This window comes from Schistocerca piceifrons, chromosome 2, assembly GCF_021461385.2.
Source record: "Schistocerca piceifrons isolate TAMUIC-IGC-003096 chromosome 2, iqSchPice1.1, whole genome shotgun sequence".
In the NCBI taxonomy this organism is placed as follows: domain Eukaryota; kingdom Metazoa; phylum Arthropoda; class Insecta; order Orthoptera; family Acrididae; genus Schistocerca; species Schistocerca piceifrons.
In genome coordinates, this window is record NC_060139.1 from 332,098,447 (window position 1) to 332,170,535 (window position 72,089).

Genomic DNA, 72,089 nt, shown 5'->3' on the forward strand with positions numbered 1-72,089 from the left:
GTGTGATCGTGGTTTGTTCTGTTTCAGAGTACGTACACTACATCACGACGATGTATTCAGTGTTTGAAGTGACGAATATGCACTACACGTACCACCTAGCAGATTAGAATTGCTTTTTCACGTGGAACTATAGTAATTTCTGCTGTTAATATCGTTGAATTCGTCCGAAATCTACGAGACTAACAGGAGAATTTATTACAGTTTCATTTGAAAAAGCGATGTCAGTATCAAGATCACTGTAAATGTACAACTGCAACAGCCTTTTCTTAAAGCTGGTCTGGATGAAAACAGAATTACCATTCCTTAAATATTAACAGTAAAAAACTTAGCTGAGTCGCCATATGTACAGTGTGACCCAAAAGTTCGTTACCATTTGAAAATGCAATACTTCATATATAACGTAGATAGATTGGTAAGAATTGATGCTTATGCTTGAAATGACATGGGGTTTTATTGAAACCGAAGAAAGTGCATAAAATGACCAACAGATGGTGCTTCATATGATATAAAATAAATAATTAGCACAACAACTGATTTTTAGCAAAGACGATGTTTTTTACAACAAGTGGTCAACATGTCGACTGTTGTTTATCAACAACATCTGTAGTAGAGGGACGATGTTGTGAACAGCACTGTACCGCATATCAGTAGGTAAGGTGAGAAATTGTCGTTGGATGTTGTCTTTAAGCACCCCTAATGAGGTTGAACTATCACGGTATACCTGAGACTTTAGGTAACTGCACCATAGTTATCACATTGATTGAGATCCGGGGATCTGGGAGACCAAACATTTGGATGGAGCACTATCCTGCACAAAAGTCGTACTTTCAAGAATGTGTTTACCAGCCAGGCTGTGGATGAACTGACTCCATCTCTCTCATTTTTTTTTTTCTTTATTGAATTTCAGTGCCCCATCTGGGGAGGGCTGGCAGCAGCATAGGCGCTGTTCTTCAGCCGAAAGACAGCTACGTAACAGGGAGACATTTAAAACAACATATAGGAGAAAATATGGCGGAACAGACTTATAAGAAAGGGGGAACAGAATGAGTCATAGCAAATAAAAGGAGGTGACTATAAAAATGGAGATAAACATCTAAAAAGTGTACACAAAAACCCACACACTGCGATGACTAAAAGAACACAAGGCAAAGTGTGGCCAGAGCTTAAAAGTTGCGATGGTTGGCGTAGCACAGAACAATCGCAGACAGCAACACTATGTACAAGTCCAGCACACGATTAAAATCACAGCACTTTACATCACTGTAGAACAGCACCAAACACAACACTGACGTATCGCACCGATGACAAGGAATAAACTGAGAGGATCTGTCAGGGGTACAGAGATGAGGGAGAAGGGAAGAAAGAGGAGATGGGCGGTGCTAGAGGGGGGGATAAGAGGGGATGGATAGGGGCCGAAGGACGAGAGAGAGAAACAGCCGAGGAGGGGGAGAGACTCAGGGGGAAGGAGGAAAAACCCCTCTGGGGGAAGGATGGGAAGAGAAAAAGGGGGCCCTTGGGTGGGGGGGGGGGGGAACAAGGCCAGGCTACAGTTGGTAGGAAGGGTAGATGTCACAGCAAAGTTCATCATCTGGGAGGGGGAGGTGCTGGAAATTGCCCTGATGAAGGAGATGGAGGGTGTAGAGCTGGAGAGAGGAAGGGATATAGCGATAGAGGAGTGACAATGGGTGGGGTGTGGAGAGGAAGGAGGACACCAGGGGTGGGACTGATTAAGCCTGTGTACAGTGAAAAGGATGCAGATATGTTGGAGGAAAAGGAGGAAGTAGGGGAAGGGGATGAGGTCACACAGCAGTTGTGTGGGGGACGGAAGGTGGATACGGAAGGCAAGGTGGAGTGCTTGGCGTTCAAGGATTTGGAGGGTCTTATGAAAGCGGGGGGAAGGGGTGGAGATCCAGGCTACGCTGGCTTAACAGGGGTGGATGAGCGATTTGTAGGTGTGGAGGATGGTGGAAGGATGCAACCCCCATGTCTGGCTGCACAGGGGTTTCAGGAGGCAGAGGTGGGAATGGTCTTTCTGCTGGATGGTCAGGAGGTGAGGGGTCCAGGTGAGGTGACGGTCGAGGGTGAGGCCAAGGTATCTCTGGGTGGGGGTAAGCTGGATGGGACGACCATTAATGGTTACGTAGCAATCGTGGAGACGAAAGGAGTGGGTGGTGTGGCCTATGATGATTGCGTGGGTCTTGGATGGGTTGATATGAAGGAACCACTGGTTGCACCATGTGGTTAACTGGTCAAGGTGGCTTTGGAGGGTGCGTTGGGACCGTTGAAGGTAGGGATAGAGAGCTAGGAAGGCGGTGTTATCAGCATATTGGAGGAGGTGTACAGGGGGTGGGGGTGGCTTGGGCATATCGGCGGTGTACAGGAGATAGAGGAGAGGGGAAAGGGCAGAGCCTTGGTGGACGACAACAATGGGATAGAAGATACAGGAGTTGGTATTGTAGAGGGTGGCATAGGAAGGATGGCGTGAGAGGAAGGAAGCGACCAGATGGACAAAATTGATAGGTAGGGCGTTGGTTTGGAGTTTAAAGAGGAGCCCAGTATGCCACACGCGGTCATAAACATTTTGGAGGTCGAGGGAAATAAAAATGGCGGAGCGACTGAAGTTAGGTTGGAGGACTCCCTCTCTAACTACAGCTCGTGTTACACACGATTCTCATACGATGTCATGTCATTTCAGGCATGTGTACAAATTTTTACCTCTCTACCTACATTATTTCGTGAATTAGTGCATTTTAAAATATTAACGCACTTTGGGGTCATCCTGTATATTGCCCAACCATCAGCAGATGAACAGATTGGCGTTGCACGAGCGCCTGAGGTTGAACAACGTGTTCTTCGTACCGTGGAAGAAACTCCTTCAACCTACAGAGAGTACTGCTAGAAGAGGCGTTAGTCAAACGATAACCTGAAAAATATTGCATACAAATTGTCTGTACACCTATCACCATCAACGGATGAAAGGATTAAATGAGGCAGACTTCAGCCGAGAATAGATTTCTGTCAACGCATGTTAGTGCAGAGTTGTGTGTTTCTGCAGTTCTTAGCAACATATTACTCACTACTGATGCATTCAGCATCAGTAGTTAATAATATGAGAAAATTCATTTCCCGTGATCTGACATGCAATTAACAAGCACGTCTGGTGCCTGCAGTGTCACAAGGCTGGCATCAGCAGAGAATAGGCGACAACGTCCGCTATGGAATGATTTATGATCATCTGATTGGCCCCTAGTCTTTCTGCAACGTCGTACTGGACACACTTTTCTATACATTCTCACATATGAACTGCTTCATTTACTTGATGACGTACATCTAGACGTCATACAGCGAATGTAGTTGGTGCACGATCCGGTCTCCGAACAGGTGGATTGCTTTAAGGGGATCCATTGCACTGTCATATTTGGTTTCAATGGATTGTCTTATTTTGAGTGTGTGTGTGTGTGGGGGGGGGGGGGGGGGGGAATTAAAATCCGTGATGTATTCAACTCCCGTACGCAATGCCGGTATTCTGAAGAAGCATATCAAAAATGGATTTGACCAAATACGGAACATACCGGGAGTTTTCCACAACGTACAGCTAAGTATGAAACGCATAGGGAAACCTATGTACTCGTGCAGTAAAGGAGCTAACATGATTTTTGAGGGAACTGATAGGAAGAAAAAATGCTGATTTGAAATGTTTCATTCAACCAAAAGTTTGGAACTTTATGTGATAATGCAACAAATATTGGCATAAAAATAAAAGTCACAACACAAATTGCTACACAACACGGAACCACAACATATATATTAAGCAGTGATTTCCACACTGACATAGTTAAGAACTTGTTACTCTTATCAAGCAAAATTCAAGCAAAATTACACGTCATGTTACGACGTGAAGACATAGAACAATGAAGGTCGTTCCTGTGGTAGGCGCTGATCTTCACAATTAACGCGGATATCATGTTTTTATGTGGAAAATAAATACAAAAATTGTCTAATTTTTTTCAATCTGCATATCGCTGCTTTTCATTTCCAAATTACCTGCTTCGTGCTATGTCAACCATATTCAATCCTATTACAGACTAATCTGTCTTAAACGACCTGTCAGTTCACTGATGGAAAGGAAAGAGATGGTTGACAGGGAAATTTACAGCTCCTTCTAACATGTGCGACCTGATATTCAAGATTATGCTCCAATTATAAGGCAACAGATTTAGCAAACTGAGAAATTCCTACGGACAAAATCACCGTTTCGCTGGTTTCGTGTTTTATGTGATGTGCTCGATTATCAAGGTTGCCTATACATTAGCACTGCGAGAGAAGTTTGCACGGAAGACGGCTCTTCACTCTGTTTCTTGGTATGGAGCTATGAGAGACTGACAGAAGTGCAACTCACGAACAATGAAGTGATACGCAGTACATTAGCTTCACTTCATGACGGGTGTCTCACATTTTCTAGTTTTGAAATAATGCAAGTAAAACATTACTATTGGAAACGTGCTAAGTTTTTGGACCACTAAATAGTACCCCAATTAACCATTTGACAAGAGATTAATTACCTGCACTTGGGTCAAAACATAAATCAAGCTGCTGGTTGCTTGAGTCTCCGGCACATTGAGTGGTACAGACTGCCAATCAGTACGCATGACATGCGTTACAGTAATGTGGACTGCCTCGCTTTCAAGCCACCACCAATTCATACTGCACCTCAGTATTAAGAATGCTGTTTTGCCTGTGAGTATTAGTGATTAATATCAAGCCACCCATGTTCTAGAGATAGCGTCTTTGTCTAGTAATCGAAACGTCCCGGCTCTCGGTTTCGAATACCACAATTGCTTAAATTTTGAATAAAATCATGAGAAATGGTGGCTGAAGACTCCAGAATCAGAAGTCATTCTCGTTCTGCCAACAACCTTGTCAAATAGGGTGAAAGTGCGTGCACAGTTTCAGGGCACCTTCTTACCCTTGGGGTGGAAAATTAATCCTAAAAGGCGGAAGAATCAGCAATGATGAAACGGCTTGAGGATGCAGAAGACAATGGAAACCACTGCATTAAAGACACATAATGTGTATCCACAGGACTGTGGACTGTAACTGAAAAAGTTTCTTGATGACCTCTCCATTGGCAAAAGATTGCGGAATAGTCCCCCAGACGGATCTCTGGCCGACTACCAAGGGGGAGGTGACCAACGGAAAAAGACTGAATAACTAACGACAGGATAACGTTCTTTGAGGCGGGGTGTGGAATGTCAAGAGGCATGAACGTGGCAAGGAACCTATAAAATCTGAAAAGGGAAATACTAAGGCTCAACTTAGGTATAGTGGATGTCAGTGAAGTGAAATGGAAGGAAAACGAGTATCATTGGCCAGATGAGTATAGCGAAATATCGACAGCAGCAGAAAATGGAATAACTGGAGTAAGATTCAATATAATTAGGAATATAGGGTAGAGAGTGAGCTACTGTGAATATTTCAGTGATAGGATGGTAGAAACGACAGCAGACCAACACCGACAATAATAGTTCAGGTATACATGCCAACGCCGCAAGCAGAAGATGAAGAGACAGAGCGAGTATATGAGAATATTGAACGGAAATTAAGTATGTAAAGGGAAATAAAAATCTAATGGTCATAGGGGACTGGAATGCCGTTGGATGGGAAGAAGCCTAGTAATAGTGAATACTTTGTTCAACAATCACAACAGGAGGTATACTTGGAAAAGGCGGAGTGATACGGGGAGATTCCAGTCATATTACATTTTAGTCAGGCAGATATTCCGAAATCAGGTACTGGATTGTACGGCATACCAGGAGCAGATGGACTCAGAGCACAATCTCGTAGTGATGGAGAGTAGGCTGAAATTTAAGAGACTAGTCGGGAAGAATCAATGCGTAAAGAAGTAGGACACGGAAGTACTATGGAATGAAGAGATACGCTTGAAGTTTTCTGGGGCTATACTGCGATGATGAACGGCTCAGTAGGCAGGCAGTTGAAGAAGAAGAATGAGCATATCTAAAAAGGCCAATCACAGATGGTGGAAGAAAATAAGTACAAAGAAAGTAACTGCGAAGAAACCGTGAGCAACAGATTAATGAAAGAAAGAAGTACAAAAATGTTCAGAGAAATTCAGGAATACACAAATACATCTCACTTAGGAATGAAACAAATAGGAAGTGCAGGGAAGCTAAGGCGAAATGACTAAATGTAAAATGTGAAGAAATCGAACAAGAATTGACTGTCGAAGGACTGACTATCATACAGAAAAGTCAAATGAACCTTTAGTGGAATTAAAAGCAAGGATGGTAACACTGAGAGTGCAATGCAGAGGAGACAGCGTTTAGGTGGAAGGAGTACACTGAAAGCCTCTGAGGGAGAGGACTTCTCTGATGATTTCGACAGGGAAGACATAGTGGATCCAGTATTAGAATATGAATTTAAAAGGCTTTCGACGACTTAAGATCAAATACGGCCCAAGGAATAGATACCATTCCATCGAAATTTCTAAAATCATTGGGCAAGTGGCAACAAAACTATACCCGTTGGTCTGTAGAACGTATGAGACTGGTGATATAACATCAGACTATCGGAAAAACTTCAACCACGCAATTCTGAAAATAGCAAGAGCGAGAACTGTCGCACAATCAGCTTAACAGCTCACGCATACAAGTTGCTGACAAGAATAATATACAGAAGAATGGCAAAGAAAACTATCTGTGAGACGAAAATCAGTTTGGCTTTAGGAAAGGGAAAGGCACCAGAGAGGCAGTTCTGACGTTGCGGCTGATAATGGAAGCAAGACTGAAGAGCAATTAAGACACGTTCATAGGATTTGTCGACCTTGAAAAAGCTTTAGACAATGTAAAATGGTGCAATATGTTCGAAATTTGAAAAAAAATTGGGGTAAGCTATAAGGGAAGACGGCTAATGTACACAAGAACAAAGAGGGAGCAATGGGGCTGGAAAACAAAGAACGAAGTGCTCAGATTAAAAAGGGTGTAAAATAACGATGTAGTCTTTCTCCCTACTGTTCAATCTGTATATCGAAGAACCAAAGACGAAAATGAAAGAAGGATTGAAGAGGGGGATTAAAATTCAAGGTGAAAGGATATCAGTGATAAGACTCGCTGATGACTTTGCTATCCTCAGCGAAAGTGAAGAACTACAGGATCAGTTTAATGGAATGAACAGTCTGAGTACAGAATATGGATTAAGAGTAAATCGAAGAAAGATGAAAGTAATGCGAAGGAACTTAACATTAGAATTGCGGATCACGAAGTAGATGAAGATCAGGAATTCTGCTGCGCAGGCAGCAAAATAACGCATGACGAATGGGGCAAGGAAGGCATAAAAAACAGACTACTAATAGCAAAGAGAGCATTCCTAGCGAAGAGACGTTTATTAGTAACAAAAATAGGCCTTAATTTAAGGAAAAAAGTCTGAGTATTATGTTTGGAGCACAGCATTGTCTGGTAGTAAAATTTGGACTGTGGGAAAAGTGGAACAGAAGAGAATCGATGCATTTGATGTGTGATGCCTCAGAAGAATGTTGAAAATTAGGTAGACTGATGAAATAAAGCATAGGGAGATTCTCCGCAGAAGCGGTGAGGAAAGTAATGTATGGTAAATACTGACAAGAAGAAGGGACAGAATGATAGGACAGGGGATCACTTCCGTGGTACAAGAGAGAACTGTAGAGGATAAGACATGTAAAGTAAAGAAAGAGATTAGAATACATCCAGCAAATAATTGAGCACGTTGGTTGCAATTGCTAGTCTGAGAAGAAAACGTTGGTATTGAAGAGGAATTAGTGGCGAGCCCCATCAAGTCAGAGAGGAGACTTAATGACTTTTAAAAGAATAAAGCCCTCCTTTCTTACAGATTTGTCACACCACAGTTACAAAGTTGTAAGCAGTTCGAAAGTATAAACGACTATTTACTGCATGAAGGGAGTGGCCTCTACAATTTCCATGTTGTATGATAACGTGTCTAATGAATCTCTGCTTGTATGTCAATTTTCATTGCTTTATTCAAGGGGTGTCCCATTTGTAATAGAACACATTTCAAGCCACCTTTAGAGATTGCCTAGCTGTCTTCAAAGATTGCTTTAAACCCCATTAGTGTGTTCATTGATGAGCCAGAATGCACTGCCTGACATAAAAAGTTAGGCATCCGGAAGACATGGTTGGATGTCAACGTGACATCATATACGTACACGTCATCGGAACGTATGTAAATGACTAGAATTGCTTTGTCTCTGACAGGTAAAATTGTCAACAGAACTCATTAGTGTTTTCCGTGTTTAGTGTTGTTACAAGGGCTTTTAGGGAATATAAGGGGCGTGAACAGCCTCGGATGTTGAAAGGTCCCTGTGAGGAGATGATGATGACATGTACTGGTGTGACGGAGATATCATCGTCTGACGTAGTTTAAAAGTCTTCATTTGACTGGCTGATCGAATCGTGCAATATCCAATTTTGTGGGGCATTTGGATATGACTAGCCCAACGTTGGACAGCGTGTGAACGTGTCAATGTTCCAGTCAACCACGTCTGACCACCACCACAAGCGAGAATCGCCGTATTGCCCTCCAAACTCGTCTTCACATCTGCGCCTGCTATCCAACAACACGCACAGGGTGTATATAAATTAGTTATACAAAACTATGCTTTGATTGTGAAAAGGGGAAATAACTTACAAAAACGTTTATTTTACAGCACTGAATGCATTATATTATCAAGTACCAGTCTCACCTAACAGTGTTAGTTCCCGACGTTCCCGCTAGGTGGCAAGCGCGAATGAGTTTTTCCAACAGCCGCCATGGGGTCGTATAACGCTGCAGAATATGCACAATGTTGTTTGTGGTTTCATGAATCAAAATCCTCTACTAGAATTCAGAGACAATTCAGGACTAAATATCGCAAGCCACCACCTCAGGCACAAACTGTTATTAATTGTTACAATCGTTTCGCCGAAAATGGCTGTGTATTACGTAGGACGCCTGGTCAGTGATTGGAATGACTCATTCGCACATGCCACCTCGCGAGAACGTCGTGGACTAGCAGTGTTAGGCGGCAATAATACTTGATGATATACTGCATTAAATGCTGTATCAAACATTTCTGTAAGATGTTTACCTTTTTCACAGCTATAGATTACTTTTGTATGAACACCCTGTAATGAAGTTACTGCAACATACTAATCCCTGCACTATTGTTGAGAACTAGCAGTCGCCGGACTAGAGAATTCCTGCCCTTTGGGTAGGCTGCCATTAAGATCACTATAGAAACAGCAGCGCTTGGAGTGGTGCCTGATGAATGGCGTCGCACTCTGTTGAGCGATGAATCGCGGTTGTGTAGTACCCTGGATGACTATTGTAGGCGAGTATGCCGGTGACCTGAGGGTAGGCCGGCCGGGGTGGCTGTGCGGTTCTAGGCGCTACATTTTGGAACCGTAGGACCGCTACGGTCGCAGGTTCGAATCCTGTCTCGGGCATGGATGTGTGTGGTGTCCTTAGGTTAGTTAGGTTTAAGCAGTTCTAAGTACTAGGGGACTGATGGCCTCAGAAGTTAAGTCTCATAGTGCTCAGAGCCATTTGAACCATTTGAACCATTTGAATCTGAGGGTAGGTCCCATTCTTCCAATGTCTTGGAGGGGCACAGCGGTATTACTTCTCGCCTGAAAGTGTGGGAACTGATCAGGTATGACTTCGCGCTACAGCTGGTATTGAATAAGGGAAATCTGACGGCACAGCAGTGCATCAAGGACGTCCACCATCCTCATGTGCTATCTCTCATTGGACGATACCGTAGTGCCATTTTTTAGTAGGATAACGCTCATTCACACAAGGCACGCATGTCTATGAACTACCTGCAACATTATGTTGTGGGTGTAGTGAAATGAGCAAGTGAATCAAACGTACAACCGTTGCTTAGATAAAAGTTAACTCCCGTCGCCAGTTTTGTAAATCCCCGTCGCCAGTTTTGTAAAGGTCTCGTCGCTACTGCTGCAGAGTCCGAGTTGCCACTGTAGTTGCGGTAGGCCGAGTTTGTGAGTTCGTGAAACGGCTTGTGGCAAAGTACAATGCTAAGAAAATTTCTCCCTGCCACTATTACACAGCTATGCCCCAAGGTCAGGTAACAGGATAGGAGAACGAAGGTTCTACAACACTCCATCAAATTAGGAACAAAGTCACACAGATGAGTTAAAAACGTTTACTTATCTTTGTGACTTGTCGAATAATGAAGTCTGCAACACTGCTTGTAATGTAACGCAAAAATGCCCCTCAATGGCTAGGTGCAAATAATCGTAGGTAAACTCCACAGTATAGGGTAAGGTGGGGTAAATCCTACCCGGTGGGTAAAGCCGACCGCCCACTATTTGTGAGAAACGGCAAAGCGGAGCGATTTCGCGCTAGTGTTACCGTATAGAGCATTCGAAATAACGAAAATGCCACCTTGACAACGTTGCCGCATTTGACATTTAGACACACCAAAGACAAAAAGTGTGTTTTTTTTTAATTTAATTTTTGTGAAAATTGTATCAGTATATTTACCTTGTTGAATAAAACGATCTCAAAACAAACGTAAATGGTTTCTGTAGTGTATTTGGTGACCTATTGAGTGTATGTATCGTTTTTGTTGGAAATGTCGTGTAAATTGTTTCTGTGTTAAATGAAAGCCGGCCGCTGTGACCGAACGGTTCAGGCGCTTCAGTCTGCAACCGCGCGAGCGCTACGGTCGCAGGTTCGAATCCTGCCTCGGGCATAGATGTGTATGATGTCCTTAGGTTAGTTAGGTTTAAGTAGTTCTAAGTTCAAGGGGACTGATGACCTCAGATGTTAAGTCCCATAGTGCTCAGAGCCATTTGAACCTTTTTATTTTTTTATTAAATGAAACAACATGGCATGGCGGGGTAAATCCGACCGCACATTTTCTATCGTTTATGTGTATGGAATTATTTATTTATGTAAACAAAGTGATTTTTTGTTTATTTTTAGGAAAATGACACGAAATTACAAACGAAAGACGACAAAACGGAATCATAACGATATTCGCCGAGCAATGCAATGCAAATGGGAATGTATTTACGAGCTGTCGCTCGTGATTTTAACATTCCGAGATCGACATTGCTGTTGCACCGCCGTGCAATGAAATCATCTTTTTTCAATTAAAATTTACATTCATTTAACTTTCAGTACATTTAGTACTCTAAACATCGTTATTCTTTTGAGTACATTTTGTTCATTTATGTAAAAAAAAGTATTTGCTTATAATTATTTCCCAAAAAACCATTCATTTCGAACTATTTCTGTGCAAAACCAGCCAATGAAATAGGGGGCCGGATTTACCCCACCATTTTTGCAAATGTAAAAAATGGACGTTTCTTACAATACGGATATCTCAGAAACTATTGATAGTTTAACAAAAATATTCTGTAAACAGTTCCTTGTTTATATTACCTATAATTTAACGTATATAACGTTAAGATCCGACCTCGGATAAGCGTTTTATAGCCACAAGAAATTACTAGATCTGATTTACCCCACCTTACCCTATAGCAAATGCAATTTACAACAACTGTCTGTTCACTTATAAGAATTCACTAACCGACGTTTCCTGTGTAAGTGAACCCTGGATGATGCTCTATAACCAAGTGGGCGAGAGCTCTCCCCTATCTTCCGAGAAGGCTTCTGACCGTTGTCTTCTGGTCATTGGAAATTCGCGCAAGTGGCGAGTCTCTAAGGCACTGGCACCAGCTCGCATCATGGCACCTGTGGTGCTTTTGCCCTGGCTGTGTCTTGTTTGGACGACACAGGATAAAAATGTTTAGGTTGGCGAAATTTAGGTAGCAATGGATGATAAATAAAGAACCGGCTTAATTGTCTAATCATATTCTTTTATAATCATTTAGTTATCAATGTTAAATCACAGGAGATTTAAAATACAGTAGAAAACTGCAGCATCTGACATGAGGTGTTTCTTTCACTTCACGCACATCAACACATTAGTTTTCATCCAAAAGGGAGGCTCGTTTAGGGCACAAAATGTTTTTCCCACAGAAAAAAATCGTTCGAGTCCATCACTCAGCGGTATAGGAGTAACATATTTAATAAATAAATATACTAAAAACAGTTCCCCAAGAAATAGCGCATCGCTGAATGGTCCTTCTGATTTCATGTCTAGCAATATTTTGACTAGACCCTGGGCTTTACTTTTATCAGATATGTCGCTACTAGGCTTCTCTTTAGGTTGAATGAATGACACACGTAAAAAATCTTCCTCTTCTTTGTTGCTGCTTCCGCCTCCGCCGCTTAAAGTATCCCTGTCCTTTAAACTGTCGGTGGCTTCGTGTCTCAAAGCCTTTTCTAGAACTTTTCCATTCGTTTTCTTACTACTTCCACTCCACTGTTGTCATACATTTTCAACAGCCAGCATCTAGTTATTCTCTCGCACACTCGATTGCTAACATCAGCCACGCGCACCCTGGCGTATCCACACACCTACACGACCCGAACGTATCAGAACATAATTTCCGTGGGCAGCGTGCCGTAATTTTCGTTGTAAATATTAGTTACCTAATTAACGGTTAGAGGACTCAGAGAAGGTTTACGGGTGTTAAAGAGCCCATTAATGTTTTTTCTTTAATTTAACTTAAAAGTTAATCCGTTATTCGAAAAGTTAACGTCGTTAATTAACGATCAACGGAGTGATGACATCGGAAGTTCACTGAGGCTTTTTGCGGATGATGCTGTGGTATATCGAGAGGTCGTAACAATGGAAAATTGTACTGAAATGCAGGAGGATCTGCAGCGAATTGACGCATGGTGCAGGGAATGGCAATTTAATCTCAATGTAGACAAGTGTAATGTGCTGCGAATACATAGAAAGATGGATCCCTTATCATTTAGCTACAAAATAGCAGGTCAGCAACTGGAAGCAGTTAAATCCATAAATTATTTGGGAGAAGGGATTATGAGTAATTTAAAATGGAATGATCATATAAAGTTGATCGTCGGTAAAGCAGATGCCAGACAGAGATTCATTGGAAGAATCCTAAGGAAATGCAATCCGAAAACAAAGGAAGTAGGTTACAGTACGCTTGTTCGCCCACTGCTTGAATACTGCTCAGTAGTGTGGGATACGTACCAGATAGGGTTGATAGAAGAGATAGAGAAGATCCAACGGAGAGCAGCGCGCTTCGTTAGAGGATCATTTAGTAATCGCGAAAGCGTTACGGAGCTGATAGATAAACTCCAGTGGAAGACTCTGCAGGAGAGACACTCAGTAGCACGGTACGGGCTTTTTTTGAAGTTTCGAGAACATACCTTCACCGAGGAGTCAAGCAGTATATTGCTCCTTCCTACGTATATCTCGCGAAGAGACCATGAGGATAAAATCAGAGAGATTAGAGCCCACACAGAAGCATACCGACAATCCTTCTTTCCGCGAACAATACGAGTCTGGAATAGAAGGGAGAACCGATAGAGGTACTCAAGGTACCCTCCGTCACACACCGTCAGGTGGCTTGCGGAGTATGGATGTAGATGTAGATGTAGATGTTGACGGTGTTGTGCCGGGCTATGCCTGTCACAACAGTTGTGGGCCACCTTGCCTCAGAAGAAGATGCATCGGCTTTATGATATCCTTCCCTACCGAATCACTGCACGCATCCGACTTACTGATAAGTAGGCTCATTGCCCAGTTCTTTGTAAATTTGATTCGATTTTGTAATCGCCGAAATAATCACGTACTCTCTCAACCCGCGACGTTTATTTTATCCTCCTAGTTTCCTTCTAGGTACTCCAGTTTTTTCGTCGGGCATTCTGCTGTAACCACTGTCACGGGAAAGAATGCCACTTGGCGCTGTAAGAAAAGTGTTTAAGCGGAGCATAGACGATTGGGGATTTATTCTAGCGACGATACAGTTGCAAATGGGGAAAGTTACTGAGCTAAGCGACTTTGTCAGAGGGCAGATTCCCATGGCGCGGCGCCAGGAAGCGAGCTTCTCGGAAACAGCGATGATGGTCAACGGTTAGTGTGCTGAAAAGTGATTGTAGGACGGTCAGACCACGAGTAGGCCATATCACCACACCACAAAACGTGGTGGGCGGAAGCTTTCGCACTCTGAAAAAGCTGGATAGGCAGCGATCTGTGGCGGCTCTGACGATAAGGTACAACGGTTAGCTTCCATTTATCACGAATCTCTGGCCCAGCGTAAAGTCCCAAGCAACTGGAAAAAATCGCAGGTGTATAAAGAGAGTAAAAGAGCGGGCGCGTAAAATTGCAGATCAATTTCCTTAACATTGATTTGCAGAAGAATTCTTGAATTTTTGTCAGAGTTCTGGTGTAATACATCTCCTTGAGATAGACAAACTTGTTTTTCGAAGTATCGCTCGTGTGAAACTCAGCTTGCACTTTGCTCACATGATGTCCTGCGAGCCATAAATGAAGGGCAACATGCAGACTCTATATTTATAGATTTCTGAAAAGCTTTTGACGTGGTACCCTACAGTAGACAACGAAGGTAGGAGCATATGGAATAGATTCACAGATGTAACTCTACCAACTGAGCTACCCAAGCACGACTCACGCCCCGTCCTCACAGCTTCAAATACCGCCATACCTCGTCTCCTACCTTCCAAACCCCACAGAAGATCTTCTGCTAAGCCATGTCTCCGCAATATCCTTTCTTCCAGGAGTGCTACTTCTCCAAGGTTCGCAGGAGAGCTTTGTTAAGTTTGGAAGGTAGGAGACGAGGTACTGGCGGAATTAAAGTTGTGAGGACGGGTCGTGAGTCGTGCTTGGGTAGCTCAGTTGGTACAACACTTGTCAGTGAAAGGCAAAGGTCCCGAGTTCAAGTGTCGGTCCGGCACTTAGTTTTAATCTGCCAGGAAGTTTCATACCAGCACAAACTCCGTTGCAGAGTGAAAATCTCATTCTATATTCACAGATATTTGAGTGAATAGAACATTTCTTAAGTTACAGAACCCAGTACTTTGTCCTCTATGGCGAGTGTTCGTCAGGGACAAGAATATCGTCGGGAGTGTCTCAGGGAAGTGTGATAGGACCGCTGTTACTCTCTTTATTATTTTTTATTATTATTATTTATTTTATGGCCTTCATTGGACCACTCTAGTCAAAAATACAAAGTTATAAGCAGGGATACAATTTGGCTCAACAATAACTTAATATGATATTTAAGTAATATAATTATTAGCGTTTATTCTTGTATGAAAGGTGTTTTGTTCTTCTGTCTGCCCAATATTTCTTCATTCTTTCAGATATTTTCTTTCTTTCTTCATTTGAGACCACTCTTCCTGTACTCCTTTTATTGATTTTCATTTGTAGTCTGGTTTGCGGGTCTTGCAGTATTCTGGTTTTCTCTGTCTTGTTTTTTAGGTCATCTACTGTAATTTGTAGTTCTTTTATATCTTCCTTAATTTCTGTGATCCATTTAATGTCGCTCTTGCTATTCCACAATTTTTGTATTATTTTTTTACTAATTCTGTTTTCTGGAGTTCTCATCAGATGTCCAAAGAATGAGATGCGTTTCTTCCTGATCGTGCTCATGACTGGTTCTATTTTCTTATATACTGTTTCATTTGATGCTATTCATCAACGTTCATTTATTTTATACTGTTTATTTATACATGTCCTAATCATTCTTCTTTCTATTTTTAGTATTCTGTCAGTTTCTGCTGTATTAGTTGCTTTGAAGATAGTTTCAGCTGCATACGTTATTTCTGGTTGTGTAACTGTTTTATAGTGTTTTAATTTTACATCTATAGATAGGCTTTTTGTTGTATGTAGTTTTGGTAATGTAATTTGCGTAGTTCAGTTTTTTTTTATTCTATACTGCCATGATGGCTTCTCATTTAGATTGTGTGTTATTATTTCGCCTAAATATTTAAATTTATCGACAATTTTTGTTTCCTGTTCTCCTATTGTAATTTTGTAAGTGGTGGATCAGTTAGCATAATCTCCGTTTTTTCAAATGATATTCTAAGGCCTACTTTCTCTGCTATTTCTTGTAGTGATTTCACTTGTTGCATGGCTTCTTAAGCCTGTTTTTATGAGGAATGGTTCCGAAATTTCTCCTCTAAACTTCACTTTTGATTTGGTGTTGGTTAGAGTGAGTTGTATTATTTTAATTAGTTTTGGATGGAGTCCTAGATTTCTTAAAAGTTTTAATACTGAAGGTCTGTGGAGACAGTCATATGCCTTCTTAAAATTCACAAATGTTATTGCCAGAAGTTTGTTCCGTTTCTTGTAGTATGCCATAATCAATTTTAAACTAATTATCTGGTCTGCACAGCTTCTCCATGGTCTGAAACCACCCTGATATTCCCCTAACTCCTGTTCTAATTGCTCCTTGATTCTTTCATATAGGATCTTGGATAGAATTTTGTATGTGCAATCTAGGAGAGAGATTCCTCTGTAGTTGTCTGGGTTGCTCTTATCTCAATTTTTGTGTAGTGGGTGGATGATAGCTGTGGTCCAATGTTCGGGGAATCGCTCTGTTACCGAAATTTTTGTTAGAGCCATGTGTAAGGAGGTCTTGACTGTGTCACTTGCGTATTTCCACATTTCAACAAAAACCTGATCTTCTCCACATGCCTTATAATTTTTTTGTCCTTTAAGAATTTTTTATACTTCTTGGAAAGTTGGAGGGTGTAGTTTGTTAGGTTTGGTATATATGTTGATTTGTAAGAGGTCTTTAGGTTCCTCGCAATTCAGAAGTTTGTTAAATGCTTTTGCCATGATTTCTGCATTTTCCTTGTTACTGTGTGTCATTCTTCCATCTTCATCTTTCAGTATTAGTGTAGGGGCCTCATATTGTTGTAGTTGTTTCCCAAAGATTTTATAGTAGTTCCTGGAGTTGGTTTTATGATAATTACCTTCTATAGAGTTTATAATATCTTTATGGAATCCTCTCTTGATTCTTCTAATATTTTGTGTGAATTTTTTTCTTTCATTTTTTAGGTTGATGGCATTATCTTCAGTTTTATGTGTTTGAAACTTTAACCATGCTAGGTGTCTATCTTCATGGAATTTGTCACATTCTGATGTCCACCAGGTATGTTTTCTTTCGGGGGTTCAAGGGAGCTAGATTCTCTGCTTCTTTTTTAAGATTAGGCTCTAGTTGTTCTAGATCATCTGTTAATTTGATGGTTTGTGTTATTTGTTGGTCTTTATTATTTTTAATTAGCTGATGTGGGTCAAACCTCCTTTTTATTTTATTAGTTTTTCCGGTCCTCTTCTTCAACGGAGTGAATTCGGTTTTAATTTTAACTATATAATGGTCTGAGCCTGTGTCTACTCCTCTCAGTACTTTAACATTGTGGATCTCCTCATGAAAATTTTTGTCCATACAGACATGGTCTAGCTGCCACTCCCCCTTCCTCCAGTCTGGATGCTTCCATGTTTTAAGTTTACTTGGCTTCCTCTTAAAGTATGTTGATTTAGATATTAGGTTGTGTTCTCTGCAGAGTTCTACAAGTCTTTGATCGTTTTTGTTCGTAAATTTATGTGGACTCCATTTTCCAATTATATCTTTGTATTTCCTTTCTTTTCCCAACTGAGCATTGAAATCTCCCAATAAGAAACTTCCTGGCAGATTAAAACTGTGTGCCCGACCGAGACTCGAACTCGGGACCTTTGCAAAGGTCCCGAGTTCGATTCTCGGTCGGGCACACAGTTTTAATCTGCCAGGAAGTTTCATATCAGCGCACACTCCGCTGCAGAGTAAAAATCTCATTCTGATCTCCCAATAAGATATTTACATTCTTTTTATTTACTCTGTTCACAGTTTGTTCTAGAAGGTCCCAAAATTTATCTACCTCTTTCTTTGTTTTTGTTAGACAATTTTTTTCATTTGTTGGGGCATGAGCATTTATTATTGTATAGGTTTTATTCATTGTTTTAAAGCTTAGAGTCGCTATTCTTGGTGATACTGCTTGGAAATCCGTTACTGAATCTATTACTTTTATGTTTACTAAAAACCCTGTTCCGAACTGGGGACATTGTTTCATTGCCCTCGGTCCTGGTTTCCCATTATAAATTCTGTATCCTTGTGATTCGAATGGGTCCTCTGTGGTGTTTCTCATTTCTTGGATCCCTGTTATTAAAATTTTTTGTTTATTTAGTTCATCTGTGAGCTCCTTGAGTTTTCTGGTCTGAAGTAGTGAGTTTATGTTGTGTGTTGCTATATAATTTATTTGCTCATGTTTAATCTTCTTTTTATGTTTTAGTGTGCATTTTGATGGTTGAAAACGCTGCGATTCGTTGCTGTCTTCTAGTTGACTACTCACCGAATCCGATGTAGCCTTTTCCTGCCTTTTTGAGCAGGACAGTGGAATTTTTTTCCTAAAAGACCTTTCCATTTTTGACTTTCTAAGGTTGTCAACCTTAGTTGGAGCAAGCTCCGATTTACAACTACGGTTGTTAACCGCAGAGGGTGTGTTTGGTCCGCGAGAGCTATTTTATTTCACTCAAGTCCGCCGGTAAACCGGTGAGGACTTCCCTATCCGCCACCTGGGACGCGCCACGTAGGAGTATCACCTCTCCTCCTATTATGACAGCATAGTAGGTTCGTGGGCTGTTACTCTCTATATAAACTCATGCTCATAAATTAAGGATAAGTGCAGAATGTAGTGCCACACAACCTGACACTACACAAAACTGGCGCTAATAGCATAGGCACATAGGGAAGATACACGACACAGATCTGTAAGTCCACGGTATTGGTGATAAGTTGAAAAAACCGTTCCGAAACACATGTGCTACAAAACGCCACTGTTTCCTGCTCATGTACCCCGATACCAATATGGGATATGATCACCATGCACACGTACACAGGCCGCACAACGGGTTGGCACACTCTGGATCAGGTAGTCGAGCAGCTGCTGGGGTATAGCCTCCCATTCTTGCACCAGTGCCTCTCGGAGCTCCTGAAGTGTCATAGGGGTTTGAAGACGTGCAGCGATACGTCGACCGAGAGCATCCCAGACGTACTCGATGGGGTTTAGATCTGGAGGACAGGCAGGCCACTCCATTCGCCTGACATCTTCTGTTTCGAGGTACTCCTTCACGATGGCAGCTCGGTGGGGCCGTGCGTTATCATCTATCAGGAGGAAGGTGGGACCCACTGCACCCATGAAAAGGCAGACATACTGGTGCAAAATGAAGTCCCGATACACCTGACCTGTTACAGTTCCTCTGTCAAAGACATGCAGGGGTGTACGTGCACCAATCATAATCCCACCCCACACCGTCATACCACGACATCCATACAGGTCCCTTTCAAGGACATTAAGGGGTTGGTATCTGGTTCCTGGTTCACGCCAGATGAAAACCTGGCGAGAATCACTATTCAGACTATACCTGGACTCGTCCGCGAACGTAACCTGGGACCACTGTTCCAATGACCATGTACTGTGTTCTTGAGACTAGGCTTTACGGGCTCTCCTGTGACAAGGGGTCGATGGAATGCACCTTGCAGGTCTCCAGGTAAATAAACCATGACTGTTCAGTCGTCAGTAGACTGTGTGTCTGGACACAACTGTTCCAGTGGCTGCAGTAAGGTCCTGAGCAAGGCTACTTGCAGTACTCCGTGGCCGTCTGCGGGCACTGATGGTGAGATATTGGTCTTCTTGTGCTGTTGTACACTGTGGACGTCCAGTACTGTAGCGCATGGACACTTTTCCTGTCTGCTGGAATCGTTGCCATAATCTTGAGATCACACTTAGTGGCACACGGAGGGCCCGTTCTATGACCTGCTGCGTTTGAACAGCCTCCAGTCGCCCTAGTATTCTCATAACGTATTCTCATAACGTCATCAATACGTGTTCTTTGAGCCATTTTCAACACACAGTCACCATTAGCACGTCTGAAAACGTCTACACACTTACTCACTGCACACCTCTGCGTATGTGGACTGCTGCCAGCGCCACCGTGCGAAGACCGCAGGTCAAATGCACCGCATGGTTATACCCCGAGGTGATTTAAGCCCGCAAACCGCGCACCAGAGCGTTGTTTCACCATGTATCAGTATTATCCTTAATTTATGAGCATGAGTGTACATAAATGATGTAGCGGGCAGGGTGTGCAGCGGTCTGCTGATGACGCTCTGGGATAAGGGAAGATGTCGTCGTCGGTGAGTGACTGTAGGAGGATACAAGAAGACTTACACAAAATTTCTAGTTGGTGTGATGAATGACAGCTTGTTCTAAATGTATAGAAATGTAAGTTAATGCAGATGAGTAGGAGAAACAATCCCGTGATGTTGGAATACGGCGTTAGTGGTGATCTGCTTCACACTGTCACGTCGTTTAAACAACTGGGGTAACATTGCTAAGCGATATGAAATGGAACGAATTTGCAGGAATTGTAGTAGGGAAGGCGAATGGCCGACCAGTTTGTTGGGAGAATTTTATGGAAGTTTCGTTTATCTGTAAAGTGCACCTACTCTTGAGTACTGCCCGAGTGTTTGGGGTCTGCACGACGTCGGATTAAAGGAAGACTTCGAAGCAGTTCAGTGGCAGGCTGCCGGTAGGTTCTAACAACAAGCAAGTATTACGGAGATGCTTCGGAAACTCAAATGAGAGTCCCTGGAGGGAAGGTTACACTCTTTTCGATGAACACTATTGAGAATATTTAGAGAATCGGCATCTGAAGCTGACTGCAGAACGATTCTTATAATTAAGAAGAGGTAAGAGATAGTAGAGCTCGTACGGAGACACATAGCAAGTCGTTTTTCCCTCGCTTTATTTGCGAATGGAACTGGAAGGGAAATGACTAGCAGTGGTACAGGGTGCCCTCCGCCATGCACCGCACGGAGACTTGTGGAGTATATCTGCAGAAGCGGATGTAGATGGTGCAGACACAAGTTATTCAGCGCACATGGTTGAACATGGGGCTGAACGGCAGATAGCCTGTATGCGTTGGCATATTGACCCAACGACATCGTCAGTTACTATTGCAGTGGGAACCATCATCGTGATTAGACCGCCGATCAATGGAGATAAGTCGCTGGTCAGATAATTGGAGTGTGTTATACCAGGTCGATGGTGGTGTCCGGGTACGCCGTCATCCAGACTGCTTGAAACATGCCTTGCACCACAGACGCAGTCCGGTGGGACAAGTACTGTGCTTTGAGGGGACATTCACGAGGACTTCCATGGGACTTGCGGCAGTAATCAAAGGCACCACGGTTGTTCTGGATTACGTGAACATTGTTGAAAATCGCCTGCATGCCTTCCTGCTTGATGTCTTCCCTGATAGCGATAGCATCTTGCGGCAGAATAATTGTCTGTGTCAGAAGGCCAGAATCGTGTTTCATTTGTTTGAGGAGAACGCCAGTGAACTAATATTGATGTCTTGACACACAGGTTCGTCCGAACAGAACCGAATGGAGCACATCTCGGACGCTATCGAGCACCAGCTCCATTCTCATAAACCTTTAGCCTGTAGGCGTCTGTTGCTACGTACCTCTGGAAATCTACCAAAGACTTGAGTCCATGCCATGCCGATCGTCGCTGTATTAAGGAGATCAACACGTGGTAGAGGTTCAGACAATGGGCTCTGAATCTTTGGGATCTTGTTCATATATTATCCAAAGGATTTTTCTGAATAATTGTTTTTAGGACATTTATGTTTAACATCGTATGTTTGTTGCTTATGTTGATTTGCCGTAACGTTAAGATTTGACGTTTAGCATTTCCTTATCACTTAATTTAGTTCTGTTGGTATGAATCACACTTAATAGCAATCCGATGCGCACATCTTGGCTAGGTAACTGTGTTCAAGGGAGGTGTCCGTCACACACAGGTCCAGGTTCGGCGGACACTAATCAGATTCAGATTCACGAGTGGCTCTGTCAGCACCTTGCATAAAATGGCGTCCCTACCAGGATGTTTTTAATCAGAACTACACGTTCTTTTGAAACGCAGTTAGAAATTTTTGAGGCGACTTAGTTCTAAATCTTCTGCAGGTTGAAGTCCATGTCATTGTCTGTTCCCAAGAGGTGACGCATCCTAGCGAAAGTTTAACAGCTAAAAGTGACAGGAGAAACTTATTCGCCTAAGCATAGTCTTCCAGGAGCTGTGCTTGGTGCTATAAAGCCCATATTTAGCGCTCTGGCCGGGCCTACGCTACTGAAGAAGTGTCTGCATGGGTGAACATAAAATCCAAATGAAAGTTTCAACAGCTTGAATTGGAATCGTCTACCAAAAACTGCCTTTGTAGGTATGTAGACACTAAAAATAGAATACTGTGATGCTGTTCTCACATAGAACTTTGGAAACATTGCCAAGTGTCGGATATTATAAAATTTTGGGATTAGTCCTGGAGAGAATGTGGTCTCAGGTCTTCGCCATTGTGACTACCGTAGAGTGCAAGACGCTGAAAGATCTGTAACAGTAATGGCAAAAAGTGCAAGATAGTTAGATGCTGCGAAACAAAAATGGTTCAAATGGTTCTAAGCACTATAGGATTTAACATCCGAGGTCATCAGTCCCCTAAACTTTAGAACTACTTAAACCTAACTAACCTATGGACATCACACACATCCATGCCCGGGGCAGGATTCAAACCTGCGACCGTTGCAGCAGCGCTGTTCCGGACTGAAGCGTCTAGAACCGCTCAGACACAACGGCCGGCTGCTGCAAAACAAACCTGGAGGGTGGAGGGCATGCTCGAGGCAGAAGGAGACAAAACATATGCATCACGCTGCTTTTTAATCATCTGCAAGTGTTCAAAATCACCTCATTTTCTTTAAAAGTGACTTCCAGATATGACATTTTTCACTAGGAAAGTCTCTTTTCCTGAAAAAGATAATTCGTTGGAAGTTAGTATACATCTAGATAACTACCATCTTCAACCACTCAAATAAGTGGAATTTTGTATCATATTCTTCTAAGTAAAATTATAAAAGAAGAAAAATGTGTCAACATTTTCGATCTTTTCGTTTTCTAGAATTTTTTGGAAAAAATGCTTATAGAACCATTCTTAGGTTCAGTGTAATGCACAGGTGTTGCTTAAAGTCTGGAGGAAATTTCAATAGCTTTCTTACTCATGGGACAAAAGATTCATGTAAAATTAACAAAGACCGGAATGAAAATACGCCTTAGCTATTTGTCCCCTTATTCAGATGGTCCTGATGTTTTGATCATTACTCTATTTGTATTCGACTTGAACATATTTCAGTTTTTTTACAAAATATTTTATTGTTATTGTCAGTCTTCATTTTATGTCATCTTTACTTCTGAAGTCGTCAATTATTTTGCTGCTCAAATAGCAGAACTTTGATGACACTCCATTTCCCCTGTTTTACTTGGCCTGATATTCATTCTATAACCACTTTTCAAGACAGAACCCACTCCATATCTGCAAGGGGCTATCAAAATGTTAGTGCTCGGAGGCCGTACAGCAGAGAATCAGTATGCTAATCAGGCGAAATCACCGTGAGCATTGAGGCAGTCATTCTACCAACACACCAGGTTCAACGTACCCTATGGTAAAACACCTTGTCCTACTGTGTGAAGAAGTCCGTAACTACCTGCTGCACAGGAATTGTCGACGTTTGTCGGGTGCAAGTCTTTCGATTTGACGCCACTTCGGCGACTTGCGCGTCGATGGGGATGAAATGATGATGATTGGGACAACACAACACCCAGTCCCTGAGCGAAGAAAATCTCCGACACAGTCGGGAATCGAACCCAGGCCCTTAGGATTGACATTCTGTCGCGCTGACCACTCAGCTACCGGGGTCGGACATAGGACGGTATTCGAGTGTCTCACTTAAATTGATGTAACTTTCGCGTTGCGACATTTGCAATACGGAGATGTGCGTTATCATGAAACAGCAGGACCCCTTGTCACACCATTCCACAACAGAGGTTTCCGACAGACATTCTGCCCTATATACATTCTATATTCTCCGATGGATGTCTACCGCTGCTAGCCCTTCGGCAACCAAGGAAAGAATAACAGCGAGTTTGACATGTTTAGACACATTTGGTAATAATGTCGCCATAGTTCACTTTTCTCCATTTACCGCAGGCAATTCGAATAGACATGAATGTCACCGTAATTCCTTGTCTACATGTCGGTGCTTGTACACCTGCATCGGAGTCGCGCTACGTTGCATATAAAATGCAGCAACGTCCTCAAACGGAAACTTCTTGATCGCCCCTTATTCATTCAATCGTCCTAGTCTTTTGCCGTCTCTGAAACTATTATAATGTCATACTGAAACTTGAAACCTTTTGTTTCTTTACTCTGAACTTCACTTCCCATTCCAAACATCTTTCTGGTTCCCCTTACTGCTTGCGCTATCAACAGATTGAATAACATTGGGGATAAGCTACAGCTGTGATTCATTTCCTTGTCAACCACTGCTCCCTATCGTGTACTTCAGATCGTATTACTGCAGCGTTGGTTTTGTGCAAGATTCAGATAACCTTCTGCTCCCTACGTTTTATCCCTGATAACTTCACAATTTCACAGTCTAATGCAGACCCCGTTGTCAAATGCTGTCGTAAACCTGCATGTGCTACAAAGCCGGGCTTGTCTTTGTGTACTCTGTCTTCTGAGATCATTTTCTAGTATTGCCTTCTTGTTTCTACATTTATCCGAAAAAAACTAGTTTTCAGCAATCGTTTCAGACTTTTGTGGACAATTCGATTTTATAAGATACAACCACGGCTTGTAAGACTAACGATTGGGCTATTCTCACACTTGGCACCATCTACTTTCTTTTATATTACCAATATTAAATTCTACTTGAAATCTGAAGGGATCCACTTGTCATATAGTCTATTTTGTCATAATACTCTGTCCACTCATAAGTGCAGAATTACATATAGTCACGTTTTAGACGCAAACTAAGGATTTCTTACCGGGAGACGGACGTCACAAAACGAGAAACACAGGGGCAAAACCATTACAAAGAAATTTCACTAAGGAAGAGTTAAGCAGATTAGTAAAAAGTAATGGGAATAGTTACGGGACAAGCAATAAATATGAGGAGGAGTTCATCAGCTAGACATTTCATTGTGGTGTGTAGAAATCCAGTGATGGATTACAAAAATTTACTAACCATGTAATTAATTTCGACCCACGTGAATCCAGTACATTACATAATTCGTGACATTGCCTCTATGTGGCGAAGCTTATATGGCTGATCTATGTGAGTATACATCCATGTACACAATGATACGAATTATGTAAAGTACTATCATACCAAAATGTATCCGAACGACCTGAATTGCATTTCTCCTGATCTGCACGCAGCTCACATAACGCAGCTGCCTTGCAAGTCATCTAATCTCTTTGCAGTACAGTCGTTTGGCTATACAAAGTGGATACCACAAGAGATCACTAGACAACACTGTTCTTTAACGTAATCAGTCCAGATGTAAAGCAGCATCGCGATTTTATAAACAGTAGGAAATGCATGATTGGAGATGTCACACTCCTTAACGCCTGTAAATTCAGTTTTATTGCAGTAAGTGACATTTCAAAATCATAACTACACTCATTAGAATTTGAGTTAACTAACTCCGTTACGAAACTCATTCCACCAATCTTTAGGCAAAATTAAATATTATTTATGAATAACAGATTTTGAGGAAATATCTGGACTCACAAAGTTCTATCATAATTCAATATATTTTTGATCTTTAAAAGATTTTCCCACCGCAGCGTATCGTCGTTCCTGATACGAGTGCTTTGTCTTAAACTGGATGTTGAACTAACAAGTTAAAAGCAATGCGATTAACAGCAGCAAGCGTTCTATGGAAACCTCAAAACTAACATCGTATCACCAGTAATTTTTCTGTACTAGTGACTGAGCAATTGTTTGTGCATATGTTTGAACTTTAAACGATTGAGGACTTTTTTGATCTGGCTCTGCATTGAAACAAAGCTCCTACAGTCACTGTAAACAAACAAAGCTTTTGTGCCTGATGAATATTCGATCACAGCGACATTCGTCACTGGTGACTAGGTATAAAGAGTCCAGAAATATTGAAGTTTTCAGCGGTATCAGTTAGCAAATCTGAACTTAAAAATTTTTGTGCTCTGTCCGGAATCCTGTCAAGACTCTTATTTCCCAGTTAACTAACCACGAAAAACGTTTAATATAATTTCAAGTGACGAAGTCTGCACGTGTTTAAGAAGAAGTGCCATGTAAAGTTTTGTGACGGGGACTCGAATCCAGCACGTAATCAGACTGTTAACTAAGTAAAATCAGATGTTAGATATCGAATTTTTTCACCAGAAGTGAGACATCTGAATTTGAAATGAGGATACAATTTCTTTGCCTGACCGGGAATGAACCCGACTTTGTTTGTTCACCAGTAGTGCGATGTGTGCATGTTTGACTAGAAACAACGGCACCTATCGTTATTTTGGGCAACACAAGACATTAAAAATGAAAATTGTTTATCACTCGTAGTACGGTGGGCAAATGGTAGGGCTTGGAATGAAGCACGGATATTTTTGCGCTGAACAAGGATTCGAAGCCACACTGCTATGTGCCTTTCGTGGAGACCTAGAGGAGTTTGACATCTAGGGGAAAACAACGAAATGAGCGAACTGTATCGTTCCGTGCGGTTCAGATGCCACGAAAGAGAAGATGTGAATTCGAATTCTAGTCCAGTACCAAGTTTTTTAGCGTCTCAAGTTCAAATAAAATAAGAGTCCTGTGACCTTAAATGATCGTTCGCTCATTAAATAAAATAACGTTTCTAGTGTAAGGGAGTTCACTTGCGGCAGAGTTTCTGTTTGCCGCGACATCACCTCTGATATGGCGCAATAATTCTGAACTACACAGCAACCTGGCGTTCTTCGCTTGGCATTACTAGAGGTGTAGGAGATCTGTTCGTTTATGTTTCAAATACATGCAGGAAACGGGGAACCCATGCCTCATAACTGAGAAACTAGGATCAGTCCACCAGACCACTGAAACCAGCACTGCTACATTCATGATTGTGTCGTAACGTTCAAATAGCTCTGAGCACTATGCGACTTAACTTCTGTGGTCATCAGTCGCCTAGAACTTAGAATTAATTACACCTAACTAACCTAAGGACATCACACACATCATGCCCGAGGCAGGATTCGAACCTGCAACCGTAGCGGTCGCTCGGCTCCAGACTGTAGCGCCCAGAATCGCACGGCCACTCCGGCCGGCTGTGTCGTAACGTATGATGTGCTTAGCTTACAAATTAGACACGGTGAAAACAATCCAGTTCTCTATTAACTGGATAATTATCAGCAGGCTTCTGACGGACACCAGAATTTATGCGACACACAAAAAAAAACTAAGGAGCGTTTCTGCACTTGATAACAGTACACAAGTAAATACTTTTTCTGAGAAGCATAGCCGACCGCTGTGACCGAGCGGTTCTAGGCGCTTCAGTCCGGAACCGCGCTGCTGCTACGGTCGCAGGTTCGAATCCTGCCTCGGGAATGGGTGTGTGTGATGTCCTTAGGTTAGTTAGGTTTAAGTAGTTCAACCTCAGATGTTAAGTCCCATAGTGGTTCGAGCCATTTGAACCATTTGAGAAGCATACAATTTATTTCTTCCTCTCATATCATAGCGCTCGTTTTAATATGAAATGAGAAAATAAAAGTTTTAATATTATGAAGCGTAATGTGACACACATAAAAAAACTAAGGAGCGTTTCTGCACTTGATAACAGTACACAAGGAAATACTTTTTCTGAGAAGCATAGCCGACCGGATCAAGTAGGTAAAAAGACGAGGGCTAGTAGAACTCCTTGGGTAACAGAAGAAATATTGAACTTAACTGACGAAAGGAGAAAATATAAAAAATGCAGTAAATGAAGCAGGCAAAAAGGAATACAAACGTCTCAAAAATGAGATCGACAGGAAGTGCAAAATGGCTAAGCAGGGATGGCTAGAGGACAAATGTAGGGATGTAGAGGCTTGTCTCACTAGGGGTAAGATAGATACTGCCTACAGGAAAATTAAAGAGACCTATGGAGAAAAGAGAACCACTTGTGTGAATATCAAGAGCTCAGATGGAAACCCAGTTCTAAGCAAAGAAGGGAAAGCAGAAAGGTGGAAGGAGTATATAGAGGGTCTATACAAGGGCGATGTACTTGAGGACAATATTATGGAAATGGAAAAGGATGTAGATGAAGATGAAATGGGAGATACGATACTGCGTGAAGAGATTGACAGAGCACTGAAAGACCTGAGTCGAAACAAGGCCCCGGGAGTAGACAACATTCCATTAGAACTACTGATGGCCTTGGGAGAGCCAATCCTGACAAAACTCTAGCATCTGGTGAGCAAGATGTTTTGAGACAGGCGAAATTCCCTCAGACTTCAAGAAGAATATAATAATTCCAATCCCAAAGAAAGCAGGTGTTGACAGATCTGAAAATTACCGAACTATTAGTTTAATAAGTCACAGCTGCAAAATACTAACGCGAATTCTTTACAGACGAATGGAAAAACTAGTAGAAGCCGACCTCGGGGAAGATCAGTTTGGATTCCCTAGAAATATTGGAACACGTGAGGCAATACTGACCTTACGACGTATCTTAGAAGGAAGATTAAGGAAAGGCAAACCTATGTTTCTAGCATTTGTAGACTTAGAGAAAGCTTTTGACAATGTTGACTGGAATACTCTCTTTCAAATTCTAAAGGTGGCAGGGGTAAAACACAGGGAGCGAAAGGCTATTTACAGTTTGCACAGAGACCAGATGGCAGTTATAAGAGTCGAGGGGCATGAAAGGGAAGCAGTGGTTGGGAAGGGAGTGAGACAGGTTTGTAGCCTCTCCCCGATGTTATTCAATCTGTATATTGAGCAAGCAGTAAAGCAAACTAAAGCAAAATTCGGAGTAGGTATTAAAATCCATGTTGTTGTTGTTGTGGTCTTCAGTCCTGAGACTGGTTTGATGCAGCTCTCCATGCTACTCTATCCTGTGCAAGCTTCTTCATCTCCCAGTACCTACTGCAACCTACATCCTTCTGAATCTGCTTAGTGTATTGATCTCTTGGTCTCCCTCTACGATTTTTACCCTCCACGCTGCCCTCCAATGCTAAATTTGTGATCCCTTGATGCCTCAAAACATGTCCTACCAACCGATCCCTTCTTCTAGTCAAGCTGTGCCACAAACTTCTCTTCTCCCCAATCCTATTCAATACCTCCTCATTAGTTACGTGATCTACCCACCTTATCTTCAGCATTCATCTGTAGCACCACGTTTCGAAAGCTTCTATTCTCTTCTTGTCCAAACTGGTTATCGTCCATGTTTCACTTCCATACATGGCTACACTCCATACAAATACTTTCAGAAACGACTTCATGACAATTAAATCTATACTCGATGTTAACAAATTTCTCTTCTTCAGAAACGATTTCCTTGCCATTGCTAGTCTACATTTTATATCCTCTCTACATCGACCATCATCAGTTATTTTACTCCCTAAATAGCAAAACTCCTTTACTACTTTAAGTGTCTCATTACCTAATCTAATCCCCTCAGCATCACCCGATTTAATTTGACTACATTCCATTATCCTCGTTTTGCTTTTGTTGATGTTCATCTTATATCCTCCTTTCAAGACACTGTCCATTCCGTTCAACTGCTCTTCCAAGTCCTTTGCTGTCTCTGACAGAATTACAATGTCATCGGCGAACCTCAAAGTTTTTACTTCTTCTCCATGAATTTTAATACCTACTCCGAATTTTTCTTTTGTTTCCTTTACTGCTTGCTCAATATACAGATTGAATAACATCGGGGAGAGGCTACAACCCTGTCTCACTCCTTTCCCAACCACTGCTTCACTTTCATGCCCCTCGACTCCTATAACTGCCATCTGGTTTCTGTACAAATTGTAAATAGCCTTTCGCTCCCTGTATTTTACCCCTGCCACCTTCAGAATTTGAAAGAGAGTGTTCCAGTTAACGTTGTCAAAAGCTTTCTCTAAGTCTACAAATGCTAGAAACGTAGGTTTGCCTTTTCTTAATCTTTCTTCTAAGATAAGTCGTAAGGTTAGTATTGCCTCACGTGTTCCAACATTACTACGGAATCCAAACTGATCTTCCCCGAGGTCCGCTTCTACTAGTTTTTCCATTCGTCTGTAAAGAATTCGCGTTAGTATTTTGCAGCTGTGACTTATTAAACTGATAGTTCGGTAATTTTCACATCTGTTAAAACCTGCTTTCTTTGGGATTGGAATTATTATATTCTTCTTGAAGTCTGTGGGTATTTCGCCTGTCTCATACATCTTGCTCACCAGATGGTAGAGTTTTGTCATGACTGGCTCTCCCAAGGCCATCAGTAGTTCTAATGGAATGTTGCCTACTCCCGGGGCCTTGTTTCGACTCAGGTCTTTCAGTGCTCTGTCAAACTCTTCACGCAGTGTCTTATCTCCCATTTCATCTTCATCTACATCCTCTTCCATTTCCATAATATTGTCCTCAAGTACATCGCCCCTGTATAAAGCCTCGATATACTCCTTCCACCTTTCTGCCTTCCCTTCTTTGCTTAGAACTGGGTTGCCATCTGAGCTCTTGATATTCATACAAGTGGTTCTCTTCTCTCCAAAGGTCTCTTTAATTTTCCTGTAGGCAGTATCTATCTTACCTCTAGTGAGACAAGCCTCTACATCCTTACATTTGTCCTCTAGCCATCCCTGCTTAGCTATTTTGCACTTCCTGTCGATCTCATTTTTGAGACGTTTGTATTCCTTTTTGCCTGTTTCATTTACTGCATTTTTATATTTTCTCCTTTCATCAATAAAATTCAATATTTCTTCTGTTACCCAAGGATTCCTATTAGCCCTCGTCTTTTTACCTACTTGATCCTCTGCTGCCTTCACTACTTCATCCCTCAGACATACCCATTCCTCTTCTACTGTGTTTCTTTCCCCCATTCCTGTCAATTGTTCCCTTATGCTCTCCCTGAAACTCTGTACAACCTCTGGTTCTTTCAGTTTATCCAGGTCCCATCTCCTTAAATTCCCACCTTTTTGCAGTTTCTTCAGTTTCAATCTGCAGTTCATAACCAATAGATTGTGGTCAGAATCCGCATCTGCCCCTGGAAATGTCTTACAATTTAAAACCTGGTTCCTAAATCTCTGTCTTACCATTATATAATCTATCTGATACCTTTTACTATCTCCAGGATTCTTCCAGGTATACAACCTTCTTTTATGATTCTTGAACCAGGTGTTAGCTATGATTAAGTTATGCTCTGTGCAAAATTCTACAAGGCGGTTTCCTCTTTCATTTCTTCCCCCCAATCCATATTCACCTACTATGTTTCCTTCTCTCCCTTTTCCTACTGACGAATTCCAGTCACCCATGACTATTAAATTTTCGTCTCCCTTCACTACCTGAATAATTTCTTTTATCTCGTCATACATTTCATCAATTTCTTCATCATCTGCAGAGCTAGTTGGCATATAAACTTGTACTACTGTAGTAGGCATGGGCTTTGTGTCTATCTTGGCCACAATAATGCGTTCACTATGCTGTTTGTAGTAGCTAACCCGCACTCCTATTTTTTTTTATTCGTTATTAAACCTACTCCTGCATTACCCCTATTTGCTTTTGTATTTATAACCCTGTAATCACCTGACCAAAAGTCTTGTTCCTCCTGCCACCGAACTTCACTAATTCCCACTATATCTAACTTCAACCTATCTATTTCCCTTTATAAATTTTCTAACCTACCTGCCAGATTAAGGGATCTGACATTCCACGCTCCGATCCGTAGAACGCCAGTTTTCTTTCTCCTGATAACGACGTCCTCTTGAGTAGTCCCCGCCCGGAGATCCGAATGGGGGACTATTTTACCTCCGGAATATTTTACCCAAGAGGACGCCATCGTCATTTAATCATACAGTAAAGCTGCATGTCCTCGGGAAAAATTACGGCTGTAGTTTCCCCTTGCTTTCAGCCGTTCGCAGTACCAGCACAGCAAGGCCGTTTTGGTTAATGTTACAAGGCCAGATCAGTCAATCATCCAGACTGTTGCCCCTGCAACTACTGAAAAGGCTGCTGCCCCTCTTCAGGAACCACATGTTTGTCTGGCCTCTCAACAGATACCCCTCCGATGTGGTTGCACCTACGGTACGGCTATCTGTATCGCTGAGGCACCAAGCCTCCCCACCAACGGCAAGGTCCATGGTTCATGGGAGAAGAAATAAAAACTTTGAGGTTCGCCGATGACATTGTAATTCTGTCAGAGACAGCATTGGATTGGGAAGAGCAGTTGAACGGAATGGACAGTGTCTTGAAAGGAAGATATAAGGTGAACGTCAACAAAAGCAAAACGAGGATAATGGAATGTAGTCGAATTAAGTCGGGTGATGCTGAGGGAATTAGATTAGGAAATGAGACACTTAAAGTAGTGAAGGAGTTTTGCTATTTGGGGAGCAAAATAACTGATGATGGTCGAAGTAGAGAGGATATAAAATGTAGACTGGGAATGGCAAGGAAAGCCTTTCTGAAGAAGAGAAATTTGTTAACATCGAGTATAGATTTAAGTGTCAGGAAGTCGTTTCTGAAAGTATTTGTATGGGGTGTAGCCATGTATGGAAGTGAAACATGGACGATAAATAGTATGGACAAGAAGAGAATAGAAGCTTTCGAAATGTGGTGCTACAGAAGAATGCTGGATTAGATGGGTAGATCACATAACTAATGATGAAGTATTGAATAGAATTGGGGAGAAGTGGGGTATATGGCTCAACTTGACAAAAAGAAGGGACCGGTTAGTAGGACATGTTCTGAGGCATCAAGGGATCAGAAATTTAGCATTGGAGGGCAGCGTGGAGGGTAAAAATCATAGGGGGAGACCAAGAGATGAATACACTAAGCAGATTCAGAAGGATGTGGGTTGCAGTAAGTACTGGGAGATGAAGAAGCTTGCACAGGATAGGGTAGCATGGAGAGCTGCATCAAACCAGTCTCAGGACTGAAGACCACCACAACAACAACAACAACAATGTGACACCAGTTCCTTATTATAGTCACGGTCGGAAGTTTCGTAAAAAATTAGTCTCTTTTCTTTGATGCATTACTACCGCTCGCAGATTCTTGTTGACGGACTTGCGGGCACAAGGTTATGCGACAGAATTAGTCTTATTTTTTTGTGACTAAGAACGGTATGGGGAACATGTAGGAAAGAAGATTAGCCCCTACGGCAGTGAAGATCTTTGTGCTTGCATTCAGCCCTGACTGACAGCTGCCATAACGCTTTACTGAATTCTCGCGGTAGGGAATACCATTTCCAGAATGTTCCAGACATCGTTCAGTAAGTCGTCAGAGATGGGCTGAAAGTCAAATCAACGCCGCTTTCCGGGTGATATTCAACCCGTAATGGAGTATTACTTGAGGTAGTCGCATTTTCCAGCAAGTACACTTTGATAACCCCCGTACGAATATCGCGATACCCGAAAGGATCGGTTAGTCGTGAAACTATCAGGCATGAATTAAAATCAAACTGCACGAAATCTATGGCATACTCCAAATGGAAATGCTCGTTCAAAAGCAAAGCTGCTGTTCGTCTCACGGCGGCCCTCGAGCACCAATGCATGAACAAGCGGCGTGACCACAAAATAGTGGAGGTTTCACTTCTGGATTAATGTTCGCTCAACTCAACGTCCTGGGTCCGGTGGACAACGAGTTTGTGGCCCTCGCAACTACAGCCCCTCGATCCAGCAATGGCTGCGTGCCGCCAGCGGTCCAGGCATGTCCTGGCGCTGCCGGACCTCTCTCTTGCTCCGTCCCAACCGAACTCCCCACACACACGACCTGGAAAACACTTCACGTCCTTCCAAAGATAGTACAGGTACTAGATATCGATAAACGCTGCTGCTGCCACTCGCGGACAGACAACTCTAGCAAACGTAGTGGCGCCAGTAAACAGAAGAAGTAAACGAGACGTCACTATCCCTATTACACGATCTCAACCTACGAACGGCACCAACGCCAGCCGCACACAGCTCATGTATCTTTTGTTACATAGACTTAGAAGCTTCCCTTTTTTACTTCGCCAAGGGACTGTAGACCTTAATATGTGACATAAATTTCAACTTAGTACGGCTACCCGTTCCTCAGCAGAAGTGTTCTGAACAGTCAGACAGAGAGAGACCGACGGACAACAGAGTGATCCTATAAGGGTTACGTTTTTACCGATTTGTAGTAAGGAAACCTAAAAAGGGAAACCTCAGAAGAAAACGTAGCAAAAGCATTATTGTTAGCTAAACACTCATGTTTCCATCCAGAATGGAGATTATACGAGGGCTGTCCAGAAAGTAAGTTACGATTGATCGCGAAATGAAAATCACAGTGAAAATCAGAAATGTGTCACTTGTAACAGTTAGCTACACCTTTCAGCTACTTCTCTACGTAGTCGCCGTTCTGACTCAGACATTTGTCGTAGCGTTGTACCAACTTTCCAATACCCTCATCATAGAATGCAGCCGCCAGTGCTTTCCGCCAATTCTCTACGCTGGCCTAAAGCTCGTTGTCTGTGCCAAAATGTTGTCTTCATAGCCAGCGGTTCGTTTGAGCAGAGATGACACTCACTTACGGGCTGTATTGTGGGTAACCAAACATTTCCAATTGAAACGATGCAGGAACATCTTCATTGCCCCTGCAGAATGAGGCTGAGAGTTGTCTTGAAGAAGAAACCGCACGACAAGTATGTAATGTTGGTTGCATAACTTCAGGGGAAAATTCTCACCAGGCCCTCGTACTTGGCGGGAGACACTATTTTCTATAACATCTTTACGCTCTCACTAAGAGCTCAGGAATGAAAAGAGCGACATAATTCTACCTAGAGTTATACTAGAGACACTGCCCAACACATCTTTGCAAAGCTTTATCGGATTTTCATAGTCGTTTCCATTTCGCGACCGATCGTAACTTACTTTCTGGACAGCCCTCGTAATTTGCTTCTCCCTGCATCTGATGACGATAAATATTCGTTCTCTAGGATCTCATTCTCTCGGTTTACGTGGCGGCGAACATCGAGGTCGCAGAGTGCTCAGTGCCCTCTGGGTCCAGCATGGCTCACGTATTTCAGCATCTCTAGAGTGAACAGCCATTAAGCGAAAAAATGGTAAAAGCTATCTCTACTTGCTGTATTGAGTGGCGATCGCCAACTTTTAACTCACTGCTTCAGTTTCGAACAAAAATCATGAGTTGCGGCACCCGAAATCCTCATTCTGCCAATAATCTCGTCGGAAGAGGCAGAAGGAGCGGACAGAGATTGAGGTCATCTCCTTGCCTCGGTCCGCAGTGTGGTGTGATTCAGACACTTATAGAACGAGTGCCAATCATCTGTTACAGATTTACGAGCGCAACGGAACTGTGCTCTTTAACTCGAAATGTCTGGAACTGCAGGGCCACGAGTTCAACTGTAACGACTCCTCTTCAAACACACTGTACGGTTTTTCACAGCAGAGTGGCTCGACTTGGTAATAATTCCATCCTACAAAAGCACACGATTTCAGCAATTAGTTTAGAATCAGCCCTCGCTGGGCAGTTGACACTCGTCTGCAGAACACCAGTGGTGTTATCGTTTTGCCTCACTTATGACCTGTTATCGGTCTCTTACAGGTCGTGGAAAAATTGCGAACGGCAGAGGCTCTGCCACGACACGCGTGAAACAAACTCTTTGTTTCGTATGTCAGAGACTCGCTGAGGACCCGATCATATGGTCGAAATCAGACACACCTTTCTCGTGGATTTACATACAGGATATTTTTTTGAACCTGAGACAACTAAATATCTCGAAAACGACTTATGTACGAAAAAAAACTTCTAGGCGAAAAGTTCATATTAGTAAAGGGGACATACGGCTGTGCTACAACTGGCCACTTCTTAACCACCCCTTTTGCGTGGACGGGGTATTTTCACGCGGCAACCCCTGCCATTCTTATTGAATATTCGGATTCTACGCCAAAAAATAAATACGGCTTGCTCAAACCATTGTTTCCCATTCGTGGTAGGTGGCACTCCAATCGACAAACATGATATGTGCCTGTTTTCGCAATTTAGAACCGATGAATTTAATTATTACCATTTAATTATTACCATTTCATTATTTTCATAATTATTACAACTTACCATTTAAATGTAAGCCTTTGTGTTCTAGCGATTGGTATTGATGTTCAAATATTGAATGTCGCAACTGTAATTGTGCAGTACAATTAATATACACTGAAGCGCCAAAGAAACTGGTATAGGCATGAGTATTCACATACAGAGTTATGTAAACAGGCAGAATACGGCGCTGCGGTCGGCAACGCCTATATAGGACAACAAGTCTCTGGCGCAGTTGTTAGATCAATTACTGCTGCTACAATGGCAGGTTAACAAGATTTAAGTGGGTTTGAACGTGGTGTTCCAGTACGTGCACGAGCGATGGGACACAGCATCTCCAAGGTAGCGATGAAGTGGAGATTTTCCCTTACGACCATTTCACGAGTGTACCGTGAATATCAAGAATCCGGTAAAACATCAAATCGCCGACGTGTGCAGGAGCAGTCAACCAGACAATTTACATGGGAGTGAATAATGGTCCAGCGCAAACACACGTCCATATTGAATCTTCTCAAATTTTCACTCGATCACGAAAGCTGTCCAACACGTACTAAGTCACGGCCGTGTAGAGGACTTCGCTGTTAAGTCAGCTACATTCCTGCACCCCACAAGGCCTCTCCATTCAGATAGCTCCTACCATTAAACATAAACGTGAATCATTTCCGCCACAGGTCACTGGTGCTGCACGCCAAGAACGCATAGGGAGAATCATCATCCTAGGAAGCTGGCCACATATATATATTTTATCACTATACTTAGAATTAATGATTGCGATCGTGGTCTCAATTGGACGACATTCGACAATGAGCGAAGGATCGGAAATACACTCTGTTGACGGCTGTGGCTATGGAAATAGAAGTATATGTACCATTCTTATGACTTGATTTATTCTTCCCTTTGCTGTCAAAGTATTCCACGTCAAATCCATACCTTCCTTACGACAGGACATAGTCATTTTCTTTGCACATTTCGGAACAAACACACACACAAACACACGCACACACACACACATACACACATACACATACATACACACACACACACACACACACACACACACACACGTACTTTATAAGCCTGATGCTCAAGGCGAACCTATCAAGCATCCCCTACTAATAAGTGTAATATTTGGCCAGTAACTGATTGCCGGCGATACGAAATAATACTGACCGATAATCGGCGATGGGTTGACATGTCTCATAAGTTTTTCTTGCACGTGGTACCACTGTGTTTTTAGAAAGAGAGGCGTAATCGTCTTACAAACCGCCAAATGTTGAAAAACACAACGATATTACTATCACAAGCCGTTTTGGTGCTACAGGTGCACACAAGTATTCATGTTGAAAGCTATATTGGCTTTGTAAATCGAGGTATGGCATTCCGCCAAATGAATCGGTTTTTCCAGACAAATACCGCGACACTGAATATAGACGGTGATCGCAGGAGTGTACGAGGTGCTTTCAAGTTCTAAGGCCTCCAATTTTTTTTCTCTGGACTGGAAAGAGATAGAAACATGCGCATTGTTTTAAAATGAGGCCGCGTTCATTGTCAATACGTCCCAGAGATGGCAGCACCTTACGGCAGATGGAATTTTACCGCCAGCGGCGAGAATGAGAACTGTTTTAAATACTTAAAATGGCGATGTTTTCCTTACTTGAACAGCGTGCAATCATTCGTTTTCTGAATTTGCGTGGTGTGAAACCAATTGAAATTCATCAACAGTTGAAGGAGACATGTGGTGATGGAGTTATGGATGTGTCGAAAGTGCGTTCATGGGTGCGACAGTTTAATGAAGGCAGAACATCATGTGACAACAAACCGAAACAACCTCGGGCTCGCACAAGCCGGCCTGATGACATGATCGAGAAAGTGGAGAGAATTGTTTTGGGGGATCGCCGAATGACTGTTGAACAGATCGCCTCCATGTCTGTGGGTTCTCTGCACACAATCCTGCATGACGACCTGAAAATGCGAAAAGTGTCATCCAGGTGGGTGTCACGAATGCTGATGGACGACCACATGGCTGCCCGTGTGGCATGTTGCCAAGAAATGTTGACGCGCAACGACAGCATGAATGGGACTTTCTTTTCGTCGGTTGTGACAATGGATGAGACGTGGATGCCATTTTTCAATCCAGAAACAAACCGCCACTCAGCTCAATGGAAGCACACAGATTCACCGCCACAAAAAAAATTTCGGGTAACTGCCAGTGCTGAAAAAATGATGGTGTCCATGTTCTGGGACAGTGAGGGCGTAATCCTTACCCATTGTGTTTCAAAGGCCACTACAGTAACAGGTGCATCCTACGAAAATGTTTTGAAGAACAAATTCCTTCCTGCACTGCAACAAAAACGTCCGGGAAGGGCTGCGTGTGTGCTGTTTCACCAAGACAACGCACCCACACATCGAGCTAACGTTACGCAACAGTTTCTTCGTGATAACAACTTTGAAGTGATTCCTCATGCTCCCTACTCACCTGACCTGGCTCCTAGTGACTTTTGGCTTTTTCCAACAATGAAAGACACTCTCCGTGGCCGCACATTCACCAGCCGTGCTCATAAAGAAGCCTTCGCCGCTGCCATGGAATCATGGCGTCAGCATTGTGAAAAATGTGTACATCTGCAGGGCGATTATGTCGAGAAGTAACGCCAGTTTCATCGATTTCGGATGAGTAGTTAATTAGAAAAAAAAATCGGAGGCCTTAGAACTTGAATGCACCTCGTATATTATCAGACCAGCAGTGTGGTTACACGTAACCCACGATGCAACCTCGTGATAAAATCACTTAATTCTGAAAGTGATTCGGCTAAGGAACGTGGTATGAAACAGATATTTACAACCACCTCATACCACCGCTAGATATTTCTCCAGTATTTGTAACGCATTCTGTCTTGATGCCATGACAGCGGTTCTGTAAAAAATGGCTCTGAGCACTATGGGACTTAACATCTCAGGTCATCAGTCCCCTAGAACTTAGAACTACTTAAACCTAACTAACCTAAGGACATCACACACACCCATGCCCGAGGCAGGATTCAAACCTACGACAGTAGCGGTCGCGCGATTCCGGACTGAAGAGTCTAGAACCGCTCGGCCAACAGCGTCCGGTTCGGTTCTGTGATATATCCACCGGGTTATAAGCCGAAAGTTGATTGAGAGGGATCACAAACAGTAGATGGTGTGCTGACTGAGGTCGTAAGAAACGTACACTAGCTTTCAGATCTCTGGTGTTACGCTCTCCAGTAGAAATGCTGTCTGGTATTTGGAATCATCTCTTTAAATTCAACCACATACCTGAGTTGGATCCCATGGAGAAGTTCTTTAATGATTACAGCCACTAGTGAATAATATTTCTGGCACTCTCATATCCTGAAACGAGTCACCCTTTTCGAATCTATCACCTACAGTAAAATTTTAGGTAGTTCCTATGTCTCTTGCAACTGCTGTCATTGCTGCAGCTTTGCGGATGTGATCGTTCCAATTTTAGTAGGAACTAAGCAGAAGTAGGAGAGAGCTGTATACCACCTTTTGCAACGCGTGTAGAAACAGAGTGACCTGAGTTAGTGCGATAGGACCGTGTTTTGACCATTCGGTGGAAATGGGAACACGTTGTCGTAACTCTGCCAACAGTGTACGACATGTAAGGTGAGCGCCAAACGAAGCCTGCTCCTGCAACATGAGGTGGTATAAAAGAACTGAGGGAAGGACGAGGATTTTGCTACTGCATTTTGGTGCACCCCCAAACTACATACAAGTACTGCTGTCCAAAGCAGATCCGCTTCCCTCAGGACTCATTCACGTCTATCATCCCAATATGCTATCTTCGTTATTCTATATCATCCAACAGAGAATAATTTCGAACTATAAAAGCTCCTCCAACTTTATCTGATAGAGAACTCAATAAGATTTTTACCACACCCGTCTCCTCCCATAAATCGAAAACAAATACTGCCTGCACGCCGACATCGAGCACATGTGGCGATCCTATTAAACATACGGCTATTGATCCATTGCACTGCACGGACCAGTGTAAAGTTGCATCGCTTTTACTGTAGAAGGATAACCCCATAAACTATACAATAAGTCGAAGAGACTTTCCCTATGACCTTGTGTTGTTGTTTGAAACATTTGCTTTTTTTTTCTACTGTCACATGCTTTGTACACCGCCATAAATTTTGTTTTTCCGCCACAGCTTCGAGGCCTGTGTCAGGTTCTAAGCTGACATTAACACGTTCTGATCCATTGCTTCTCACAGATAACTAGATGCCGCACGGTATACTCATGTTGTTACTGCTGCTACCATAACACACCACACACACAGGATGATTTTAAATAAAACATAGTTACAACATATTTGAAAGTGTTGTAATAGCAGACGGTTAATAAGAACAAGAAACGGCTGATTTTTGTGCATGTTGGAGCTCCAGACGGATGGAGTTCAAAGCACTTTTACGTAAATCAACCACCCTATCAACTCTTAAGTATTGTTCTAGAGTCTAGGATCAGTACCCCGAAGGTATTGCTTAGAGAGAACACAAACACACGCACTCCTAAGGCTACAACATTCTGCACTTAGAAACAGGCTATAATGTTAGATCACTTCAGATTCTAACCTATTAGTCGTATGGGATGTAACGCTCTTACTATTCCAATGTAAGAAATATACTTCCATCCCATGACATACATCCTTCTTCCCGATTTCTATACGATAAACTATGGTACTGAACAGTAAAATTAATATCGATTCTGTGTGATTCGAGCACAATATAGCTTTCCAGAGATGTATAGCGTCCACTGTTCACATCCGATCATGATTCAGAATTTATACTATGACCGCATCAGTCCTACATAAAACGATCGTTAGTAACCAAGAATACCTCTTAGAAGGAAACAGATAACACATAGCAGCGGCATTTGACATCGGAAATTACACATCATGCCGCCACAAACTCTGTAAACAGGACGTCTGTCAAGCAAATGTGTACAAGGGGATTGCAGTGCCTCGCAAACACCTATCGCTAACTTAGAATTATCTTAATTATGAAACTGAAGTCTTGATTTTATACCCAAGATGTGACAGGGGAATGGAGTACACTACATAAATCATAGTTCGTTTAGAGGAATGTCTCATGTTTCATCACACCTGAGATGGAAGTCCTCTGATGACCGAGAGGTTCACTGTTCACGATTGCAAGTAGACACTGCTCTGAGACCCACACAGAACAAGTGGTTGTATACAAGCTGAACAACGGCTATGACACACAACTGATGCATCCTGACAGAACATTGGGAAAAAATGGTCAAATGACCTGCAGCTACTTCTCCCCCCCCCTCTCTCTCTCTCTCCCTCCCTCTCTCTCTCTCTCTCTCTCTCTTTCTCTCTCTCTAGAATGCATCATTACTCTACCATTAAATTGTCCTGCATTACAACTCCATCTCTACCGACCACTCCATCCGCTCTATGTAAACCTTTAATGCAGTTGCAAGTAAGTTTAGAGGCAGATAGTTCTCTGTTTTTCCAGGAAAGCATCAAAGCACCATTCAACTCATGTGTATCACTATTATCTCAATAGACAATACAGTAGAATGCTGCCTCAATGATAAAATGATGGTTTCCCTGGTTACCGATGCTTCCATGGCAACGTTTTCTCGTACTCCTCTTGCTGTTGCACTCTCATTCTCAAGTACAAGAATTCTTCTGCACCAACCAGGAGACACACAAGTACCTCTTCAATTTCCCCTCTCAACATGTACGTATTTTCCGCAATTCTATCGATTTTTTTATGTCAGTTCTACCCATACGATCATGACATGAGATATCTTCCCATATTCTAAAATTGCTTTTAAATGTAGTACAGCTGCTAACGCCTAGCACAAATGCACTGATTAGGAGGCATAGTATAGCACTGTATTTGTAGAGCAATATCTAGTGCAGCAAGGAGTATACCTATGGTGCATATGATTATGCTGTCTGTCTTCAATGTATATGTACAAGTATCTGGCTGTTGATAGCTATACGAATGATGTAAAAGGTGCAATTTTGTATGGTGCAGGATACGAACTGTATCTTTGCTACATCGACACGATACATAGTGATATATTGCCAGAATGGAGATCGGTTTCACACTCTAATATTCAAGATCCCATCCTCAGTGGCAGAGTAGTGTATTCGAGTATGGGTCTTTCTGTATTTGACGATCTGTAGGCACTTTGCAGGGTTTAATTGTCGGCGCAATATGGTGATCTGTACAAAATATTCTTTTGCTGCTGAAAGTCTCATCTGCAGAAAGAAGAAAATGCGGACAGTGCTTCTACGCTGGTGGCATCAGTAATTTGATGGGTATATTAAATAAGAACCAATCATAATACTCCATTCATTCACAAGGCATCATTTGTGCCAGGACGTAGGACCCTCTACATAGCAGTGGAACTTTAGCGTTTGAAAGCAAGACTTAATGATTTCCAGGAAGGGTAACACGTGATGGACGGAGTGCCACATAAGGACCATCGGGAGGCATGCATTCGGCGTTATTCTGCGGTCTTTTCGTAAGCAGGTTATGTCAGGACAAGAATTTCCATGCAGATAAGCTGAGACATCACAAAAGCTCCTACAAAAGCGACCGTTAACTATTTTTGAGGGACTTAACTGTTTCTAATAAGTCGACATGGTTCCCATTTACATAGTCATGTGACATCAGTATAACACTGAGAACCTTTTAGATGCGCTTGCGATGGTGTTTAGCTACACAAGCATTTTGCAGCAATGTGTCAGCCATGCTTGGCACGTAAAGGTGTGCATGGTAGATGCAGCTCGCGTGTCCCATAAGGATCGGTAGGAACAATGCAGCCTGTGCTATTCTCAGAAGCATTGGAACAGATTTCTATAGTGTGACCTATGACATCACTATCCATAGGTAGAGAGGTTTCGTGCCAGCAATGATAAACACATGCTCGCGGCCTAGAGGGTGTCTTGGCTCTCATTTACATAGACATGTGACGCCAGTATAACACATGAAGAACAGAGGGAGCCGTGCAGACTGTGACAAGATGTGTCAGACCTTACGTGAAATTTGTCCCTAAATAAATTGTTCCAAAATAAATAAAGTACACTCCTTCCTCTCTCCAGCAGCCCATAACAGGCTGAGTCCTTTTTCCGCCAGTTCTCTCCTTCAGAACGCCATCTTGGATTACATCATGGGAGGGATGATGGCGCCCTCTGGTGGCAGTACTGTCTACTTGATCAGTTGGACTCCAGACCTCGTGGTGAACACACTGGATGACAGTACTGCCTCAAATTCTTTAAATAAAGACTGCCTGCAAAATAAAGACTTATGTCCATCCTATCCAGCAAAGGCTGAGTCCTTTTCCCGACAACTCCTATGAAGAGGTGGCGGTTGGATGACTTGGGTTAGTGGAGGTAGCCCAAGTGACCTATTTTCCCACAATTTTCTTAGGTTAGTGGAGGTAGCTGTGGTGTGTTGCATTGTCCTGATGGAATTTGAACTTCCCGCCATTTTCTGGGGGACAGGTGGGGGGAGGGGAGGGTATTAGGTTAGTGGAGGTAGCCCAATTGACCTATCTTCCTGCCAAAATTTGAACTTCCCGCCATGACGTAATTACGACATTGTCATATCTATCGCCGACATCTTGATCCGCACCGGCTATAGTGGCCGAGCGGTTCTAGGCGCTACAGTCTGGAACCGTGCGACCGCTACAGTCACAGGTTCGAATCCTGCCCCGGGCATGGTTGTGTGTGATGTCCTTAGGGTAGTTAGGTTTAAGTGGTTCTAAGTCCTAGGGGACTGATGACCTCAAAAATTTAAGTCCCATAGTGCTCAGGGCCATTTGAACCATTTTTTTTGGATCCGCTATCTTGAATAAATTTGGCATCAATGAAGAGTGTGGGGTGACGCACATGTTGTTCTGCTACTACCCTGAACAGTCTTACAAGCTTTTCAGACTGTTTCTGACAATCCTGTTTATGTTTAGTATCGCTCTCTAAAGAGGATGTAGAAATGTGGAAGCATTACTTTGCACTGGCTATCTTGTTCTTCTTATCTTCCCAAAACTTCCTCTTCCTTTCAAAAAAAAAAATGGTTCAAATGGCTCTGAGCACTATGGGACTCAACATCTGAGGTCATCAGTCCCCTGGAACTTAGAACTACTTAAACCTAACTAACCTAAGGACACCACACACATCCATGCCCGAGGCAGGTTTCGAATCTGCGACCGTAGCTGTCGCGCAGTTCCACCTCTTCCTTTCACTTTGGGCCTGTCTTCTTTCTTTCGACCACTCGTTTATAAGTTTCAGATTACTTACTGTTGGATTTTTGGGAACTGTGTACTGATTTTCTGTGTATATGTAGTCCGTGAAATCACAAGTAGGTCGATACGGTTTCTGTGAGGTTACTTTGGATGTCTACCAGTTAACATACTTTGGATTATTGGGTTCCGTTGATGATGTGGAAAATTTTCTTGGTCGAGCGAGCAGTCGTCCACTCATACTGTAAGGCCGTAGAATTTCATACATCTTTTCCAGGTAAGTGAGGTGAACCTCTTAGCAAAAGCAGTTATTTCGATCTTTTGTACATCCAGAGGCCGTCTTGAAATCTGGGTTCAGATATTTTACTCAGTATTCGTCTTTCATTTCTATTGATGTCTTTGACATTGGAGGTTAATGGCGACGTCTCTGTAACATAGAGTGCTATGTAAGAATGACTTTGTGTTAGAAACAAAGTTTGGCTTTGACGGACAGCGATTCCTTGTTGGACATGTTCCAGATAAGTAAGCAGGCCTTACTCAACCTTTCTGCACGAGTTTTGTTTGCTAGTCTTTCGTTGCTAGAGTTCCAATAATTTAACAATGGTACCTGAAGTTTTTAGCTCATCTGATGTTGCAATACTCGGTTACAAGTAATGCCAGCAATATTGGATTGTGGGTCCGCCTTGATACAAAACAAATTTCTTTATTTATTGCCAAACTATTTTCAGCTACAATATTACCATTATCAGTGGGTTCTTTAATTCTAAAATATGCAGAAAAGTATAGCATAGCTAAAAACATTATAAAATATTTTTACGTTTGAACCGTTAGTTCCAAATATTGTGTTCTGTGAATAGTTTCACAATATCTTATTTACTTTAAGTCGTGGCATAGTCATTATGTTTGTTGCCATTATTAACAGCACATTTTTGTGTTTTCGTTGCCGTTTCATCGGCCTACATCATGTCATCTGTAACTGTATCAGTGGCATTTAGTAAACAAACATGAAAAAGTGAACTTATATGATCAGCGTTATACTGTTGGCATGACGGTAGTGTTGTGTATACAGTTTTGGTGTGCACTGGGTTTTTACGTAGTTTGTCAAGTACTCACATTCGTTGGTCTGCTTGCAGTTGCTTTTAAACACAGAAGCTATAACTTTTCCACCCTGGTCGCATTCCAAACCATTACACCGCTTGCCATTCGCGCGTGTCGCAAGAGTGTGTCGTACATTACGAGAAGGTTTTGAAAAGTGTAGCGGAAGTTCTGACGACTTCTGTTCCTTATTTATATCTCTGTGTGTGCTGGTTTATTGGTGTGTGTGTGTGTGTGTGTGTGTGTGTGTGTGTTAGACTGGCATAGACTGTATTGTTGCAAAGTATTTTGTTTTCGTTCATCACGTTTTTCCGTTCCATTATAGCCTTTACTGTGTAATAATTTTCTTATATTGTTAGTTTTCGTAATAAACCGTTGCTGTGTTTCAGTATGTGTAGATCTGTTTCGGTAGTAGTGGGTTAGTGGTTTTTATTCATTAGGTACTCTGCGAAAGTGAAATGTATGTTGTTACTCTTCAGGACTCTCACGCGCTCTGTGTACCTAGTTAAAAAGTTTCTGCTTGTTTGTCCAAGTATTGGGCTTGACAAGAATTATACGTGAGTTGGTACGTTACTGCATTGCTGAATTTGTCTGAAGTTCTTTTGTCTGATTTTAGCCTTTTTTGGACTCTGTTTTTTGTTCCGAATGTTACTGGGATGCTTTGGTTTTTCAACGTGCTTACAATTCGGCGTGCTATTTTGTTAAGAGTCTGTTAGTGTTTACCATCTGTTTCTTTCCTTGATTGGGTGTGGTCTGGTGTGTTGTTTATGTATTCCGCATCTGTGTTTCAGACCCTTTGGTTGTGTTTTTGAGTGGGTGGCCACTATTACTATCCTTCTTGTTGTTCAGGTTGTTTATGATCTCTGTTTTGTATTCATTTTCCACAGCAATTTATTTAATTATATGTAATACCTGTGTGTATTTTTCTTGTTATAGAGGTATTCTGTTTATCCTATGGAGCATGCGTGTGAAACTGTTATACACTACTGGTCATTGAAATTGCTACACCAAGAAGAAATTCAGATGATAAACGGGTATTCATTGGACAAATGTATTATACTAGAACTGACATGTGATTACATTTTCACGCAATTTGGGTGCATACATCCTGAGAAATCAGTACCCAGAACAACCACCTCTGGCCGTAATAACGCCCTTGATACGCCTGGGCATTGTGTCAAACAGAGCGTGGATGGCGTGTACAGGTACAGCTGCCCATGCAGCTTCAACGTGATACCACAGTTCATCAAGAGTAGTGACTGGCGTATTGTGACGAGCCAGTTGCTCGGCCACCATTGACCAGACTTTTCAATTGGTAAGAGATCTGGAGAATTTCCTGGCCAGGGCAGCAGTCGAACTTTTTCTGTATCCAGAAAGGCCCGTACAGGACCTGCAACACGCCGTCGTGCATTATCCTGCTGAAATGTAGGGTTTAGTACGGATCGAATGAAGGGTAGAGCCGCGGGTCGTAACACATCTGAAATGTAACGTCCACTGTTCAAAGTGCCGTCAGTGCGAACAAGAGGTGACCGAGACTTGCAACCAATGGCACCCCATACCATCACGCCAGGTGATACGCCAGTACGGCGATGACGAATACACGCTTCCAATGTGCGTTCACAGCTATGTCGCTAAACACGGATGCGACCATCATGATGCTGTCAACAGAACCTGGGTTCATCCGAAAAACTGACGTTTTGCCATTCGTGCACCCAGGTTCGTCGTTGAGTACACCATCGCAGGCACTCCTGTCTGTGATGCAGCGTCAAAGGTAACCGCAGCCATGGTCTCCGAACTGATAGTCCATGCTGCTGCAAACGTCGTCGAACTGTTCGTGCAGAAGGTTGTCCCCATCTGTTGACTGAGGGATAGAGACGTGGCTGCACGATCCGTTGCAGCCATGCGGATAAGATGCCTGTCATCTCGACTGCTAGTGATACGAGGTTGGGATCCAGCACGGCGTTCCGTATTACCCTCCTGAATCCACCGATTCCATATTCTGCTAACAGTCATTGGATCTTGACCAACGCGAACAGCAATGTCGCGATACGATAAACCGCGTGTGTGTGTGTGTGTGTGGGTTGAGGTTTTCGGGCGCTAAACAGCGTGGTCATCAGCGCCCAAACGCATAGAAACAGGAACACATGCGGAGAAGGCACGAAATAAACCGCAATCGCGATAGGCTATAATCCGACCTTTATCAAAGTCGGAAACGTGATGGTACGCATTTCTCCTCCTTACACGAGGCATCAAAACAACGTTTCACCAGGCAACGCAGGTCAACTGCTGTTTGTGTGCGAGAAATCGGTTGGAAACTTTCCTCATGTCAACACGTTGTAAGTGTTGCCACCGGCGCCAACCTTGTGCGAATGCTCTGGAAAGCTAATCATTTGCATATCACAGGATTTTCTTCCTGTCGGTTAAATTTCGCGTCTGTAGCACGTCATCTTCGTGGTGTAGCAATTTTAATAGCCAGTAGTGTATTTATGAACCGTTGGGTGTTTGGATGAGCTATGGATAACGGTGCCTGTGGATGTGACTTTTCTGTACGTCGAATATTCATTTTGGTTGTTGTTGCTTGTAATTGTAATATCCTGGATATTTAGTTTCTTGTTTTCTTCCATTTCCTTTGTGAAGTTGATTTTTGGATGTACTTCGTTGATGTCACTATATAGATCTTCTATCCTACTTTGTGTTTCTTCTGTTAGACAGACTATGTCATCCGCGTATCGGTACCAGTATATTAATTTCTACCCTTCTTGTTTTACTGTGTTAGTAAATACTGTGTTCTCTGTATGGTCCAAAAAATATTGGTGGATCCCATAGGTAGCCCCTCTTATTGCAAATAGAAGTTATTGTTAAAAGTCTAATAATTTTTTTCTGTGTTTCGCCAAAGACTGGATGAGGAACTTGTTTTTACGTCAGAGGTGCCAGGTTTTGGTTCTTGAATCTACGTTTTGTGTTATTTCGTACGAGATTTGGAGTCCGGTCTTGATGGCGGTGAAATAAACCTTCTTGGTGGCGCGGCTGGCTTTCTGGGGATTCCACGTAATTATTGCTAGATCGCCAGCAAAAGCAAGGCACTTAATGTTGATTCGTTAAGCTTTTTTTCCCATACGTATTCCAAGTATTTCCTTCTCCCAAGTTTTTGTAGTATTATCGAGTTCTAGGTTGAAGAGTAGCCTTTATTAGTCCAGTTCTGATTTGCAAAGGTTCGGATATTTTGTCCATAAATTTTACTTTAGAGAATGTGTATGTCAAGGTGTGTTCGATAGACATAGTTGTTTTGTTATCCACACCGTATTCACGAAGTATATTAAAAAGGGTGATGCGGCCGATCAAATTGTAGTCTCTTCGAAAGCTACAAAAGTGGCTTCCTACGTGTAATTGTGAAGCCATTTAGGTAACACATCAATTCCACTCACCTTACATCCGCTGAGCGAGGTTAAATAGGGATATACTAGTACGAATGGTATGGATAAGTCAACTGATATTTGTATAAGAGATGTGTGACGAAAGTAATGAGACTGACTTTTTATCCACTAAAGTTTTTATTTAAAAAGAAATACTGTCCCCATCAAAGTAGTTCCCTTCGGCAGCTATGTTCCTAATCTTGGTAGCAGCACTGAAAGGCTTCAACTGATTGGACCTTTAATATGTCAGCAATATTCTTTTGAATGTCCCCAGTGTCCCAAAATGGCGGCCTTTTAAGAAATTTTCCAATTTCGGAAAAAAGGTCTCAAGGACTCAGATCAGGTGAATACAGAGGCTGCGGAAAAACAGGTATGTCGATTGTCCTTCTGTTCAATTTTGAGATTTTACGGCACCATTTTGGCACAACCCACTCGCATGTGCAAAACTTCGCGCAAAATTGGATGAACGGTGAAAGTGTTTAAGTTTAACAGGTCATCCATCATTCTTATTGTTAAACGTCGGTCTGATCTCAGAAGAGAACGCACACCTTCGACGTTTTCGTTAGTTTTTGAAGCTGAGGGTCACCCTGAGCGAGGTTCATCTTCAATGTGTTCTCGGCCTTTCAAAAATGATTTATGCTAGCGAAAAACTTGCGCTCTTGATAAAGAATGTTTCCCACATGCCTGGTTCAATTAGCGGATTCCCGTGTTGGGTACAAAACTTTATGTTATAACGTTGCTCCGAATTCTGCTGTTCCATTTTCGTAACACACAACAAAAGCACAGCTTCACTGATGGCACTCTCAAAAATCACGTGATGGCTGTATGAAGCTGAAACTCGGTCTGAGCATCCGCAAGGGATAAACACACCGGTGTACACAAGTAGAACAGCGCAGCGTTGCCGGATTGGTCGCGGTCTTGTCAGTCTCATTACTTCTCTCACATACCTCGTAGGTGTGCGTTTCTAGGCTCCAACCCTAAACAAAAACGGTCCAGGGAGAAGTTGAACGACCAGCGCTCCAAGTTCCTGGATCAGTGCGGCAGCTGTTTACGTGTAGGGGTTTTTCTACGGTGCGATCGCGGCTATATTTAGGACGTGTATCAGCGCGATCACGACGGCCCTGAGTGCTTGAGGGTTTACGTAACGGACCGCTGCACGCGCGGAATGCGGTTATCAGACAAAGCGTGAGCCGCAGACGCCTGGCAATAGGCGTCGCCGTCCGGCCGGTCACGGACCGAGGGGCGGCAGGCGAATGGCGGCGGAGCGACCCCTGCCCACCAGCCAGCGTCAGCGTCGAGGGGCGGTCTTGGGGTTGGTTGGCCTCAAAGCGCAAGGCGCGTGTCCTCGCAGTTAGGGACACGCACTTCGGCACTCCAAAATTGCAATAGGTTGACTTTACAGAGTATTCAAAAATTGACACAACCTTACGAGAAAATCATACAATGCTAGCTAGTAGGTGTATAGAATAATGAGTGCTGTCGACAGTGGATCTCAAATTGATTCCATTTTCCTAGATTGTCAGAAGGCTTCTGACACCGCGCTTCACAAGCCACTGCTAATCCATTTGTGTGGCTATGGAGTGTCGTCCCAGTTGTTCTACTGGATTCGTGCCCGTCAGAAAGGTCACAGTTCGTAGTAATCGACGGAAAGTTATCGAGTGAAACAGAAGCGATATCTGGCGTTCTACACGGAAGTGCTATACCCCCTCTCCTATTCCTAATATACACTCCTGGAAATTGAAATAAGAACACCATGAATTCATTGTCCCAGGAAGGGGAAACTTTATTGACACATTCCTGGGGTCAGATACGTCACATGATCACACTGACAGAACCACAGGCACATAGACACAGGCAACAGAGCATGCACAATGTCGGCACTAGTACAGTGTATATCCACCTTTCGCAGCAATGCAGGCTGCTATTCTCCCATGGAGACGATCGTAGAGATGCTGGATGTAGTCCTGTGGAACGGCTTGCCATGCCATTTCCACCTGGCGCCTCAGTTGGACCAGCGTTCGTGCTGGACGTACAGACCGCGTGAGACGACGCTTCATCCAGTCCCAAACATGCTCAATGGGGGACAGATCCGGAGATCTTGCTGGCCAGGGTAGTTGACTTACACCTTCTAGAGCACGTTGGGTGGCACGGGATACATGCGGACGTGCATTGTCCTGTTGGAACAGCAAGTTCCCTTGCCGGTCTAGAAATGGTAGAACGATGGGTTCGATGATGGTTTGGATGTACCGTGCACTATTCAGTGTCCCCTCGACGATCACCAGTGGTGTACGGCCAGTGTAGGAGATCGCTCCCCACACCATGATGCCGGGTGTTGGCCCTGTGTGCCTCGGTCGTATGCAGTCCTGATTGTGTCGCTCACCTGCACGGCGCCAAACACGCATACGACCATCATTGGCACCAAGGCAGAAGCGACTCTCATCGCTGAAGACGACACGTCTCCATTCGTCCCTCCATTCACGCCTGTCGCGACACCACTGGAGGCAGGCTGCACGATGTTGGGGCGTGAGCGGAAGACGGCCTAACGGTGTGCGGGACCGTAGCCCAGCTTCATGGAGACGGTTGCGAATGGTCCTCGCCGATACCCCAGGTGCAACAGTGTCCCTAATTTGCTGGGAAGTGGCGGTGCGGTCCCCTACGGCACTGCGTAGGATCCTACGGTCTTGGCGTGCATCCGTGCGTCGCTGCGGTCCGGTCCCAGGTCGACGGGCACGTGCACCTTCCGCCGACCACTGGCGACAACATGGATGTACTGTGGAGACCTCACGCCCCACGTGTTGAGCAATTCGGCGGTACGTCCACCCGGCCTCCCGCATGCCCACTATACGGCCTCGCTCAAAGTCCGTCAACTGCACATACGGTTCACGTCCACGCTGTCGCGGCATGCTACCAGTGTTAAAGACTGCGATGGAGCTCCGTATGCCACGGCAAACTGGCTGACACTGACGGCGGCGGTGCACAAATGCTGCGCAGCTAGCGCCATTCGACGGCCAACACCGCGGTTCCTGGTGTGTCCGCTGTGCCGTGCGTGTGATCATTGCTTGTACAGCCCTCTCGCAGTGTCCGGAGCAAGTATGGTGGGTCTGACACACCGGTGTCAATGTGTTCTTTTTTCCATTTCCAGGAGTGTATACACTACTGGCCATTAAAACTGCTGCACCAAGACGAAATGCAGATGACAAACGGGTATTCATTGGACAAATATATTATACTAGAACTGACATGTTATTACATTTTCACGCGATTTGGGTGCATACATCCTGAGAAATCATTACCCACAACAACCAGCTCTGGCCATAATAACGGCGTTGATACGCCTGGGCATTGAGTCAAACAGAGCTTGGATGGCGTGTACAGGTACAGCTGCCCATGCAGCTTCAACACGATACCACAGTTCATCAAGAGTATTGACTGGCGTATTGTGACGAGCCAGTTGCTCGGCCACCATTGACCAATTGGTGAGAGATCTGGAGAATGTGCTGGCCAGGGCAGCAATCGAACATTTTCTGTATCCAGAAAGGCCCGTACAGGACCTGCAACAGGCCGTCGTGCATTATCCTGCTGAAATGTAGGGTTTAGCACGGATCGAATGAAGGGTAGAGCCACGGGTCGTAACACATCTGAAATGTAACGTCCACTGTTCAAAGTGCCGTCAATGAGAAAAAGAGGTGACCGAGACGTGTAACCAATGGCACCTCATACCATCATGCCATGTGATACGCCAATATGGCGATAACAAATACACGCTTCCAATGTGCGTTCACCGCCATGTCGCCAAACACGGATGCGAACATTCATGATGCTCTGCATCGCGGTGTAGCTTGCTCGCTAGGTTTCGAGAGGGTGCGTTTCTGGATGAGGTATCGAATATATTGCTTCCCCCTACTTATATCTCCCGAGGAGATCACGAATGTAAAATTAGAGAGATTCGAGCGCGCACGGATGCTTTCAGACAGTCGTTCTTCCCGCGAACCATACGCGACTGGAACAGAAAAGGGAGGTAATGTCAGTGGCACGTAAAGTGCCCTCCGCCACGCACCGTTGGGTGGCTTGCGGAGTATAAATGTACATGTAGATGCTGTCAACAAAACCTGAATTCATCCGAAAAAATGGCGTTATTCCATTCGTGCACCCAGGTTCGTCGTTGAGTACACCATCGCAGGCACTCCTGTCTGTGATTCAGCGTCAAGGGTAACCGCAGCCATGGTCTCCGAGCTGATGATAGTCCATGTTGCTGCAAACGTCGTCGAACTGTTCGTGTTGTTGTTGTCTTGCAAACGTCCCCATCTGTTGACTCAGGGATCGAGACGTGGCTGCACGATCCGTTACAGCCATACGGATAAGATGCCTGTCATCTCGACTGCTAGTGATACGAGACCGTTGGGATCCAGCACGGCGTTCCGTATTACCTTCCCGAACCCACCGATTCCATATTCTGCTAACAGTCATTGGATCTCGATCAACGCGAGCAGCAATGTCTCGATACGATAAACCGCAATCGCGATAGGCTACAATCCGACCTTTATCAAAGTCGGAAACGTGATGTTACGCATTTCTCCTCCTTACACGAGGCATCACAACAACGTTTCACCAGGCAACGCCGGTCAACTGTTGTTTGTGTATGAGAAATCGGTTGAAACTTTCCTCATGTCAGCACGTTGTAGGTATCGCCACCGGCGCCATCCTTGTGTGAATGCTCTGAAAAGCTAATAATTTGCATATCACAGCATCTTCTTCCTTTCGGTTAAATTTCGCGTCGGTAGCACATCATCTTCGTGGTGTAGCAATCTTAATGACCAGTAGTGTATAAACGATTTAGGAGACAATCTGAACAGTCCTCTTCGAACGTTTGCAGATGAAGCTGCCATTTACCGTCCCAGAAGGCTACAACCAACTGGAAAACGATTTAGACAGGATATCTGTGTTGTTCCAAAATTGTAATAATAAAAAGTGTGAGGTCATCGAGATGAGTACTAAAAGGAATCCGCTAAATTTCGGCTAGGCAATAAATCACACAAATCTAAAGGTTATCAATTCAAGTAAATAACTAGGAATAACAATTCCGAATGACTTAAATTTGAATTATCACATCGATAATGTCATAGGGAAGGCCAACCAAAGACTGCATTTTATTGGCAGAACGCTTACAAGATGTAACAAAATGCACTAAAGAGACTGCCTACACTACGTTTGTGCTAGAGTACTGCTATGCGTTATGGAATTCTTACCAGATAGGGTTGACGGACAAAATCGAAAAAGTTCAAAGAAGGGCAGCTTGTTTTGTATTACCGTGAAGTAGGAGCGAGAATATCACGGATACGATAGGCGTGTTGGGGCGAGGGAGGTAATCATTAAAAGAAAGGCGTTTTTTTGTTGCAGCGAGATCTTTTCATTAAATTGTAATCAGTAACTTTCTCCCTCGAAAGCGAAAATACACTCCTGGAAATGGAAAAAAGAACACATTGACACCGGTGTGTCAGACCCACCATACTTGCTCCGGACACTGCGAGAGGGCTGTACAAGCAATGATCACACGCACGGCACAGCGGACACACCAGGAACCGCGATGTTGGCCGTCGAATGGCGCTAGCTGCGCAGCATTTGTGCACCGCCGCCGTCAGTGTCAGCCAGTTTGCCGTGGCATACGGAGCTCCATCGCAGTCTTTAACACTGGTAGCATGCCGCGACAGCGTGGACGTGAACCGTATGTGCAGTTGACGCACTTTGAGCGAGGGCGTATAGTGGGCATGCGGGAGGCCGGGTGGACGTACCGCCGAATTGCTCAACACGTGGGGCGTGAGGTCTCCACAGTACATCGATGTTGTCGCCAGTGGTCGGCGGAAGGTGCACGTGCCCGTCGACCTGGGACCGGACCGCAGCGACGCACGGATGCACGCCAAGACCGTAGGATCCTACGCAGTGCCGTAGGGGACCGCACCGCCACTTCCCAGCAAATTAGGGACACTGTTGCTCCTGGGGTATCAGCGAGGACCATTCGCAACCGTCTCCATGAAGCTGGGCTACGGTCCTGCACACCGTTAGGCCGTCTTCCGCTCACGCCCCAACATCGTGCAGCCCGCCTCCAGTGGTGTCGCGACAGGCGTGAATGGAGGGACGAATGGAGACGTGTCGTCTTCAGCGATGAGAGTCGCTTCTGCCTTGGTGCCAATGATGGTCGTATGCGTGTTTGGCGCCGTGCAGGTGAGCGCCACAATCAGGACTGCATACGACCGAGGTACACAGGGCCAACACCCGGCATCATGGTGTGGGGAGCGATCTCCTACACTGGCCGTACACCACTGGTGATCGTCGAGGGGACACTGAATAGTGCACGGTACATCCAAACCGTCATCGAACCCATCGTTCTACCATTCCTAGACCGGCAAGGGAACTTGCTGTTCCAACAGGACAATGCACGTCCGCATGTATCCCGTGCCACCCAACGTGCTCTAGAAGGTGTAAGTCAACTACCCTGGCCAGCAGGATCTCCGGATCTGTCCCCCATTGAGCATGTTTGGGACTGGATGAAGCGTCGTCTCACGCGGTCTGCACGTCCAGCACGAACGCTGGTCCAACTGAGGCGCCAGGTGGAAATGGCATGGCAAGCCATTCCACAGGACTACATCCAGCATCTCTACGATCGTCTCCATGGGAGAATAGCAGCCTGCATTGCTGCGAAAGGTGGATATACACTGTACTAGTGCCGACATTGTGCATGCTCTGTTGCCTGTGTCTATGTGCCTGTGGTTCTGTCAGTGTGATCATGTGATGTATCTGACCCCAGGAATGTGTCAATAAAGTTTCCCCTTCCTGGGACAATGAATTCACGGTGTTCTTATTTCAATTTCGAGGAGTGTATATTGTTGACGCCAACCCATACAGGGAGAAAGATAACCATTTAAAAATAAGACAAGTAAAAACTCAAACGAAAAGATTTAAGTGTCCGTTTTTTCCCCGCTCGCTGTTCGAGAGAAGAACGCCAGGTGGGTTGATCAATCCCTGGCCAGGCACTTAAATGTGAATTGCGGAATAGTCATGTGAATGGAGATGTAGACGTAGATTAATTTACATCTTTTCTGATTTTTTATGTACACAGACTGTCAGCTTATTATGTCTAGTGATTTGTGTTTTATATCGGCATACACATTTGAGTTCAGTAATTGAAATTTGCACACGCTTAATAACTTCAAACAGTGGCATACTACGTATAATGTTTTAAGTAACACAATTAGACAGGTTTTTTTTTTACATAATACCTCAACGCTTAACACTGTAGTCTGTTTAACACTCGGTGACGATCTGACTCTTTGTGAATACAGAATACAGGAACAGTCCTTGGAAGTAAATACTTCGTGGGACATCCTATCTACTTCATGACTGCTTTCAAGTGCCCTACCATGTCACTGACGATATCTGCGGTATACTCAGGCCCTGTTCGATCCCTTTCTTCTTTTAGCTGCCTTTTCAAATCATCTTTAGAGTTGATTTGGTTCTCCTGACACTTCTATCTAGGTCGTCCAATAAATTATCTATGTGGTTAAGATCTGACGACTGAACAGGTGTCTGAATAACTTTGGGACAGCTACAAAGAAGCCATCCTTTTACAAAATGCAATGCGTGCCCATTATATTGAACAACACTGAATATAGACAAAATCCCTATCTCTCCTGCACTCCGGTACAATTTTTGCTCGATAGTGTTGAGATATTCCTCTTTGTTTAACATGCTGTCAATTAAAGTAATCTCACCGATACCAGATGGTGAAATACAGTCCCATACCAAAACACTTTGTCTGCGGTGTGGATCGCAATTGTTCAGCCTGCAGCTCGTCATTAGGTTTTCAACAGACCTTTGTCCTTCTGTCTTTTCAACAGTATTCGTTTGGCCCACAGTACTCAGTCATGCCTTACGATTCCATCTACCAAATAACTGCCTAATCCAAAAACATCAACTATTGCTGTGATATTAATTTTGACACAGAAGTAAATTGGATTCCTGCATATGCATTATTCAGACGGTCTTCTTCAAATGCGGTACATGCTTGTAGCTGTAATACGAAACTGAATTAAGACGCATGCAGCGCAGTGAGTAGAAGTGAAATGACGTTCAAAACTTTTTGTAAAGTTTGTCATCATGAAATTTTCTGGTGGATTAAAGCTGTGTGCCGAACTGGGGCTCGAACCTCGAAAGTGAGAGATAAGGTACTGGTGGAAGTAAAGCTGTGAGCGGGTCGTGGGTTGTGCTTGGATTGTTCAGTCGATAGGCAGCCCCTGAAAGGAAAAGATCCGAGGTTCGATTGTCGGTCTGGCACACAGTTCTATTCTGACAGAGTGAAAATTTATTCATAACTCATGACAGTGCCTCATTGCATAATTCATCTAAATATAAGTTATGTTACTGTTCTTAATCATTTACTCATCCACTCACCCTTAAAACACAACAACAATTCGTCAGGCAATTACAGTCTCACAAGTTTCTGGTCGCTGGAGATGGTAGCTATCTGACACAGAGAACAACCGACACGAAGTGTTCCGAATGTTGCCGATATTTAACGATCAGCGATTGGGGGCGGGCGGCCAATTTACCACCCACCCCCTCACGGTGACTAGTCCGTCGGGGGCTCCTAACAAACTAATTTCTGTAATAATAAGATCGGTACATATGCTGCCCGAAGTGCCGCTCCACAATATCAGCACTGGCCCTCAATAAGAACGGTTTGACGACCATCGTTCTAGAGGCTAGGCGTAGGCAAAGGTTTACTTCCGTCGAAACTAAAGGGTAAGAGATAGCTTTAATGGAAGTACACCCCTTAGCAACAGCACGCTGGACTCGTCCCTGGCCGTGAGGAGTGGGAGAGATAAAATATTCATTCCGTAAGGTTAACCCGTGGACTAGGGGTAGCGTCCTTCGATTAGTAATCAAAACGTCCTCTGTCGCGGGTTCGAACCCCACCACTGCTTAAATTTAGAATAAAACTCATCACCATTGTCGAAAGAAGACTCAGGGCATAAGAAGTCAAACACATTCAGCCAACGGCCATGTCAAAGAGGTGGAGGAGCGGACAGAGATTCAGGGAACTCTGTTGCCCTTGGGTGGGAAACTTCTCCCAACAAGGCGGAAGACTCAACAGTGAACGGATACAAAAGGCAATGGAAACCACTGCATTAATGACACATAAGGTATATCCACAGGACATGTGGCCTGTAATTGAAAAAGTTGGCTAATGATTCGGGAATAGGTCCCCATTTGGATGTCGGGGTGGGGACAGCAAGGGGGAAGATGACCGTGACAAAAAGATTGAATAACCAACGAAAGGATAACGTCCTACGAGCCGAGGCGTAGAATGTCGGAAGTTTGAACATGACAGGGAAGATAGAAAATCTGAAAAGGGATATGCTAAGGCTCAATCTAGATATAGTGGGGGCCAGCGAAGAGAAATGGAAAGAAGACAATGATTTCTGGTCATATGTAATATCTACAGCAGCTGAAAACTGGAGTAGGGTTCGTTACAAATACGAAGGTAGGGCAAAGACTATGTTAATGTGAACAGTTCAGTGGTAGGGTTGTTCTTATCGGAATCGACAGTAAACCAACACCGACAACGATAGTTCAGATACGCATGTCGACATCACAAACGGAAGATGAGGTGATAGAGAAAGAATATGAAGATACTGAACAGGTAATTCTGTACGTACAGGGAGATGAAACTCTAAGAGCAAAGTGCGGATTGGAATGAGGTTGTAGGGGAAGGAACAGAAGAAAATGGGCTTGGTACTAGGAATGAGAGAGGAGAAAGATTAACTGAGTTCTATAATAAATATAGCGAATACTCTGTTCAAGCCACAAGAGGAGGTACACTTGGAGAAGGCCAGGAGATACGGGAAGATTTCAGCAGATTACTTCATGGTCAGGCAGAGATTTCGAAGTCATATGCTGGATTGTAAGGCGTACCCAGGAGCAGACATAGATCGCAGTGAAGTAGTGATGAAGAGTAGGTTGAAGTTTAAGAGACTTGTCAGGAAAAGGCAACACGCAAAGAAGTGCAGTGCTAGGGAATGAAGACATACACTTGAAGTAATCTAAGTCTATAGATAGTGCGATGAGGAATATCTCATTAGGCAGTTCAGTTAGAGAGGAATGGACATCTCTAAAAAGGACAATCACAGTAGGGAAACAGGTACAAAAAGGTAGCCGCGAAGAAACCATGCGTAACAGAAGAAACACTTCAGTTGACCGATGAGAGGTGGAGGTACAAAAATGTTCCCGGAATTTCAGGAATACGGAAATATGAGTACTTAGAAATGAAGTAAATAGGAAGTGCAGGGAAGCTAAGACGTAACGGCTGCATGAAAAACGTATAGAAATCGTAAAAGAAATGATTGTCAGAAGGACTAACTGGACATAAAGAAAAGTCAAAACAACCTTTGGTGAAATTCAAAGCTTCGCCGTTAACATTACGAGTAGAATGGGGAATTCCACTGTTAAATGTAGACGTGAGAGCGGGTAGGTGGAAAGAGTACATTGAAGGCCTCTATGGGGGGGACGACTTGTCCGACGCTGAGATAGAAGAAGAAACAGGAGTCGACAGGGAAGAGACAGAGGATCCAATATTAGAATCACCATTTAAAAGAGCTTTGGAGGACTTTAAACCAAATAAGGCGGTAGATAAAATTCAATTGGAGTTTCTAAAATCATTGGGGGCAGTGGCAATGAAATGACTATTCACATTGGTGTGTAGACTAGCGATTTACCATCAGCCTTTCGGAAATGTGATCCTCACAATTCCGAAGGTAGCAACAGTCGACAAATGCGGGAATTATCGCACTATCAGCTTAACAACTAATACATTCAAGTTGCGGATAATATAAAGAAGAATGGAAAAGAAAATTTAGGATCTGTTAGATAACGATCACTTTGGCTTTAGGAAAGGTAATGGTACCAGAGAGCAGTTCTCAGGTTGCGGTCGGTGATGGAAGCAAGACTAAGAAAAATCAAGACACATTCGTAGGCGTTGTCGACCAGTAGAAAGCGTTAGGCAATGTCCAATGGTTCAAGGTGTTTGAAATTCTGAGAGAAATAGGTGTAAGGTATAGCAAAAGACGGGTAATATACAACACGTACAAGAAACAAAGTAGAATAATAAGAGTGGAAGATCAAGAACGAAGTGCTCGGATTAAAAAGGGTGAAATACAGGGATGTAGTCTTTCGCCCCTACTGTTCAATCTACACATGGGAGAATCAATGACGGCAATAAAAGAAAGTTCAAGAGTGGAACTAAAATTCAAGGTGAAAGGATGTCATTGATAACGTCCGCTAATGACATTGCTATGCTGAGTGAAAGTGAAGAAGATTTACAGGAGCTGTTGAATGGGATGAACAACCAAATGAGTACGGAATACGAATGAAGAGTAAATCGAAGAAAGACTAAATTAATGAGGAATAGCAGAAATGAGAACAGCATGAAATTTAACATCAGGATTGGTGATCAGGAAGTAGATGAAGTTAAGGAGTTCTGTTACCAAGGCATCAAAATAACCCAAGACGGACGGAGCAAAGAGAACATAAAAAGCAGACTGGCACTGCCAAAAAGGGCATTTCTCACCAAGAGACATCTACTCAACATAGGCCTTAATTTGAGCAAGAAATTTCTGAGAATATACTTTTCGAGCACAGCATCGTATAATAATGAAACATGGACTGTGGGGAAATAGGAACACAAGAGAATTGTAGAATTTGAGATGTGATGCTACAGATGAACGTTGAAAATTAAGTGGACAGACAAGGTAAGGAAAGAGGAGGTTCTCCCCAGAATCGCCGAGGAAAGGGATACGTGGAAAACACCGACGAGAAGGAGAGACAGGGTTTTAAGACATCTATTGAGACATCACGGAATGATTTGCATGGCATTAGAGGGAGATGTTGAGGGTAAAAACTGTAAAGGAAGGCAAGATTGGGATACATCCAGCAGAGGGTGGGATACATCCAGCAAATATTGCAAATGCTACTCCAAGATGAAATGATTGGCACAGCAGAGGAATTTGTGGCTGGCCGCATCAAACCAGTCAAGAGACTAATGACTCAAAAAATAAAATAAAATAAAAGTAGATGGGTAGTAAAATAATTACAAGCGAGTATAAGCGTGGGATACTGGCGCGACTCGGAATAGTAGCTTAATTATCGATATTAGGAAAACTGACATGTCTGATGTCTCAGTCTGTTTAAAGTTACAAACTCTTGTTCACAGCAGATCGCAATGTGTGTTGCTTAACGGCAGACCATATAGCTGGTGGCGGCTCAGCCTCAGAGGCGTAATAAATTTTATTATTAGTTCATCCGATGTTTACGAAGTATAACTATGTACAACCATGTAGGAAGTGATTCGGAATGATTCTCGAAAGTTGTGTTTTTAACTGCGACAGTAACTGCAGGTTTACACGTGGCTACAACATACGCACAAAGCTTATGTCGTACTTATATGTCACACCCGTTATCATCTTACTATATATACACTCAATGTTGTAATAGGTAGTCACGGATAGCCTTCTCGTCGGGACTGCATGTGGAAATTTAACAGTAATGAAGAATCTTGTGGATCGAGGTACTAAGCAGCAGTAGAACTATCCTGGCGTTTCTCTTATAAAGACTCGCATGGCAGCATATTTTGCTTGATATCCCACTGCGGTGCCCCACTGCAGATGTTGGCGAAGGTCCGAGCATACGGGTCAGGTTCCAAGATATGTAAGCGGCTAGCAGGCTTTTTAAGAAATAGAACCAAGTACATTGTCCTCGACGGCGGATGTTTATCAGAGACAAAGGTAACGTCAGAAGTGCCCCATAGGAGTGCGATAGGTCCGCTGTTATTTTCTGTGCATAATAAATGATCACACGGACAGGATGAAGAGCAATTTACGGCTCTTTGCTGATGACGCTGTGATGTACGGGAAGGTGACGTCGTTGAGTGACTGTAGAAGGATATAAGACGACTTAGACAAAATTTGTAGTTGCTGTGATGGATGACAGCTAGTGAGCTAATGTGGATAAGCAGCAGAAACAATCCTGTATCGTTCGAACACGACATGAGTAGTGCGCCGCTTGACAGTCACATCGACTAAATATCTACGCATAGCGCTGCATGGTGTGGAATGCGAATTCTCCACTTACAAGGGGAGGCCGCCAATTGTGAAATTCAGATTCAATTCATACTGCGCATGATAAAAGCTCATGGCCAGAGGTGTAATGTGGCAAAGCACCAAGATGCACTTCTCAGCCGTTGTCGAGAAAATCGACAGTTAAGATAAACCGTTGCCGTGAAATGCTCTCAACGATTAATAGTTATTGACAGCGTCGTGGCGCAGCGGTAAGCGCTCGGGTTCGTAATCCGAAGGTCGCCGGATCGAATCTCGCGCCATGCAATTTTTTTTTTTTTAGTATTTGTTTTTTGTTATTCAAATGTGTCTACACACACACACACACACACACACACATACATACATATATATATATATATAATTCCCGAAAATCAGTTGCAACAATTATGCATATAATAAGTGGTTGAAGGTCGTTTGTCGTGGAAAAACTGGCGACTTCGAACATCATTATGTTTTCCGCAAACAAAGTTGTATTTCACAAATGTTATTAATTGTCTTCATAATGTTAACCACGTATAGTTAACGGAAGACGTCGAAACGATATTCCGAAACGAATACGTATAGCGTAAGTCAAACGTTCGAATTAGAATAGAGACCCCACGAACACAAATTTGCTGTGGCAGGTATGAAATATAAGCTCCGTTACTCGCTCGTTACACTTGAAGGACAGATGTTGAATGGGCCGAAACGAGCCGCCGCATAAAGGCGTAGTTGCCTGCTAACTTCGAAAGAAGGTAGATGCGGTCCCTAGCGCAACTTATAGCATCGTCGAAAATCAGTGCGGACGTGAGAGCTTTGGTACACCCCGTTAAACAAACGGAAAAATGGAGGCGGTACAATTGGAGAGCGATCCGCCTTCACCAAAATGCATAAGCAATTCATTAATAGTTTATATATATATATATGAATTACAAAAACCTAATAATAAAAAAAAATGTTGCATGGCGCGAGATTCAATCCGGCGACCTTCCGATTACAAACCCGAGCGCTTACCGCTGCGCCACGACGCTGTATAAAACTATTAACCGTAGAGGGCATTTCATCGCAACGGTTTATTTTAACTGTCGATTTTCTCGACAACGGCTGAGAAGTGCATCTTGGTGCTTTGCCACATTACACCTCTGGCCATGGGCTTTTATTATGCGCAGTATGAATCGAATCTGAATTTCACAATTGGCGGCCTCACCTTGTTAGTTTCATTGGGAGAATTTTGGGAAAATGTAGCTCATCTGTAAAGGAGACGGCGTAGAGAACGCTAGTGCGACCCATTGTTAAGTAATGTTCGAGTGTCTGGGACACCCAGAAGGTCGGATTAAATGAAAACATCGAAGTAATTCAGAGACGTGCTGTCATATTTCTTACCGATGGGTTCGATTAGGGTGCAAGTGTTACGGAGATATTTCGGGAACTGAAATGGGAATCCATGGAGGGAAGATGACGCTCTTTTCGCGAGACACTGTTGCGAAAATTTATAGAACCAGCATTTGAAGCCGACTGCACAGCGATTCTACTAATAAACGTAAATGTCGTGTGACTAGGGCATCCCGTCGAGTAGACAGTTCGCCGAGTGCAAGTCTTTCGATTTGACGCCACTTCGGCGACCTGCGCGTCTATGGGGATAAAATGATAATGATTAGGACAACACAACACCCAGTCCCTGAGCAGCGAAAATCTCCGACCCATCCGGGATTAACATTCTGTCGCGCTGACCACTCAGCTACCGGGGGCGGCCAGGTATTCTACTGCAGCCAATGTACATTTTTCGTAAGAACCACGAAGATAAAATTAGAAAAATTAGGACTCGTACGGAGGCTTTAGATAGTCGCTTTTCCCTCGCTCTATTTGCAAATTGGAAAGGAAATGACCACTAGTGGTACATTGTACGCCCCCGCCATGCACCGTGCCGTGGCTTACGGAGTATGTACGTAGGTGTCGATATACTTGTAAGTTCGTCCGAGTTACATTGGGTGGTGGTGTGTTGGGGCTTATGGGCGCTCAACATCGAGGTCATCAGCGCCCTGACACAAATTAAAAGGAACGAATGTGGACAGACCTAAGAAAACTAAAGCACACACTCAAACAAAGCAGGAAAAGAAGGAAAATGCTACCTAAGAAAGTAAAACCTAAGGAAAGGGGAAACATAGCAACAAGAATGTCACAGGAAATTGTTATTGGCTGGCCACTTACATAAAATATGGGCGAGCTTGTCACACAGTGAGCAAATTAAAATCCTCTCCCTAAAATCTTCGTAAAAACATCTGACAGGGCACAGAACTTTAAAACTTTAGCCACATTCGTCCGAGTGTTGCCTAAAAGAGATGGCAGGTCCGCTGGCAAGTCAGCCGCGACCCGCTGGTCAGAAAATAAAACGCAATTCAATTAAACGTGGCGCACAGTGACCTGGACGCCGCAAGCACCACACATTGGAGGGTCCTCTCGCCGGAGCAGGAAGCCATGCGTCATAGGGCTGTGGCCTATTCGAAGCCGAGTGAGGAGAACCTCGTCCCGTCGATGGGGCTGAAAGGAAGTACACCATACACGCGTTGTGGGCTTGACTATACGGAGTTTATTGTCAGTCACTTCCAACCACTCATCCTCCCACCGACGCATGACCCGTGAGCTCAACAGCGAGGTGAGTGCGTGCTAGGGGATAGCACACTGAGATACTTGTGGGGCGAGACACGCCTCCTTGGCTGCGAGATCTGCCCTTTCATTCCCAGCAATGCTAACATGCCCCGGAACCCAGCAGAAAGCTACAACCTTCCCCAGTCACTGTAGTCGGAGGAGGGCATCCTGGATGGTCTGGACAATTTTGTCTGCCGGATACAAACGTTGCAATGAGTGAAGGGCACTGAGTGAATCGGAACAGACAAGAAATTTAGGAGAGGAAGAATGTCTCATGTGCTCCAGTGCCCGCAAGATCGCAAACAATTCTGCATCAAAGACAGTAAAAGTCTGAGGCAGTCGGACCTTGAGAACACGATATGGAAAAACAACTGAGCAACCAACAGAATCCCCTTGTTTCGACCCATCCGTAAAAACAGCTACATAGTCGTGGTGCTCAGATAAAATGGCAGAAAGTGCTGCATTAAAGACGGTGGCAGGAGTGCAATCTCTCTTATACTGCAATAAATCTAAAATCACTCCGGGCCTCTTCAGTAACCAGGGTGGCAGGCGGTTAAAACCTTGGATTTGGGGTTGTACAGACTCCACACCGAGGGACTCTAGTACACGTTGCACACGGATCCCAAACGGCAACGTAGCCCGGGGACGGTGAGAAAAAAGGCGGTCCAGAGGTGGATGGGCAACAAGACGTTGAGCAGGCGAGCTGGGAGCTGCAAGAAACTTACAAGCCTGGCGCACCAGCAGGAGCTGCCGCCGGATGGTAAGTGGCGGTTCGCCAGACTCAGCACAGAGGCTGGGTACGGGACTGGTCCGATAAGCACCCGTGGCCAGTCGGATCCCAGCATGGTGGACAGCGTCAAGGATCCGCAAATAAGATGGCCTCGCTGACCCATATACTGTGCACCCATAGTCCAGCCGTGAACGCACAAAAGCTCCATAAAACTGTAGGGGACGCGCCCTGTCCGCGCCCCAAGACCTGTGGCTGAGGCACTTGAGGATGTTCAGTGCCTTCAGCGTTCTGGCTTTCAAGTCACGTGGGTGTGGCAGCCATGACAACCTGGAGTCAAAAATTAGGCCCAGAAACCGCACTGTGTCTCTAAAATGTAGGACAGTATCCCCCATATGCAAGGCAGGCACAGTAAAAAGATGACGAGAACGATTAAAATGAACACAAACACACTTTTCGGCAGAAAACCGAAAACCCGTCTTTGCAGCCCACTCCTCTAACCGCCGCACTGTTAGCTGCAACTGACGGCTCACGGTTGCAACACTGGAGGAGGAACAGAAAACAGCAAAGTCGTCCACAAATAAGGAGCACTGTACTGGACTCCTCACTGTAGACGTTATACTGTTGATGGCTATGGCAAAGAGGGTAACGCTTAAAACACTGCCCTGGGGGACACCGTTCTCTTGCTCAAAGCGATCAGACAGTGTGTTACCAACGCGGGTCCGAAAAAACCGCTGAGACAGGGAAGACCGAATGAAAATCGGGAGGCGGCCACGAAAGCCCCATTGATGCATTTGTGCAAGAATACAGTGTCTCCAAGTAGTATCGTATGCCTTTTTGATATCAATGAAGATACCGATACAGTGATGCTGACGGAGAAAAGCCTGCTGAATAGCTGCCTCTAGGAGGGTCAGGTTGTCGACCGTGGACCGAAATTTTCGGAATCCACACTGAAAGCGGCTAAGGAGCTGTCTCGTCTCTAACAGCCAGACCAGACGCCGGTTAACCATCCGTTCCAGGGTCTTTCCGACACAGCTTGTCAAGGCGATACTACGATAACTACCGGGACATGTGCGGTCCTTTCCTGGTTTGAGGAGAGGGATGAGAATTGCCTCCTTAGGTGCGGAACACTCCTGTCTGCCATATGAGATTAAAACATTCGAGGAGGATTTCCTTTGACGCCGCTGGCAGATGTCGAAGCATGGAGTACCGGATGCGGTCGCAACCTGGTGCAGTGTCAGAAGTCTCAGTAAGTGCCGATTCAGGTTCCCACTTGGAGAAAGGGGAATTGTAGGCCTCAGAATTGTTCGACCGAAAGTCCAAGATCGCTCTTTCGACAGTCGCACGGTAGCGACGAAACGCTGGATCCTGATTTGCAGTGGCAGTACTTTGTGCAAAATGCTCTGCCAGCATCTGAGCAATGGCTATGGGTGTCGTTTGGAGGCATCCCTGGTTCAGGGCAGCAGCTATTGGTAAACGGCTATGTTTACCAGAAATCCTCCGGATGGCTTCCCATACTCTTGTGGAACAAGTGGAACGGTTGATGGAGTCCAGGAACTCCTGTCAAGACCTTTTCTTGCTCTCTTTAATGACATGGCGTGCCCTGGCTCTCGCGATTCGAAAGGCGGTAAGATTGACCGCTGTTGGGCGGCATTTAAATCGGCGAAGAGCCGCACGCCTGTCCCGGATGGCTGAACGGCACTCTTCTGTCCACCAAGGCACAAGGCGCCGCTTAGGAGTTCCAGAAGACTGTGGTATGGACAGGTCAGCAGCATGATGGACCACAAGCGTGATGTGATCCACCCATTCCTGTACGTTATTGTGGCGGTCAAAGACAGCCAACCGAGTGAACAGTGGCCAGTTAGCCCTGCCAATCATCCACGATGGTGGCCGCTGCTCCAGCGATGCACCATCCAGGAGATGAATGCGGATAGGGAAGTGATCGCTGGAATGAAGGTCGTCAATGACCTCCCAGTGAACAGAGTCGGTGAGGGTTGGAGAACAGAAAGATAGGTCAATGGCTGAGAATGACCCTGTAGCAGTAGAGAAATGAGTCGGAGTACCTGTGTTGAGGATGCACAACACTTGAGATGTTAGGAGGCTCTCCAAAATTCGACCTCGAGCGCAAAGAGAAGTGGAGCCCCACAGGACATGATGGGCATTGAAGTCTCCCAGGAGGAGAAATGGGCGAGGGAGTTGGTCGATAAGATCTGTGAGAGCGTCTAAGGTCATGCATCCAGAGGGGGTAAATAAAGGGAGCAAACGGTAAGCCTCCGAGGTGAATGAATTTCAACTGCAACTGCTTGCAGGTCAGTGTCCAGGGGGAGAGCAGAGGAGTGGTGGTCATTATTGACAAACACAGCGACTCTGCCTTTGGCCCTTTCTCCAGTCAGGTCATCTTTGCGATATGACGTATAGCCCCTTAGTACAGGAGCATCAGATGGTTTTAAATGTGTTTCCTGTAAACACAAGCACAGGGGGCGTTGCCGTGCTAGGAGGTTCAGTTCCTCCACATGTGCCCGGAATCCATTCCTGTTCCACTGTATAATGGGAGCCATCTATCAGGGTGGGAGTACCTTCATCCTCACTTTCTGTTGGGGAGGAGAGCCCACAACAGGTGGAGGCTCAGTTTTGGGGCGAGATGATTGCCCCAGTCTGACATCAACCTCCATCGCCTCAGAAGAGGAGTCGAGAGAGACGTCAGAGAGAATGACATCCACATCAGGAGACTGTATAACTGCAGTCTCCTTTAGTGGGCGAGTCTTCACCTTTGTCATTGGCTTCGATGTTCTGGCCTGAGGTGGCATTGGAGCCAAAACCTCAGAAGCAGTAGGGGGTGTAGCAGCGCTGGGCAGTGCACAAGACTGGACCCGGGAAGGGGCAGGAAGTTCCATGATGTCAGCTACCACGGCCTGGACAGAAGGCCGGGGGGGAGCAGCAGGCTTCACAGGAACGGCAGCAGCACACGTACATTGACAAGCGCAGGTGCTAGTGCTGACAGTAGCAACCTCCGTTTGTGTAGCGGCATCGGTTTTCAAAACTGGTTGTTTGAGAACGGAAGAAAAGGAAGCAGCGAACATGGGCAGCTGCATGGACTTGTAGATTTTCTTCGCCTCACCATACGGGATGCGTTTTGTAGTTTTTAGTTCCTGGATCTTCCGTTCCTCAAGGAAAACTCTGCATTCCCTACTCCACACAGGGTGATCCCCAGAGCAGTTGACACACTTGGGAGGAGAGGAGCAACCAACTCCCTCATGGGCGGCTTTACCACAATTCCCGCAAGTGGCTTCCCCTCTACAGCCGAGAGTAGTGTGTCCAAAGTGTTGGCATTTAAAACACCGCATGGGGTTGGGGTAATAAGGCCGTACACTGAGACATAGGAAACCTGCCTTCACATGCTCTGGCAATTTGGTGGTGTTAAATGTAAGGATAAATGAGTCAGTCTTTATGAGAGCACCATCCACCCGTTTCATAATGTGTTGCACGTCGACAATTCCTTCCCGGGACCATTCAGCCTTCAGTTCGTCTTGGGGAATGTCAACGAGATCTCTGCAAGTCACAACACCCTTGCTGTAGTTCAAGGTGTTGTGAAATTCAGTCTCTATCGCAAACTCCCCAAGAAATTGTGCCTTCTGAAGGTTCTGGACTTGCTGGAAGCTAGATGTTTCAACCAACAAGGTGCCATTTCGCAAGCGCTTTACAGATTTTAATGTGCCAGCAATACCTTCTAAGCCCTTCTGTATATAAAATGGCGAAACTTTTTCAAAACTCCCATCTTTTCTTTTAATTATGAAAAACACATTCTGCGAAGCAGCATGCGTTCTGTTACTACTACCTGAATCAGGAGGACTGGCTACACGAGCCCTCTTGTTGGATTGGGTGTTAGAACCCACCAGCGGTCCACCCTTTGCGCTGGCAGGAGAAGAATAAAACTTCGAGGGTTCCATCTCGGTCCCACGAGCAGCTAGGGAACTAGAAGTCCACCTAGACAGAGCCCCGCGTGCCTAGGTAAGCCTTATACAACTGGGGCGCGGCAGGTGCCCCAGAGGTTGCCCGCTTGCGACTGTTCCACCCCAACAGCCATGCATCTTATAGGCGCGCAGCACACCGTAAGATTGTGGGGTTTTTATAGAGGTTTACCTTCCTCGCAATCCAGGCGGTCAAGCCAAGATTACCATTCCCCGCAGCACACAACATTCCACCGCCGTGCCATGCGGTGGTCGCTGAAGCATGTCCGGGGGTTATGGTGACAGGAGACTGGCGGCGCTGACCAGTCCCCATCTCAGGACCCCCGGGTCGCCAAGCCCGTACTCAGCAAATGAATGCTGAGCCCCTGGGGGGAGTTACATTGGGAAGACGGTCACTTTGAAGTGGTGGCTTCCGTGAAGGTTCGGTGAGTCTTGGTGTTATCTTTGGTTATGTCTGATTCCAAATTGTTACTGATGTACACCAATTTCATGGGAGGACATAGGGCATCGACAACATAGTCTGTTTTTACCAGATGTATTAGATACTTGTTGGTTGGCCAACCAGCCTCTTCCGAGGTCCATCATTTAATTAAAAGATTGTGTATGTGTCACACCAGGTAGAGCGCAACGTCGGAACGAGTGCAGATCAGGTACGCCAGGTGATCTTTAACAGGCTACAACCTTGCTGATGGAGACCGAGTTGCAAAAATTATCAGCTGGGTCCACTGTAGCGCTAGATCATGCGAACAACACCACGTTTCTTCTAACGGGTTTGACAGATCTTTGCGTGATGATGTCATGCCTGCATAAGACATGAGAGATGGCTTTTAAGAAGTGGTATGAATGTAGCGCATTCTCTAAGATGTGATGTAAATACACTGGTGTCCAAAGTTAAAGCAACAAACTGAAATTTTGTAAGGCTGTGTCTATTTTGCCACAAAATGGTATAAATAGGTGACAGTAAAGTACAAACAATGTAAAGAATACAGAATGTAAACAACTGCAACATAGATAACGACTGACAAAAATGTTCTTCGCTCTTTCCAACTTAACGGATTTGCACACACAGTCTGGCAATTGATTAACCTGCTCAGTATGGGATGTGACTACCTTCAGCAGATTACAGGCATGTCAACGACGAGGCATGCAGTGAATGATGTCAGCAATCTCTTGTTGAGCCAGTAACGCCCGTTCCTCTTGCAGAGCTGCTCGAAGTCGTGGAGAGCGGTTGGTGGAAGCTGACGTAATATAACTCCTCTCACCGTGCATCCCAGACATGCTTTGTGGGATTAAAATCGGGAGGGCAAGTAGGTCACGCCATGGGTGAAATATCTTCCGTTTCCAAGAGAACATGTACCACCCGTGCACTATGAGGTCGAGCGTTATCGTCCATCAGTTCGAAGTCTGGGTCCACACCATCTCGCAACAAGCGCACATGAGTTCCCACGATCTCGTCACGATACCTGACAGCAGTTAAACCATGCCAATTAAGCTGTACAATTTCGTGAAGAAGTGTTAATGTGGTTAACGTAATTCCCAACCACACCATTAGGGATTCTCCTCGACACTCAGCCACTGTTAATTATTTTTACCTGTTTTGTACTGCTATTTTATTTTTAGTTTTATCTACCTGTTTTGATGTGCTGTGTCCAATCTTGAAATTTGAACGTTTACAATTCTCGCAAAGATCGGCTCTGAATTGATCCTTGTTTAACAGATCTTGGCTGCACTCGTCAACATTTCTTTTGGGAACGGGCGCTGATAACCTCGTTGTTGTGCGCCCTAAAACACTAATCATCATCATCATCATCATCATCATCCACAGCGTTTGGGACTCGAAATCGATTTCCATGTTCTCTTCAGATGCGAATCACTCTCCAGAGCAAATCGGGACTCATCTGTGAAAAGAACAATGGCCTACTGTTCGACCATCCAGGTGGCATGCTGACGACTGCACTCTAGACATTCCCTTATGTGAAGATGCGTCAGAGGCATACATACAGCAGGTCTCGGACATGAAACGCCACTCTGCCAAAGCCTTCTGTACACCGTCTGCCTCGATGCAACACGTACAGTTGATGCTGCGGGGTCAGATGCCAGTTGCCGTACTAAGGCGGTACCGTCGTGCCCTTACAGCCAAATAACGGTCCTCTCTTTCTGATGTCACACATGATCGGCCCTGATCTCGTCTTCGGGATACAGTTTCGGTCTCTATAAACTGTCGCCACTTCCGAGAAACAACAGAAGGATTCACATTGCCATCGGACTACATCAGTTTGCGACTGTCCTGCTTCTATTCTTCCTGTGGCCCTCCACCACAGAGAGTCTGGTAGACCTCTTCTCTGTGCCATGCTGCACCGTTTGTGACTGTACACAGCAACTCTGGATGAGGCGCTACCAGGCAAACACTATCCCGTTTGACCGGTGCCCTGACGTCATCGTTGGCGTGGTTTTCAGTTGACCGGAATGCCATCTTCTGTGCCGAACACGATCGTATGAACATCTGCTGACAGTTCGCATGACTACATCGTGAATTAGACATAGAACGGACAAATAGGGGTTTGTTTCTTTAATTTTGGACACCAGTGTATAATTATTTAAAAAATGAGTCTGCTTGGATTTTTAGCATCACCCGACCAACAATAAATCTGAAATGTTTGCATTTGCCCTTTTTCGATTCAGGAGCTTTCGGACCGGGATTTCCCATCTCAGATTAATACATTTTTTCT